Source organism: Anopheles coustani, assembly GCF_943734705.1.
Source record: "Anopheles coustani chromosome X unlocalized genomic scaffold, idAnoCousDA_361_x.2 X_unloc_2, whole genome shotgun sequence".
NCBI classification, from domain to species: Eukaryota; Metazoa; Arthropoda; class Insecta; order Diptera; family Culicidae; genus Anopheles; species Anopheles coustani.
Window position 1 is genome coordinate 895,707 of NW_026525126.1, and position 70,146 is coordinate 965,852.

The following is a 70,146-nucleotide window of genomic DNA, read 5'->3' on the forward strand; positions in this document are numbered from 1 at the left end:
ACGAGGAAACTGCTTCGAAGCACCTTAGAAGTTGTTTAAGCGTGCTTGGAAATACGAGGAAACTGCTTCGAAGCACCTTAGAAGTTGTTTAAGCGTGTTTGGAAATACGAGGAAACTGCTTCGAAGCACCTTAGAAGTTTTTTTAGCGTGTTTGGAAATACGAGGAACTGCTTCGAAGCACCTCAGAAGTTGTTTTAGCGTGTTTGGAAATACGAGGAAACTGCTTCGAAGCACCTTAGAAGTTGTTTAAGCGTGCTTGGAAATACGAGGAAACTGCTTCGAAGCACCTTAGAAGTTGTTTAAGCGTGTTTGGAAATACGAGGAAACTGCTTCGAAGCACCTTAGAAGTTTTTTTAGCGTGTTTGGAAATACGAGGAACTGCTTCGAAGCACCTCAGAAGTTGTTTTAGCGTGTTTGGAAATACGAGGAAACTGCTTCGAAGCACCTTAGAAGTTGTTTCAGCGTGTTTGGAAATACGAGGAAACTGCTTCGAAGCACCTCAGAAGTTGTTTAAGCGTGTTTGGAAATACGAGGAAACTGCTTCGAAGCACCTTAGAAGTTGTTTTAGCGTGCTTGGAAATACGAGGAAACTGCTTCGAAGCACCTTAGAAGTTGTTTAAGCGTGTTTGGAAATACGAGGAAACTGCTTCGAAGCACCTTAGAAGTTGTTTTAGCGTGTTTGGAAATACGAGGACACTGCTTCGAAGCACCTTAGAAGATGTTTTAGCGTGTTTAAAAATACGAGGAAACTGCTTCGAAGCACCTTAGAAGTTTTTTTAGCGTGTTTGGAAATACGAGGAAACTTCTTCGAAGCACCTTAGAAGTTGTTTCAGCGTGTTTGGAAATACGAGGAAACTGCTTCGCAGCACCTTCGAAGTTGTTTAAGCGTGTTTGGAAATACGAGAAAACTGCTTCGAAGCACCTCAGAAGTTGTTTCAGCGTGTTTGGAAATACGAGGAAACTGCTTCGAAGAACCTTAGAAGTTGTTTTAGCGTGTTTGGAAATACGAGGAAACTGCTTCGAAGCACCTCAGAAGTTGTTTAGGCGTGTTTGGAAATACGAGGAAACTGCTTCGAAGAACCTTAGAAATTGTTTTAGCGTGTTTGGAAATACGAGGAAACTGCTTCGAAGCACCTTAGAAGTTGTTTCAGCGTGTTTGGAAATACGAGGAAACTGCTTCGAAGCACCTTAGTAGTTGTTTCAGCGTGTTTGGAAACACGAGGAAACTGCTTCGAAGCACCTTAGAAGTTGTTTAAGCGTGTTTGGAAATACGAGGAAACTGCTTCGAAACACCTTAGAAGTTGTTTAAGCGTGCTTGGAAATACGAGGAAACTGCTTCGAAGCACCTTAGAAGTTGTTTAAGCGTGTTTGGAAATACGAGGAAACTGCTTCGAAGCACCTTAGAAGTTGTTTCAGCATGTTTGGAAATACGAGGAAACTGCTTCGAAGCACCTTAGTAGTTGTTTGAGCGTGTTTGGAAATACGAGGACACTGCTTCGAAGCACCTTAGTAGTTGTTTGAGCGTGTTTGGAAATACGAGGAAACTGCTTCGAAGCACCTCAGAAGTTGTTTAAGCGTGTTTGGAAATACGAGGAAACTGCTTCGAAGCACCTTAGAAGTTGTTTAAGCGTGTTTGGAAATACGAGGAAACTGCTTCGAAGCACCTTAGAAGTTGTTTAAGCGTGTTTGGAAATACGAGGAAACTGCTTCGAAGCACCTTAGAAGTTGTTTTAGCGTGTTTGGAAATACGAGGAAACTGCTTCGAAGCACCTTAGTAGTTGTTTCAGCGTGTTTGGAAACACGAGGAAACTGCTTCGAAGCACCTTAGAAGTTGTTTAAGCGTGTTTGGAAATTCGAGGAAACTCCTTCGAAGCACCTTAGAAGTTGTTTAAGCGTGTTTGGAAATACGAGGAAACTGCTTCGAAGCACCTTAGAAGTTGTTTAAGCGTGTTTGGAAATACGAGGAAACTGCTTCGAAGCACCTTAGAAGTTGTTTCAGCGTGTTTGGAAATACGAGGAAACTGCTTCGAAGCACCTTAGTAGTTGTTTCAGCGTGTTTGGAAACACGAGGAAACTGCTTCGAAGCACCTTAGAAGTTGTTTAAGCGTGTTTGGAAATACGAGGAAACTGCTTCGAAGCACCTTAGAAGTTGTTTAAGCGTGTTTGGAAATACGAGGAAACTGCTTCGAAGCACCTTAGAAGTTGTTTAAGCGTGTTTGGAAATACGAGGAAACTGCTTCGAAGCACCTTAGAAGTTGTTTTAGCGTGTTTGGAAATACGAGGAAACTGCTTCGAAGCACCTTAGTAGTTGTTTCAGCGTGTTTGGAAACACGAGGAAACTGCTTCGAAGCACCTTAGAAGTTGTTTAAGCGTGTTTGGAAACACGAGGAAACTGCTTCGAAGCACCTTAGAAGTTGTTTAAGCGTGTTTGGAAATTCGAGGAAACTCCTTCGAAGCACCTTAGAAGTTGTTTAAGCGTGTTTGGAAATACGAGGAAACTGCTTCGAAGCACCTTAGAAGTTGTTTAAGCGTGTTTGGAAATACGAGGAAACTGCTTCGAAGCACCTTAGAAGTTGTTTCAGCGTGTTTGGAAATACGAGGAAACTGCTTCGAAGCACCTTAGTAGTTGTTTCAGCGTGTTTGGAAACACGAGGAAACTGCTTCGAAGCACCTTAGAAGTTGTTTAAGCGTGTTTGGAAATACGAGGAAACTGCTTCGAAGCACCTTAAAAGTTGTTTTAGCGTGTTTGGAAATACGAGGAAACTGCTTCGAAGCACCTTAGAAGTTGTTTTAGCGTGTTTGGAAATACGAGGAAACTGCTTCGAAGCACCTTAGTAGTTGTTTCAGCGTGTTTGGAAACACGAGGAAACTGCTTCGAAGCACCTTAGAAGTTGTTTAAGCGTGTTTGGAAATTCGAGGAAACTCCTTCGAAGCACCTTAGAAGTTGTTTTAGCGTGTTTGGAAATACGAGGACACTGCTTCGAAGCACCTTAGTAGTTGTTTCAGCGTGTTTGGAAATACGTGGAAACTGCTTCGAAGCACCTTGAAAGTTGTTTAAGCGTGGTTGGAACTACGAGGAAACTGCTTCGAAGCACCTAAGAAGTTGTTTCAGCGTGTTTGGAAATACGAGGAAACTGCTTCGAAGCACCTTAGAAGTTTTTTTAGCGTGTTTGGAAATACGAGGAAACTGCTTCGAAGCACCTTAGAAGTTGTTTCAGCGTGTTTGGAAATACGAGGAAACTGCTTCGCAGCACCTTAGAAGTTGTTTTAGCGTGTTTGGAAATACGAGGAAACTGCTTCGAAGCACCTCAGAAGTTGTTTAGGCGTGTTTGGAAATTCGAGGAAACTCCTTCGAAGCACCTTAGAAGTTGTTTTAGCGTGTTTGGAAATACGAGGACACTGCTTCGAAGCACCTTAGTAGTTGTTTAAGCGTGTTTGGAAATACGAGGAAACTGCTTCGAAGCACCTTAGAAGTTGTTTCAGCGTGTTTGGAAATACGAGGAAACTGCTTCGAAGCACCTTAGAAGTTTTTTTAGCGTGTTTGGAAATACGAGGAAACTGCTTCGAAGCACCTTAGTAGTTGTTTCAGCGTGTTTGGAAACACGAGGAAACTGCTTCGAAGCACCTTAGTAGTTGTTTCAGCGTGTTTGGAAACACGAGGAAACTGCTTCGAAGCACCTTAGAAGTTGTTTAAGCGTGTTTGGAAATTCGAGGAAACTCCTTCGAAGCACCTTAGAAGTTGTTTTAGCGTGTTTGGAAATACGAGGACACTGCTTCGAAGCACCTTAGTAGTTGTTTCAGCGTGTTTGGAAATACGTGGAAACTGCTTCGAAGCACCTTAGAAGATGTTTCAGCGTGTTTGGAAATACGAGGAAACTGCTTCGAAGAACCTCAGAAGTTGTTTAGGCGTGTTTGGAAATACGAGGAAACTGCTTCGAAGCACCTTAGAAGTTTTTTTAGCGTGTTTGGAAATACGAGGAAACTGCTTCGAAGCACCTTAGAAGTTGTTTCAGCGTGTTTGGAAATACGAGTAAACTGCTTCGCAGCACCTTAGAAGTTGTTTTAGCGTGTTTGGAAATACGAGGAAACTGCTTCGAAGCACCTCAGAAGTTGTTTAGGCGTGTTTGGAAATTCGAGGAAACTCCTTCGAAGCACCTTAGAAGTTGTTTCAGCATGTTTGGAAATACGAGGAAACTGCTTCGAAGCACCTCAGAAGTTGTTTTAGCGTGTTTGGAAATACGAGGAAACTGCTTCGAAGCACCTTAGAAGTTGTTTCAGCGTGCTTGGAAATACGAGGAAACTGCTTCGAAGCACCTCAGAAGTTGTTTTAGCGTGTTTGGAAATACGTGGAAACTGCTTCGAAGCACCTTAGAAGATGTTTTAGCGTGTTTGGAAATACGAGGAAACTGCTTCGAAGCACCTTAGAAGTTGTTTCAGCATGTTTGGAAATACGAGGAAACTGCTTCGAAGCACCTCAGAAGTTGTTTTAGCGTGTTTGGAAATACGTGGAAACTGCTTCGAAGCACCTTAGAAGATGTTTTAGCGTGTTTGGAAATACGAGGAAACTGCTTCGAAGCACCTTAGAAGTTGTTTCAGCATGTTTGGAAATACGAGGAAACTGCTTCGAAGCACCTCAGAAGTTGTTTTAGCGTGTTTGGAAATACGAGGAAACTGCTTCGAAGCACCTTAGAAGTTGTTTCAGCGTGTTTGGAAATACGAGGAAACTGCTTCGAAGCACCTTAGAAGTTGTTTCAGCATGTTTGGAAATACGAGGAAACTGCTTCGAAGCACCTCAGAAGTTGTTTTAGCGTGTTTGGAAATACGAGGAAACTGCTTCGAAGCACCTTAGAAGTTGTTTCAGCGTGCTTGGAAATACGAGGAAACTGCTTCGAAGCACCTTAGAAGTTGTTTCAGCATGTTTGGAAATACGAGGAAACTGCTTCGAAGCACCTCAGAAGTTGTTTTAGCGTGTTTGGAAATACGAGGAAACTGCTTCGAAGCACCTTAGAAGTTGTTTCAGCATGTTTGGAAATACGAGGAAACTGCTTCGAAGCACCTCAGAAGTTGTTTTAGCGTGTTTGGAAATACGTGGAAACTGCTTCGAAGCACCTTAGAAGATGTTTTAGCGTGTTTGGAAATACGAGGAAACTGCTTCGAAGCACCTAAGAAGTTGTTTCAGCATGTTTGAAAATACGAGGAAACTGCTTCGAAGCACCTTAGAAGTTGTTTCAGCGTGTTTGGAAATACGAGGAAACTGCTTCGAAGCACCTCAGAAGTTGTTTAGGCGTGTTTGGAAATACGAGGAAACTGCTTCGAAGCACCTTAGTAGTTGTTTCAGCGTGTTTGGAAATACGAGGAAACTGCTTCGAAGCACCTTAGAAGTTGTTTAAGCGTGTTTGGAAATACGAGGAAACTGCTTCGAAGCACCTTAGTAGTTGTTTCAGCGTCTTTGGAAATACGAGGAAACTGCTTCGAAGCACCTTAGAAGTTTTTTTAGCGTGTTTGGAAATACGAGGAAACTGCTTCGAAGCACCTCAGAAGTTGTTTAGGCGTGTTTGGAAATACGAGGAAACTGCTTCGAAGCACCTTAGTAGTTGTTTCAGCGTGTTTGGAAACACGAGGAAACTGCTTCGAAGCACCTTAGAAGTTGTTTAAGCGTGTTTGGAAATACGAGGAAACTGCTTCGAAGCACCTTAGTAGTTGTTTCAGCGTCTTTGGAAATACGAGGAAACTGCTTCGAAGCACCTTAGAAGTTTTTTTAGCGTGTTTGGAAATACGAGGAAACTGCTTCGAAGCACCTTAGAAGTTGTTTCAGCGTGTTTGGAAATACGAGGAAACTGCTTCGAAGCACCTTAGAAGTTTTTTTAGCGTGCTTGGAAATACGAGGAAACTGCTTCGAAGAACCTTAGAAGTTGTTTTAGCGTGTTTGGAAATACGAGGAAACTGCTTCGAAGCACCTTAGAAGTTGTTTAAGCGTGCTTGGAAATACGAGGAAACTGCTTCGAAGCACCTTAGAAGTTGTTTCAGCGTGTTTGGAAATACGAGGAAACTGCTTCGAAGAACCTTAGAAGTTGTTTTAGCGTGTTTGGAAATACGAGGAAACTGCTTCGAAGCACCTTAGAAGTTGTTTCAGCATGTTTGGAAATACGAGGAAACTGCTTCGAAGCACCTCAGAAGTTGTTTTAGCGTGTTTGGAAATACGAGGAAACTGCTTCGAAGCACCTTAGAAGTTGTTTCAGCGTGCTTGGAAATACGAGGAAACTGCTTCGAAGCACCTTAGAAGTTGTTTCACCATGTTTGGAAATACGAGGAAACTGCTTCGAAGCACCTCAGAAGTTGTTTTAGCGTGTTTGGAAATACGAGGAAACTGCTTCGAAGCACCTTAGAAGTTGTTTCAGCATGTTTGGAAATACGAGGAAACTGCTTCGAAGCACCTCAGAAGTTGTTTTAGCGTGTTTGGAAATACGAGGAAACTGCTTCGAAGCACCTTAGAAGTTGTTTCAGCGTGTTTGGAAATACGAGGAAACTGCTTCGAAGCACCTTAGTAGTTGTTTCAGCGTCTTTGGAAATACGAGGAAACTGCTTCGAAGCACCTTAGAAGTTTTTTTAGCGTGTTTGGAAATACGAGGAAACTGCTTCGAAGCACCTCAGAAGTTGTTTAGGCGTGTTTGGAAATACGAGGAAACTGCTTCGAAGCACCTTAGTAGTTGTTTCAGCGTGTTTGGAAACACGAGGAAACTGCTTCGAAGCACCTTAGAAGTTGTTTAAGCGTGTTTGGAAATACGAGGAAACTGCTTCGAAGCACCTTAGTAGTTGTTTCAGCGTCTTTGGAAATACGAGGAAACTGCTTCGAAGCACCTTAGAAGTTTTTTTAGCGTGTTTGGAAATACGAGGAAACTGCTTCGAAGCACCTTAGAAGTTGTTTCAGCGTGTTTGGAAATACGAGGAAACTGCTTCGAAGCACCTTAGAAGTTTTTTTAGCGTGCTTGGAAATACGAGGAAACTGCTTCGAAGAACCTTAGAAGTTGTTTTAGCGTGTTTGGAAATACGAGGAAACTGCTTCGAAGCACCTTAGTAGTTGTTTCAGCGTCTTTGGAAATACGAGGAAACTGCTTCGAAGCACCTTAGAAGTTTTTTTAGCGTGTTTGGAAATACGAGGAAACTGCTTCGAAGCACCTTAGAAGTTGTTTCAGCGTGTTTGGAAATACGAGGAAACTGCTTCGAAGCACCTTAGAAGTTTTTTTAGCGTGCTTGGAAATACGAGGAAACTGCTTCGAAGAACCTTAGAAGTTGTTTTAGCGTGTTTGGAAATACGAGGAAACTGCTTCGAAGCACCTTAGAAGTTGTTTAAGCGTGCTTGGAAATACGAGGAAACTGCTTCGAAGCACCTTAGAAGTTGTTTCAGCGTGTTTGGAAATACGAGGAAACTGCTTCGCAGAACCTTAGAAGTTGTTTTAGCGTGTTTGGAAATACGAGGAAACTGCTTCGAAGCACCTTAGAAGTTGTTTCAGCGTGTTTGGAAATACGAGGAAACTGCTTCGAAGAACCTTAGAAGTTGTTTCAGCGTGTTTGGAAATACGAGGAAACTGCTTCGAAGAACCTTAGAAGTTGTTTTAGCGTGTTTGGAAATACGAGGAAACTGCTTCGAAGCACCTTAGAAGTTGTTTCAGCGTGTTTGGAAATACGAGGAAACTGCTTCGAAGCACCTCAGAAGTTGTTTAGGCGTGTTTGGAAATACGAGGAAACTGCTTCGAAGCACCTTAGTAGTTGTTTCAGCGTGTTTGGAAATACGAGGAAACTGCTTCGAAGCACCTTAGAAGTTGTTTCAGCATGTTTGGAAATACGAGGAAACTGCTTCGAAGCACCTCAGAAGTTGTTTTAGCGTGTTTGGAAATACGAGGAAACTGCTTCGAAGCACCTTAGAAGTTGTTTCAGCGTGCTTGGAAATACGAGGAAACTGCTTCGAAGCACCTTAGAAGTTGTTTCACCATGTTTGGAAATACGAGGAAACTGCTTCGAAGCACCTCAGAAGTTGTTTTAGCGTGTTTGGAAATACGAGGAAACTGCTTCGAAGCACCTTAGAAGTTGTTTCAGCATGTTTGGAAATACGAGGAAACTGCTTCGAAGCACCTCAGAAGTTGTTTTAGCGTGTTTGGAAATACGAGGAAACTGCTTCGAAGCACCTTAGAAGTTGTTTCAGCGTGTTTGGAAATACGAGGAAACTGCTTCGAAGCACCTTAGAAGTTGTTTCAGCATGTTTGGAAATACGAGGAAACTGCTTCGAAGAACCTTAGAAGTTGTTTTAGCGTGTTTGGAAATACGAGGAAACTGCTTCGAAGCACCTTAGAAGTTGTTTTAGCGTGTTTGGAAATACGTGGAAACTGCTTCGAAGCACCTTAGAAGATGTTTTAGCGTGTTTGGAAATACGAGGAAACTGCTTCGAAGCACCTTAGAAGTTGTTTCAGCATGTTTGGAAATACGAGGAAACTGCTTCGAAGCACCTTAGAAGTTGTTTCAGCGTGTTTGGAAATACGAGGAAACTGCTTCGAAGCACCTCAGAAGTTGTTTAGGCGTGTTTGGAAATACGAGGAAACTGCTTCGAAGCACCTTAGTAGTTGTTTCAGCGTGTTTGGAAATACGAGGAAACTGCTTCGAAGCACCTTAGAAGTTGTTTCAGCATGTTTGGAAATACGAGGAAACTGCTTCGAAGAACCTTAGAAGTTGTTTTAGCGTGCTTGGAAATACGAGGAAACTGCTTCGAAGCACCTTAGAAGTTTTTTTAGCGTGTTTGGAAATACGAGGAAACTGCTTCGAAGCACCTCAGAAGTTGTTTAGGCGTGTTTGGAAATACGAGGAAACTGCTTCGAAGCACCTTAGTAGTTGTTTCAGCGTGTTTGGAAACACGAGGAAACTGCTTCGAAGCACCTTAGAAGTTGTTTCAGCGTGTTTGGAAATACGAGGAAACTGCTTCGAAGCACCTTAGTAGTTGTTTCAGCGTCTTTGGAAATACGAGGAAACTGCTTCGAAGCACCTTAGAAGTTTTTTTAGCGTGTTTGGAAATACGAGGAAACTGCTTCGAAGCACCTCAGAAGTTGTTTAGGCGTGTTTGGAAATACGAGGAAACTGCTTCGAAGCACCTTAGTAGTTGTTTCAGCGTGTTTGGAAACACGAGGAAACTGCTTCGAAGCACCTTAGAAGTTGTTTAAGCGTGTTTGGAAATACGAGGAAACTGCTTCGAAGCACCTTAGTAGTTGTTTCAGCGTCTTTGGAAATACGAGGAAACTGCTTCGAAGCACCTTAGAAGTTTTTTTAGCGTGTTTGGAAATACGAGGAAACTGCTTCGAAGCACCTTAGAAGTTGTTTCAGCGTGTTTGGAAATACGAGGAAACTGCTTCGAAGCACCTTAGAAGTTTTTTTAGCGTGCTTGGAAATACGAGGAAACTGCTTCGAAGAACCTTAGAAGTTGTTTTAGCGTGTTTGGAAATACGAGGAAACTGCTTCGAAGCACCTTAGAAGTTGTTTAAGCGTGCTTGGAAATACGAGGAAACTGCTTCGAAGCACCTTAGAAGTTGTTTCAGCGTGTTTGGAAATACGAGGAAACTGCTTCGAAGAACCTTAGAAGTTGTTTTAGCGTGTTTGGAAATACGAGGAAACTGCTTCGAAGCACCTTAGAAGTTGTTTCAGCGTGTTTGGAAACACGAGGAAACTGCTTCGAAGCACCTTAGAAGTTGTTTAAGCGTGTTTGGAAATACGAGGAAACTGCTTCGAAGCACCTCAGAAGTTGTTTAGGCGTGTTTGGAAATACGAGGAAACTGCTTCGAAGCACCTTAGTAGTTGTTTCAGCGTGTTTGGAAATACGAGGAAACTGCTTCGAAGCACCTTAGAAGTTGTTTCAGCATGTTTGGAAATACGAGGAAACTGCTTCGAAGCACCTCAGAAGTTGTTTTAGCGTGTTTGGAAATACGAGGAAACTGCTTCGAAGCACCTTAGAAGTTGTTTCAGCGTGTTTGGAAATACGAGGAAACTGCTTCGAAGCACCTTAGTAGTTGTTTCAGCGTGTTTGGAAATACGAGGAAACTGCTTCGAAGCACCTTAGAAGTTTTTTTAGCGTGTTTGGAAATACGAGGAAACTGCTTCGAAGCACCTCAGAAGTTGTTTAGGCGTGTTTGGAAATACGAGGAAACTGCTTCGAAGCACCTTAGTAGTTGTTTCAGCGTGTTTGGAAACACGAGGAAACTGCTTCGAAGCACCTTAGAAGTTGTTTAAGCGTGTTTGGAAATACGAGGAAACTGCTTCGAAGCACCTTAGTAGTTGTTTCAGCGTCTTTGGAAATACGAGGAAACTGCTTCGAAGCACCTTAGAAGTTTTTTTAGCGTGTTTGGAAATACGAGGAAACTGCTTCGAAGCACCTTAGAAGTTGTTTCAGCGTGTTTGGAAATACGAGGAAACTGCTTCGAAGCACCTTAGAAGTTTTTTTAGCGTGCTTGGAAATACGAGGAAACTGCTTCGAAGAACCTTAGAAGTTGTTTTAGCGTGTTTGGAAATACGAGGAAACTGCTTCGAAGCACCTTAGAAGTTGTTTAAGCGTGCTTGGAAATACGAGGAAACTGCTTCGAAGCACCTTAGAAGTTGTTTCAGCGTGTTTGGAAATACGAGGAAACTGCTTCGAAGAACCTTAGAAGTTGTTTTAGCGTGTTTGGAAATACGAGGAAACTGCTTCGAAGCACCTTAGAAGTTGTTTCAGCGTGTTTGGAAATACGAGGAAACTGCTTCGAAGCACCTCAGAAGTTGTTTAGGCGTGTTTGGAAATACGAGGAAACTGCTTCGAAGCACCTTAGTAGTTGTTTCAGCGTGTTTGGAAATACGAGGAAACTGCTTCGAAGCACCTTAGAAGTTGTTTCAGCATGTTTGGAAATACGAGGAAACTGCTTCGAAGCACCTCAGAAGTTGTTTTAGCGTGTTTGGAAATACGAGGAAACTGCTTCGAAGCACCTTAGAAGTTGTTTCAGCGTGCTTGGAAATACGAGGAAACTGCTTCGAAGCACCTTAGAAGTTGTTTCACCATGTTTGGAAATACGAGGAAACTGCTTCGAAGCACCTCAGAAGTTGTTTTAGCGTGTTTGGAAATACGAGGAAACTGCTTCGAAGCACCTTAGAAGTTGTTTCAGCATGTTTGGAAATACGAGGAAACTGCTTCGAAGCACCTTAGAAGTTGTTTAAGCGTGCTTGGAAAAACGAGGAAACTGCTTCGAAGCACCTTAGAAGTTGTTTCAGCGTGTTTGGAAATACGAGGAAACTGCTTCGAAGAACCTTAGAAGTTGTTTTAGCGTGTTTGGAAATACGAGGAAACTGCTTCGAAGCACCTTAGAAGTTGTTTCAGCGTGTTTGGAAATACGAGGAAACTGCTTCGAAGCACCTCAGAAGTTGTTTAGGCGTGTTTGGAAATACGAGGAAACTGCTTCGAAGCACCTTAGTAGTTGTTTCAGCGTGTTTGGAAATACGAGGAAACTGCTTCGAAGCACCTTAGAAGTTGTTTCAGCATGTTTGGAAATACGAGGAAACTGCTTCGAAGCACCTCAGAAGTTGTTTTAGCGTGTTTGGAAATACGAGGAAACTGCTTCGAAGCACCTTAGAAGTTGTTTCAGCGTGCTTGGAAATACGAGGAAACTGCTTCGAAGCACCTTAGAAGTTGTTTCACCATGTTTGGAAATACGAGGAAACTGCTTCGAAGCACCTCAGAAGTTGTTTTAGCGTGTTTGGAAATACGAGGAAACTGCTTCGAAGCACCTTAGAAGTTGTTTCAGCATGTTTGGAAATACGAGGAAACTGCTTCGAAGCACCTTAGAAGTTGTTTAAGCGTGCTTGGAAATACGAGGAAACTGCTTCGAAGCACCTTAGAAGTTGTTTCAGCGTGTTTGGAAATACGAGGAAACTGCTTCGAAGAACCTTAGAAGTTGTTTTAGCGTGTTTGGAAATACGAGGAAACTGCTTCGAAGCACCTTAGAAGTTGTTTCAGCGTGTTTGGAAATACGAGGAAACTGCTTCGAAGCACCTCAGAAGTTGTTTAGGCGTGTTTGGAAATACGAGGAAACTGCTTCGAAGCACCTTAGTAGTTGTTTCAGCGTGTTTGGAAATACGAGGAAACTGCTTCGAAGCACCTTAGAAGTTGTTTCAGCATGTTTGGAAATACGAGGAAACTGCTTCGAAGCACCTCAGAAGTTGTTTTAGCGTGTTTGGAAATACGAGGAAACTGCTTCGAAGCACCTTAGAAGTTGTTTCAGCGTGCTTGGAAATACGAGGAAACTGCTTCGAAGCACCTTAGAAGTTGTTTCACCATGTTTGGAAATACGAGGAAACTGCTTCGAAGCACCTCAGAAGTTGTTTTAGCGTGTTTGGAAATACGAGGAAACTGCTTCGAAGCACCTTAGAAGTTGTTTCAGCATGTTTGGAAATACGAGGAAACTGCTTCGAAGCACCTCAGAAGTTGTTTTAGCGTGTTTGGAAATACGAGGAAACTGCTTCGAAGCACCTTAGAAGTTGTTTCAGCGTGTTTGGAAATACGAGGAAACTGCTTCGAAGCACCTTAGAAGTTGTTTCAGCATGTTTGGAAATACGAGGAAACTGCTTCGAAGAACCTTAGAAGTTGTTTTAGCGTGTTTGGAAATACGAGGAAACTGCTTCGAAGCACCTTAGAAGTTGTTTTAGCGTGTTTGGAAATACGTGGAAACTGCTTCGAAGCACCTTAGAAGATGTTTTAGCGTGTTTGGAAATACGAGGAAACTGCTTCGAAGCACCTTAGAAGTTGTTTCAGCATGTTTGGAAATACGAGGAAACTGCTTCGAAGCACCTTAGAAGTTGTTTCAGCGTGTTTGGAAATACGAGGAAACTGCTTCGAAGCACCTCAGAAGTTGTTTAGGCGTGTTTGGAAATACGAGGAAACTGCTTCGAAGCACCTTAGTAGTTGTTTCAGCGTGTTTGGAAATACGAGGAAACTGCTTCGAAGCACCTTAGAAGTTGTTTCAGCATGTTTGGAAATACGAGGAAACTGCTTCGAAGCACCTTAGTAGTTGTTTCAGCGTCTTTGGAAATACGAGGAAACTGCTTCGAAGCACCTTAGAAGTTGTTTCAGCGTGTTTGGAAATACGAGGAAACTGCTTCGAAGCACCTCAGAAGTTGTTTAGGCGTGTTTGGAAATACGAGGAAACTGCTTCGAAGCACCTTAGTAGTTGTTTCAGCGTGTTTGGAAATACGAGGAAACTGCTTCGAAGCACCTTAGAAGTTGTTTCAGCATGTTTGGAAATACGAGGAAACTGCTTCGAAGCACCTCAGAAGTTGTTTTAGCGTGTTTGGAAATACGAGGAAACTGCTTCGAAGCACCTTAGAAGTTGTTTCAGCGTGTTTGGAAATACGAGGAAACTGCTTCGAAGCACCTTAGTAGTTGTTTCAGCGTCTTTGGAAATACGAGGAAACTGCTTCGAAGCACCTTAGAAGTTTTTTTAGCGTGTTTGGAAATACGAGGAAACTGCTTCGAAGCACCTCAGAAGTTGTTTAGGCGTGTTTGGAAATACGAGGAAACTGCTTCGAAGCACCTTAGTAGTTGTTTCAGCGTGTTTGGAAACACGAGGAAACTGCTTCGAAGCACCTTAGAAGTTGTTTAAGCGTGTTTGGAAATACGAGGAAACTGCTTCGAAGCACCTTAGTAGTTGTTTCAGCGTCTTTGGAAATACGAGGAAACTGCTTCGAAGCACCTTAGAAGTTTTTTTAGCGTGTTTGGAAATACGAGGAAACTGCTTCGAAGCACCTTAGAAGTTGTTTCAGCGTGTTTGGAAATACGAGGAAACTGCTTCGAAGCACCTTAGAAGTTTTTTTAGCGTGCTTGGAAATACGAGGAAACTGCTTCGAAGAACCTTAGAAGTTGTTTTAGCGTGTTTGGAAATACGAGGAAACTGCTTCGAAGCACCTTAGAAGTTGTTTAAGCGTGCTTGGAAATACGAGGAAACTGCTTCGAAGCACCTTAGAAGTTGTTTCAGCGTGTTTGGAAATACGAGGAAACTGCTTCGAAGAACCTTAGAAGTTGTTTTAGCGTGTTTGGAAATACGAGGAAACTGCTTCGAAGCACCTTAGAAGTTGTTTCAGCGTGTTTGGAAATACGAGGAAACTGCTTCGAAGCACCTCAGAAGTTGTTTAGGCGTGTTTGGAAATACGAGGAAACTGCTTCGAAGCACCTTAGTAGTTGTTTCAGCGTGTTTGGAAATACGAGGAAACTGCTTCGAAGCACCTTAGAAGTTGTTTCAGCATGTTTGGAAATACGAGGAAACTGCTTCGAAGCACCTCAGAAGTTGTTTTAGCGTGTTTGGAAATACGAGGAAACTGCTTCGAAGCACCTTAGAAGTTGTTTCAGCGTGCTTGGAAATACGAGGAAACTGCTTCGAAGCACCTTAGAAGTTGTTTCAGCGTGCTTGGAAATACGAGGAAACTGCTTCGAAGCACCTCAGAAGTTGTTTCAGCGTGTTTGGAAATACGAGGAAACTGCTTCGAAGCACCTCAGAAGTTGTTTAGGCGTGTTTGGAAATACGAGGAAACTGCTTCGAAGCACCTTAGTAGTTGTTTCAGCGTGTTTGGAAATACGAGGAAACTGCTTCGAAGCACCTTAGAAGTTGTTTCAGCATGTTTGGAAATACGAGGAAACTGCTTCGAAGCACCTCAGAAGTTGTTTTAGCGTGTTTGGAAATACGAGGAAACTGCTTCGAAGCACCTTAGAAGTTGTTTCAGCGTGCTTGGAAATACGAGGAAACTGCTTCGAAGCACCTTAGAAGTTGTTTCACCATGTTTGGAAATACGAGGAAACTGCTTCGAAGCACCTCAGAAGTTGTTTTAGCGTGTTTGGAAATACGAGGAAACTGCTTCGAAGCACCTTAGAAGTTGTTTCAGCATGTTTGGAAATACGAGGAAACTGCTTCGAAGCACCTCAGAAGTTGTTTTAGCGTGTTTGGAAATACGAGGAAACTGCTTCGAAGCACCTTAGAAGTTGTTTCAGCGTGTTTGGAAATACGAGGAAACTGCTTCGAAGCACCTTAGAAGTTGTTTCAGCATGTTTGGAAATACGAGGAAACTGCTTCGAAGAACCTTAGAAGTTGTTTTAGCGTGTTTGGAAATACGAGGAAACTGCTTCGAAGCACCTTAGAAGTTGTTTTAGCGTGTTTGGAAATACGTGGAAACTGCTTCGAAGCACCTTAGAAGATGTTTTAGCGTGTTTGGAAATACGAGGAAACTACTTCGAAGCACCTTAGAAGTTGTTTCAGCATGTTTGGAAATACGAGGAAACTGCTTCGAAGCACCTTAGAAGTTGTTTCAGCGTGTTTGGAAATACGAGGAAACTGCTTCGAAGCACCTCAGAAGTTGTTTAGGCGTGTTTGGAAATACGAGGAAACTGCTTCGAAGCACCTTAGTAGTTGTTTCAGCGTGTTTGGAAATACGAGGAAACTGCTTCGAAGCACCTTAGAAGTTGTTTCAGCATGTTTGGAAATACGAGGAAACTGCTTCGAAGCACCTTAGTAGTTGTTTCAGCGTCTTTGGAAATACGAGGAAACTGCTTCGAAGCACCTTAGAAGTTGTTTCAGCGTGTTTGGAAATACGAGGAAACTGCTTCGAAGCACCTCAGAAGTTGTTTAGGCGTGTTTGGAAATACGAGGAAACTGCTTCGAAGCACCTTAGTAGTTGTTTCAGCGTGTTTGGAAATACGAGGAAACTGCTTCGAAGCACCTTAGAAGTTGTTTCAGCATGTTTGGAAATACGAGGAAACTGCTTCGAAGCACCTCAGAAGTTGTTTTAGCGTGTTTGGAAATACGAGGAAACTGCTTCGAAGCACCTTAGAAGTTGTTTCAGCGTGTTTGGAAATACGAGGAAACTGCTTCGAAGCACCTTAGTAGTTGTTTCAGCGTCTTTGGAAATACGAGGAAACTGCTTCGAAGCACCTTAGAAGTTTTTTTAGCGTGTTTGGAAATACGAGGAAACTGCTTCGAAGCACCTCAGAAGTTGTTTAGGCGTGTTTGGAAATACGAGGAAACTGCTTCGAAGCACCTTAGTAGTTGTTTCAGCGTGTTTGGAAACACGAGGAAACTGCTTCGAAGCACCTTAGAAGTTGTTTAAGCGTGTTTGGAAATACGAGGAAACTGCTTCGAAGCACCTTAGTAGTTGTTTCAGCGTCTTTGGAAATACGAGGAAACTGCTTCGAAGCACCTTAGAAGTTTTTTTAGCGTGTTTGGAAATACGAGGAAACTGCTTCGAAGCACCTTAGAAGTTGTTTCAGCGTGTTTGGAAATACGAGGAAACTGCTTCGAAGCACCTTAGAAGTTTTTTTAGCGTGCTTGGAAATACGAGGAAACTGCTTCGAAGAACCTTAGAAGTTGTTTTAGCGTGTTTGGAAATACGAGGAAACTGCTTCGAAGCACCTTAGAAGTTGTTTAAGCGTGCTTGGAAATACGAGGAAACTGCTTCGAAGCACCTTAGAAGTTGTTTCAGCGTGTTTGGAAATACGAGGAAACTGCTTCGAAGAACCTTAGAAGTTGTTTTAGCGTGTTTGGAAATACGAGGAAACTGCTTCGAAGCACCTTAGAAGTTGTTTCAGCGTGTTTGGAAATACGAGGAAACTGCTTCGAAGCACCTCAGAAGTTGTTTAGGCGTGTTTGGAAATACGAGGAAACTGCTTCGAAGCACCTTAGTAGTTGTTTCAGCGTGTTTGGAAATACGAGGAAACTGCTTCGAAGCACCTTAGAAGTTGTTTCAGCATGTTTGGAAATACGAGGAAACTGCTTCGAAGCACCTCAGAAGTTGTTTTAGCGTGTTTGGAAATACGAGGAAACTGCTTCGAAGCACCTTAGAAGTTGTTTCAGCGTGCTTGGAAATACGAGGAAACTGCTTCGAAGCACCTTAGAAGTTGTTTCACCATGTTTGGAAATACGAGGAAACTGCTTCGAAGCACCTCAGAAGTTGTTTTAGCGTGTTTGGAAATACGAGGAAACTGCTTCGAAGCACCTTAGAAGTTGTTTCAGCATGTTTGGAAATACGAGGAAACTGCTTCGAAGCACCTCAGAAGTTGTTTTAGCGTGTTTGGAAATACGAGGAAACTGCTTCGAAGCACCTTAGAAGTTGTTTCAGCGTGTTTGGAAATACGAGGAAACTGCTTCGAAGCACCTTAGAAGTTGTTTCAGCATGTTTGGAAATACGAGGAAACTGCTTCGAAGCACCTTAGAAGTTGTTTCACCATGTTTGGAAATACGAGGAAACTGCTTCGAAGCACCTCAGAAGTTGTTTTAGCGTGTTTGGAAATACGAGGAAACTGCTTCGAAGCACCTTAGAAGTTGTTTCAGCATGTTTGGAAATACGAGGAAACTGCTTCGAAGCACCTCAGAAGTTGTTTTAGCGTGTTTGGAAATACGAGGAAACTGCTTCGAAGCACCTTAGAAGTTGTTTCAGCGTGCTTGGAAATACGAGGAAACTGCTTCGAAGCACCTTAGAAGTTGTTTCACCATGTTTGGAAATACGAGGAAACTGCTTCGAAGCACCTCAGAAGTTGTTTTAGCGTGTTTGGAAATACGAGGAAACTGCTTCGAAGCACCTTAGAAGTTGTTTCAGCATGTTTGGAAATACGAGGAAACTGCTTCGAAGCACCTCAGAAGTTGTTTTAGCGTGTTTGGAAATACGAGGAAACTGCTTCGAAGCACCTTAGAAGTTGTTTCAGCGTGTTTGGAAATACGAGGAAACTGCTTCGAAGCACCTCAGAAGTTGTTTAGGCGTGTTTGGAAATACGAGGAAACTGCTTCGAAGCACCTTAGTAGTTGTTTCAGCGTGTTTGGAAATACGAGGAAACTGCTTCGAAGCACCTTAGAAGTTGTTTCAGCGTGTTTGGAAATACGAGGAAACTGCTTCGAAGCACCTTAGAAGTTGTTTCAGCGTGCTTGGAAATACGAGGAAACTGCTTCGAAGCACCTTAGAAGTTGTTTCACCATGTTTGGAAATACGAGGAAACTGCTTCGAAGCACCTCAGAAGTTGTTTTAGCGTGTTTGGAAATACGAGGAAACTGCTTCGAAGCACCTTAGAAGTTGTTTCACCATGTTTGGAAATACGAGGAAACTGCTTCGAAGCACCTCAGAAGTTGTTTTAGCGTGTTTGGAAATACGAGGAAACTGCTTCGAAGCACCTTAGAAGTTGTTTCAGCATGTTTGGAAATACGAGGAAACTGCTTCGAAGCACCTCAGAAGTTGTTTTAGCGTGTTTGGAAATACGAGGAAACTGCTTCGAAGCACCTTAGAAGTTGTTTCAGCGTGCTTGGAAATACGAGGAAACTGCTTCGAAGCACCTTAGAAGTTGTTTCACCATGTTTGGAAATACGAGGAAACTGCTTCGAAGCACCTCAGAAGTTGTTTTAGCGTGTTTGGAAATACGAGGAAACTGCTTCGAAGCACCTTAGAAGTTGTTTCAGCGTGCTTGGAAATACGAGGAAACTGCTTCGAAGCACCTTAGAAGTTGTTTCAGCATGTTTGGAAATACGAGGAAACTGCTTCGAAGCACCTCAGAAGTTGTTTTAGCGTGTTTGGAAATACGAGGAAACTGCTTCGAAGCACCTTAGAAGTTGTTTCAGCGTGCTTGGAAATACGAGGAAACTGCTTCGAAGCACCTTAGAAGTTGTTTCAGCGTGTTTGGAAATACGAGGAAACTGCTTCGAAGCACCTTAGAAGTTGTTTCAGCGTGTTTGGAAATACGAGGAAACTGCTTCGAAGCACCTTAGAAGTTTTTTTAGCGTGCTTGGAAATACGAGGAAACTGCTTCGAAGAACCTTAGAAGTTGTTTTAGCGTGTTTGGAAATACGAGGAAACTGCTTCGAAGCACCTTAGAAGTTGTTTAAGCGTGCTTGGAAATACGAGGAAACTGCTTCGAAGCACCTTAGAAGTTGTTTCAGCGTGTTTGGAAATACGAGGAAACTGCTTCGAAGAACCTTAGAAGTTGTTTTAGCGTGTTTGGAAATACGAGGAAACTGCTTCGAAGCACCTTAGAAGTTGTTTCAGCGTGTTTGGAAATACGAGGAAACTGCTTCGAAGCACCTCAGAAGTTGTTTAGGCGTGTTTGGAAATACGAGGAAACTGCTTCGAAGCACCTTAGTAGTTGTTTCAGCGTGTTTGGAAATACGAGGAAACTGCTTCGAAGCACCTTAGAAGTTGTTTCAGCATGTTTGGAAATACGAGGAAACTGCTTCGAAGCACCTCAGAAGTTGTTTTAGCGTGTTTGGAAATACGAGGAAACTGCTTCGAAGCACCTTAGAAGTTGTTTCAGCGTGCTTGGAAATACGAGGAAACTGCTTCGAAGCACCTTAGAAGTTGTTTCACCATGTTTGGAAATACGAGGAAACTGCTTCGAAGCACCTCAGAAGTTGTTTTAGCGTGTTTGGAAATACGAGGAAACTGCTTCGAAGCACCTTAGAAGTTGTTTCAGCATGTTTGGAAATACGAGGAAACTGCTTCGAAGCACCTCAGAAGTTGTTTTAGCGTGTTTGGAAATACGAGGAAACTGCTTCGAAGCACCTTAGAAGTTGTTTCAGCGTGTTTGGAAATACGAGGAAACTGCTTCGAAGCACCTTAGAAGTTGTTTCAGCATGTTTGGAAATACGAGGAAACTGCTTCGAAGAACCTTAGAAGTTGTTTTAGCGTGTTTGGAAATACGAGGAAACTGCTTCGAAGCACCTTAGAAGTTGTTTTAGCGTGTTTGGAAATACGTGGAAACTGCTTCGAAGCACCTTAGAAGATGTTTTAGCGTGTTTGGAAATACGAGGAAACTGCTTCGAAGCACCTTAGAAGTTGTTTCAGCATGTTTGGAAATACGAGGAAACTGCTTCGAAGCACCTTAGAAGTTGTTTCAGCGTGTTTGGAAATACGAGGAAACTGCTTCGAAGCACCTCAGAAGTTGTTTAGGCGTGTTTGGAAATACGAGGAAACTGCTTCGAAGCACCTTAGTAGTTGTTTCAGCGTGTTTGGAAATACGAGGAAACTGCTTCGAAGCACCTTAGAAGTTGTTTCAGCATGTTTGGAAATACGAGGAAACTGCTTCGAAGCACCTTAGTAGTTGTTTCAGCGTCTTTGGAAATACGAGGAAACTGCTTCGAAGCACCTTAGAAGTTTTTTTAGCGTGTTTGGAAATACGAGGAAACTGCTTCGAAGCACCTTAGTAGTTGTTTCAGCGTGTTTGGAAATACGAGGAAACTGCTTCGAAGCACCTTAGAAGTTGTTTAAGCGTGCTTGGAAATACGAGGAAACTGCTTCGAAGCACCTTAGAAGTTGTTTAAGCGTGTTTGGAAATACGAGGAAACTGCTTCGAAGCACCTTAGTAGTTGTTTCAGCGTCTTTGGAAATACGAGGAAACTGCTTCGAAGCACCTTAGAAGATTTTTTAGCGTGTTTGGAAATACGAGGAAACTGCTTCGAAGCACCTTAGAAGTTGTTTCAGCGTGTTTGGAAATACGAGGAAACTGCTTCGAAGCACCTCAGAAGTTGTTTAGGCGTGTTTGGAAATTCGAGGAAACTCCTTCGAAGCACCTTAGAAGTTGTTTTAGCGTGTTTGGAAATACGAGGACACTGCTTCGAAGCACCTTAGTAGTTGTTTAAGCGTGTTTGGAAATACGAGGAAACTGCTTCGAAGCACCTTAGAAGTTGTTTCAGCGTGTTTGGAAATACGAGGAAACTGCTTCGAAGCACCTTAGAAGTTGTTTCAGCATGTTTGGAAATACGAGGAAACTGCTTCGAAGCACCTCAGAAGTTGTTTTAGCGTGTTTGGAAATACGAGGAAACTGCTTCGAAGCACCTTAGAAGTTGTTTCAGCGTGCTTGGAAATACGAGGAAACTGCTTCGAAGCACCTTAGAAGTTGTTTCAGCGTGTTTGGAAATACGAGGAAACTGCTTCGAAGCACCTTAGAAGTTTTTTTAGCGTGCTTGGAAATACGAGGAAACTGCTTCGAAGAACCTTAGAAGTTGTTTTAGCGTGTTTGGAAATACGAGGAAACTGCTTCGAAGCACCTTAGAAGTTGTTTAAGCGTGCTTGGAAATACGAGGAAACTGCTTCGAAGCACCTTAGAAGTTGTTTAAGCGTGTTTGGAAATACGAGGAAACTGCTTCGAAGCACCTTAGAAGTTGTTTCAGCGTGTTTGGAAATACGAGGAAACTGCTTCGAAGAACCTTAGAAGTTGTTTTAGCGTGTTTGGAAATACGAGGAAACTGCTTCGAAGCACCTTAGTAGTTGTTTCAGCGTGTTTGGAAATACGAGGAAACTGCTTCGAAGCACCTTAGAAGTTGTTTAAGCGTGTTTGGAAATTCGAGGAAACTCCTTCGAAGCACCTTAGAAGTTGTTTTAGCGTGTTTGGAAATACGAGGACACTGCTTCGAAGCACCTTAGTAGTTGTTTCAGCGTGTTTGGAAATACGTGGAAACTGCTTCGAAGCACCTTAGAAGATGTTTTAGCGTGTTTGGAAATACGAGGAAACTGCTTCGAAGAACCTTAGAAGTTGTTTAAGCGTGTTTGGAAATACGAGGAAACTGCTTCGAAGCACCTTAGAAGTTGTTTCAGCGTGTTTGGAAATACGAGGAAACTGCTTCGAAGCACCTTAGAAGTTTTTTTAGCGTGTTTGGAAATACGAGGAAACTGCTTCGAAGCACCTTAGAAGTTGTTTCAGCGTGTTTGGAAATACGAGGAAACTGCTTCGAAGCACCTTAGAAGTTGTTTCAGCATGTTTGGAAATACGAGGAAACTGCTTCGAAGCACCTCAGAAGTTGTTTTAGCGTGTTTGGAAATACGAGGAAACTGCTTCGAAGCACCTTAGAAGTTGTTTCAGCGTGCTTGGAAATACGAGGAAACTGCTTCGAAGCACCTTAGAAGTTGTTTCAGCATGTTTGGAAATACGAGGAAACTGCTTCGAAGCACCTCAGAAGTTGTTTTAGCGTGTTTGGAAATACGAGGAAACTGCTTCGAAGCACCTTAGAAGATGTTTTAGCGTGTTTGGAAATACGAGGAAACTGCTTCGAAGAACCTTAGAAGTTGTTTTAGCGTGTTTGGAAATACGAGGAAACTGCTTCGAAGCACCTTAGAAGTTGTTTCAGCGTGCTTGGAAATACGAGGAAACTGCTTCGAAGCACCTCAGAAGTTGTTTTAGCGTGTTTGGAAATACGAGGAAACTGCTTCGAAGCACCTTAGAAGTTGTTTCAGCATGTTTGGAAATACGAGGAAACTGCTTCGAAGCACCTCAGAAGTTGTTTTAGCGTGTTTGGAAATACGAGGAAACTGCTTCGAAGCACCTTAGAAGTTGTTTCAGCATGTTTGGAAATACGAGGAAACTGCTTCGAAGCCCCTCAGAAGTTGTTTTAGCGTGTTTGGAAATACGAGGAAACTGCTTCGAACCACCTTAGAAGTTGTTTCAGCGTGTTTGGAAATACGAGGAAACTGCTTCGAAGCACCTTAGAAGTTGTTTCAGCATGTTTGGAAATACGAGGAAACTGCTTCGAAGCACCTCAGAAGTTGTTTTAGCGTGTTTGGAAATACGAGGAAACTGCTTCGAAGCACCTTAGAAGTTGTTTCAGCATGTTTGGAAATACGAGGAAACTGCTTCGAAGCACCTCAGAAGTTGTTTTAGCGTGTTTGGAAATACGAGGAAACTGCTTCGAAGCACCTTAGAAGTTGTTTCAGCGTGTTTGGAAATACGAGGAAACTGCTTCGAAGCACCTCAGAAGTTGTTTAGGCGTGTTTGGAAATTCGAGGAAACTCCTTCGAAGCACCTTAGAAGTTGTTTTAGCGTGTTTGGAAATACGAGGACACTGCTTCGAAGCACCTTAGTAGTTGTTTAAGCGTGTTTGGAAATACGAGGAAACTGCTTCGAAGCACCTTAGAAGTTGTTTCAGCATGTTTGGAAATACGAGGAAACTGCTTCGAAGCACCTCAGAAGTTGTTTTAGCGTGTTTGGAAATACGAGGAAACTGCTTCGAAGCACCTTAGAAGTTGTTTCAGCGTGCTTGGAAATACGAGGAAACTGCTTCGAAGCACCTTAGAAGTTGTTTCAGCGTGTTTGGAAATACGAGGAAACTGCTTCGAAGCACCTTAGAAGTTTTTTTAGCGTGCTTGGAAATACGAGGAAACTGCTTCGAAGAACCTTAGAAGTTGTTTTAGCGTGTTTGGAAATACGAGGAAACTGCTTCGAAGCACCTTAGAAGTTGTTTAAGCGTGCTTGGAAATACGAGGAAACTGCTTCGAAGCACCTTAGAAGTTGTTTAAGCGTGTTTGGAAATACGAGGAAACTGCTTCGAAGCACCTTAGAAGTTGTTTCAGCGTGTTTGGAAATACGAGGAAACTGCTTCGAAGAACCTTAGAAGTTGTTTTAGCGTGTTTGGAAATACGAGGAAACTGCTTCGAAGCACCTTAGTAGTTGTTTCAGCGTGTTTGGAAACACGAGGAAACTGCTTCGAAGCACCTTAGAAGTTGTTTAAGCGTGTTTGGAAATTCGAGGAAACTCCTTCGAAGCACCTTAGAAGTTGTTTTAGCGTGTTTGGAAATACGAGGACACTGCTTCGAAGCACCTTAGTAGTTGTTTCAGCGTGTTTGGAAATACGTGGAAACTGCTTCGCAGCACCTTAGAAGTTGTTTTAGCGTGTTTGGAAATACGAGGAAACTGCTTCGAAGCACCTCAGAAGTTGTTTAGGCGTGTTTGGAAATTCGAGGAAACTCCTTCGAAGCACCTTAGAAGTTGTTTTAGCGTGTTTGAAAATACGAGGACACTGCTTCGAAGCACCTTAGTAGTTGTTTAAGCGTGTTTGGAAATACGAGGAAACTGCTTCGAAGCACCTTGAAAGTTGTTTCAGCGTGTTTGGAAATACGAGGAAACTGCTTCGAAGCACCTTAGAAGTTGTTTCAGCATGTTTGGAAATACGAGGAAACTGCTTCGAAGCACCTCAGAAGTTGTTTTAGCGTGTTTGGAAATACGAGGAAACTGCTTCGAAGCACCTTAGAAGTTGTTTCAGCGTGCTTGGAAATACGAGGAAACTGCTTCGAAGCACCTTAGAAGTTGTTTCAGCATGTTTGGAAATACGAGGAAACTGCTTCGAAGCACCTCAGAAGTTGTTTTAGCGTGTTTGGAAATACGAGGAAACTGCTTCGAAGCACCTTAGAAGATGTTTTAGCGTGTTTGGAAATACGAGGAAACTGCTTCGAAGAACCTTAGAAGTTGTTTTAGCGTGTTTGGAAATACGAGGAAACTGCTTCGAAGCACCTTAGAAGTTGTTTCAGCGTGCTTGGAAATACGAGGAAACTGCTTCGAAGCACCTCAGAAGTTGTTTTAGCGTGTTTGGAAATACGAGGAAACTGCTTCGAAGCACCTTAGAAGTTGTTTCAGCATGTTTGGAAATACGAGGAAACTGCTTCGAAGCACCTCAGAAGTTGTTTTAGCGTGTTTGGAAATACGAGGAAACTGCTTCGAAGCACCTTAGAAGTTGTTTCAGCATGTTTGGAAATACGAGGAAACTGCTTCGAAGCACCTCAGAAGTTGTTTTAGCGTGTTTGGAAATACGAGGAAACTGCTTCGAAGCACCTTAGAAGTTGTTTCAGCGTGTTTGGAAATACGAGGAAACTGCTTCGAAGCACCTCAGAAGTTGTTTTAGCGTGTTTGGAAATACGAGGAAACTGCTTCGAAGCACCTTAGAAGTTGTTTCAGCGTGCTTGGAATCACGAGGAAACTGCTTCGAAGCACCTCAGAAGTTGTTTTAGCGTGTTTGGAAATACGAGGAAACTGCTTCGAAGCACCTTAGAAGTTGTTTCAGCATGTTTGGAAATACGAGGAAACTGCTTCGAAGCACCTCAGAAGTTGTTTTAGCGTGTTTGGAAATACGAGGAAACTGCTTCGAAGCACCTTAGAAGTTGTTTCAGCATGTTTGGAAATACGAGGAAACTGCTTCGAAGCACCTTGAAAGTTGTTTCAGCGTGTTTGAAAATACGAGGACACTGCTTCGAAGCACCTTAGTAGTTGTTTAAGCGTGTTTGGAAATACGAGGAAACTGCTTCGAAGCACCTTGAAAGTTGTTTCAGCGTGTTTGGAAATACGAGGAAACTGCTTCGAAGCACCTCAGAAGTTGTTTTAGCGTGTTTGGAAATACGAGGAAACTGCTTCGAAGCACCTTAGAAGTTGTTTCAGCATGTTTGGAAATACGAGGAAACTGCTTCGAAGCACCTCAGAAGTTGTTTTAGCGTGTTTGGAAATACGAGGAAACTGCTTCGAAGCACCTTAGAAGTTGTTTCAGCATGTTTGGAAATACGAGGAAACTGCTTCGAAGCACCTCAGAAGTTGTTTTAGCGTGTTTGGAAATACGAGGAAACTGCTTCGAAGCACCTTAGAAGTTGTTTCAGCGTGCTTGGAATCACGAGGAAACTGCTTCGAAGCACCTCAGAAGTTGTTTTAGCGTGTTTGGAAATACGAGGAAACTGCTTCGAAGCACCTTAGAAGTTGTTTCAGCATGTTTGGAAATACGAGGAAACTGCTTCGAAGCACCTCAGAAGTTGTTTTAGCGTGTTTGGAAATACGAGGAAACTGCTTCGAAGCACCTTAGAAGTTGTTTCAGCGTGCTTGGAAATACGAGGAAACTGCTTCGAAGCACCTCAGAAGTTGTTTTAGCGTGTTTGGAAATACGAGGAAACTGCTTCGAAGCACCTTAGAAGTTGTTTCAGCATGTTTGGAAATACGAGGAAACTGCTTCGAAGCACCTCAGAAGTTGTTTTAGCGTGTTTGGAAATACGAGGAAACTGCTTCGAAGCACCTTAGAAGTTGTTTCAGCATGTTTGGAAATACGAGGAAACTGCTTCGAAGCACCTCAGAAGTTGTTTTAGCGTGTTTGGAAATACGAGGAAACTGCTTCGAAGCACCTTAGAAGTTGTTTCAGCGTGTTTGGAAATACGAGGAAACTGCTTCGAAGCACCTTAGAAGTTGTTTCAGCATGTTTGGAAATACGAGGAAACTGCTTCGAAGCACCTCAGAAGTTGTTTTAGCGTGTTTGGAAATACGAGGAAACTGCTTCGAAGCACCTTAGAAGTTGTTTCAGCATGTTTGGAAATACGAGGAAACTGCTTCGAAGCACCTCAGAAGTTGTTTTAGCGTGTTTGGAAATACGAGGAAACTGCTTCGAAGCACCTTAGAAGTTGTTTCAGCGTGTTTGGAAATACGAGGAAACTGCTTCGAAGCACCTTAGTAGTTGTTTCAGCGTCTTTGGAAATACGAGGAAACTGCTTCGAAGCACCTTAGAAGATTTTTTAGCGTGTTTGGAAATACGAGGAAACTGCTTCGAAGCACCTTAGAAGTTGTTTTAGCGTGTTTGGAAATACGAGGAAACTGCTTCGAAGCACCTTAGAAGTTGTTTCAGCATGTTTGGAAATACGAGGAAACTGCTTCGAAGCACCTCAGAAGTTGTTTTAGCGTGTTTGGAAATACGAGGAAACTGCTTCGAAGCACCTTAGAAGTTGTTTCAGCATGTTTGGAAATACGAGGAAACTGCTTCGAAGCACCTCAGAAGTTGTTTTAGCGTGTTTGGAAATACGAGGAAACTGCTTCGAAGCACCTCAGAAGTTGTTTTAGCGTGTTTGGAAATACGAGGAAACTGCTTCGAAGCACCTTAGAAGTTGTTTCAGCATGTTTGGAAATACGAGGAAACTGCTTCGAAGCACCTCAGAAGTTGTTTTAGCGTGTTTGGAAATACGAGGAAACTGCTTCGAACCACCTTAGAAGTTGTTTCAGCGTGTTTAGAAATACGAGGAAACTGCTTCGAAGCACCTTAGAAGTTGTTTCAGCATGTTTGGAAATACGAGGAAACTGCTTCGAAGCACCTCAGAAGTTGTTTTAGCGTGTTTGGAAATACGAGGAAACTGCTTCGAAGCACCTTAGAAGTTGTTTCAGCATGTTTGGAAATACGAGGAAACTGCTTCGAAGCACCTCAGAAGTTGTTTTAGCGTGTTTGGAAATACGAGGAAACTGCTTCGAAGCACCTTAGAAGTTGTTTCAGCATGTTTGGAAATACGAGGAAACTGCTTCGAAGCACCTCAGAAGTTGTTTTAGCGTGTTTGGAAATACGAGGAAACTGCTTCGAAGCACCTTAGAAGTTGTTTCAGCGTGTTTGGAAATACGAGGAAACTGCTTCGAAGCACCTTAGAAGTTGTTTCAGCATGTTTGGAAATACGAGGAAACTGCTTCGAAGCACCTCAGAAGTTGTTTTAGCGTGTTTGGAAATACGAGGAAACTGCTTCGAAGCACCTTAGAAGTTGTTTCAGCATGTTTGGAAATACGAGGAAACTGCTTCGAAGCACCTCAGAAGTTGTTTTAGCGTGTTTGGAAATACGAGGAAACTGCTTCGAAGCACCTTAGAAGTTGTTTCAGCGTGCTTGGAAATACGAGGAAACTGCTTCGAAGCACCTCAGAAGTTGTTTTAGCGTGTTTGGAAATACGAGGAAACTGCTTCGAAGCACCTTAGAAGTTGTTTCAGCATGTTTGGAAATACGAGGAAACTGCTTCGAAGCACCTCAGAAGTTGTTTTAGCGTGTTTGGAAATACGAGGAAACTGCTTCGAAGCACCTTAGAAGTTGTTTCAGCATGTTTGGAAATACGAGGAAACTGCTTCGAAGCACCTCAGAAGTTGTTTTAGCGTGTTTGGAAATACGAGGAAACTGCTTCGAAGCACCTTAGAAGTTGTTTCAGCATGTTTGGAAATACGAGGAAACTGCTTCGAAGCACCTCAGAAGTTGTTTTAGCGTGTTTGGAAATACGAGGAAACTGCTTCGAAGCACCTTAGAAGTTGTTTCAGCGTGTTTGGAAATACGAGGAAACTGCTTCGAAGCACCTCAGAAGTTGTTTTAGCGTGTTTGGAAATACGAGGAAACTGCTTCGAAGCACCTAAGAAGTTGTTTTAGCGTGTTTGGAAATACGAGGAAACTGCTTCGAAGCACCTTAGAAGTTGTTTCAGCATGTTTGGAAATACGAGGAAACTGCTTCGAAGCACCTCAGAAGTTGTTTTAGCGTGTTTGGAAATACGAGGAAACTGCTTCGAAGCACCTTAGAAGTTGTTTCAGCGTGTTTGGAAATACGAGGAAACTGCTTCGAAGCACCTTAGAAGTTGTTTCAGCATGTTTGGAAATACGAGGAAACTGCTTCGAAGCACCTCAGAAGTTGTTTTAGCGTGTTTGGAAATACGAGGAAACTGCTTCGAAGCACCTTAGAAGATGTTTTAGCGTGTTTGGAAATACGAGGAAACTGCTTCGAAGAACCTTAGAAGTTGTTTTAGCGTGTTTGGAAATACGAGGAAACTGCTTCGAAGCACCTTAGAAGTTGTTTCAGCGTGCTTGGAAATACGAGGAAACTGCTTCGAAGCACCTCAGAAGTTGTTTTAGCGTGTTTGGAAATACGAGGAAACTGCTTCGAAGCACCTTAGAAGTTGTTTCAGCATGTTTGGAAATACGAGGAAACTGCTTCGAAGCACCTCAGAAGTTGTTTTAGCGTGTTTGGAAATACGAGGAAACTGCTTCGAAGCACCTTAGAAGTTGTTTCAGCATGTTTGGAAATACGAGGAAACTGCTTCGAAGCACCTCAGAAGTTGTTTTAGCGTGTTTGGAAATACGAGGAAACTGCTTCGAAGCACCTTAGAAGTTGTTTCAGCGTGTTTGGAAATACGAGGAAACTGCTTCGAAGCACCTCAGAAGTTGTTTTAGCGTGTTTGGAAATACGAGGAAACTGCTTCGAAGCACCTTAGAAGTTGTTTCAGCATGTTTGGAAATACGAGGAAACTGCTTCGAAGCACCTCAGAAGTTGTTTTAGCGTGTTTGGAAATACGAGGAAACTGCTTCGAAGCACCTCAGAAGTTGTTTTAGCGTGTTTGGAAATACGAGGAAACTGCTTCGAAGCACCTTAGAAGTTGTTTCAGCATGTTTGGAAATACGAGGAAACTGCTTCGAAGCACCTCAGAAGTTGTTTTAGCGTGTTTGGAAATACGAGGAAACTGCTTCGAACCACCTTAGAAGTTGTTTCAGCGTGTTTAGAAATACGAGGAAACTGCTTCGAAGCACCTTAGAAGTTGTTTCAGCATGTTTGGAAATACGAGGAAACTGCTTCGAAGCACCTCAGAAGTTGTTTTAGCGTGTTTGGAAATACGAGGAAACTGCTTCGAAGCACCTTAGAAGTTGTTTCAGCGTGTTTGGAAATACGAGGAAACTGCTTCGAAGCACCTTAGTAGTTGTTTCAGCGTCTTTGGAAATACGAGGAAACTGCTTCGAAGCACCTTAGAAGATTTTTTAGCGTGTTTGGAAATACGAGGAAACTGCTTCGAAGCACCTTAGAAGTTGTTTTAGCGTGTTTGGAAATACGAGGAAACTGCTTCGAAGCACCTTAGAAGTTGTTTCAGCATGTTTGGAAATACGAGGAAACTGCTTCGAAGCACCTCAGAAGTTGTTTTAGCGTGTTTGGAAATACGAGGAAACTGCTTCGAAGCACCTTAGAAGTTGTTTCAGCATGTTTGGAAATACGAGGAAACTGCTTCGAAGCACCTCAGAAGTTGTTTTAGCGTGTTTGGAAATACGAGGAAACTGCTTCGAAGCACCTCAGAAGTTGTTTTAGCGTGTTTGGAAATACGAGGAAACTGCTTCGAAGCACCTTAGAAGTTGTTTCAGCATGTTTGGAAATACGAGGAAACTGCTTCGAAGCACCTCAGAAGTTGTTTTAGCGTGTTTGGAAATACGAGGAAACTGCTTCGAACCACCTTAGAAGTTGTTTCAGCGTGTTTAGAAATACGAGGAAACTGCTTCGAAGCACCTTAGAAGTTGTTTCAGCATGTTTGGAAATACGAGGAAACTGCTTCGAAGCACCTCAGAAGTTGTTTTAGCGTGTTTGGAAATACGAGGAAACTGCTTCGAAGCACCTTAGAAGTTGTTTCAGCATGTTTGGAAATACGAGGAAACTGCTTCGAAGCACCTCAGAAGTTGTTTTAGCGTGTTTGGAAATACGAGGAAACTGCTTCGAAGCACCTTAGAAGTTGTTTCAGCATGTTTGGAAATACGAGGAAACTGCTTCGAAGCACCTCAGAAGTTGTTTTAGCGTGTTTGGAAATACGAGGAAACTGCTTCGAAGCACCTTAGAAGTTGTTTCAGCGTGTTTGGAAATACGAGGAAACTGCTTCGAAGCACCTTAGAAGTTGTTTCAGCATGTTTGGAAATACGAGGAAACTGCTTCGAAGCACCTCAGAAGTTGTTTTAGCGTGTTTGGAAATACGAGGAAACTGCTTCGAAGCACCTTAGAAGTTGTTTCAGCATGTTTGGAAATACGAGGAAACTGCTTCGAAGCACCTCAGAAGTTGTTTTAGCGTGTTTGGAAATACGAGGAAACTGCTTCGAAGCACCTTAGAAGTTGTTTCAGCGTGCTTGGAAATACGAGGAAACTGCTTCGAAGCACCTCAGAAGTTGTTTTAGCGTGTTTGGAAATACGAGGAAACTGCTTCGAAGCACCTTAGAAGTTGTTTCAGCATGTTTGGAAATACGAGGAAACTGCTTCGAAGCACCTCAGAAGTTGTTTTAGCGTGTTTGGAAATACGAGGAAACTGCTTCGAAGCACCTTAGAAGTTGTTTCAGCATGTTTGGAAATACGAGGAAACTGCTTCGAAGCACCTCAGAAGTTGTTTTAGCGTGTTTGGAAATACGAGGAAACTGCTTCGAAGCACCTTAGAAGTTGTTTCAGCATGTTTGGAAATACGAGGAAACTGCTTCGAAGCACCTCAGAAGTTGTTTTAGCGTGTTTGGAAATACGAGGAAACTGCTTCGAAGCACCTTAGAAGTTGTTTCAGCGTGTTTGGAAATACGAGGAAACTGCTTCGAAGCACCTCAGAAGTTGTTTTAGCGTGTTTGGAAATACGAGGAAACTGCTTCGAAGCACCTCAGAAGTTGTTTTAGCGTGTTTGGAAATACGAGGAAACTGCTTCGAAGCACCTTAGAAGTTGTTTCAGCATGTTTGGAAATACGAGGAAACTGCTTCGAAGCACCTCAGAAGTTGTTTTAGCGTGTTTGGAAATACGAGGAAACTGCTTCGAAGCACCTTAGAAGTTGTTTCAGCGTGTTTGGAAATACGAGGAAACTGCTTCGAAGCACCTTAGAAGTTGTTTCAGCATGTTTGGAAATACGAGGAAACTGCTTCGAAGCACCTCAGAAGTTGTTTTAGCGTGTTTGGAAATACGAGGAAACTGCTTCGAAGCACCTTAGAAGATGTTTTAGCGTGTTTGGAAATACGAGGAAACTGCTTCGAAGAACCTTAGAAGTTGTTTTAGCGTGTTTGGAAATACGAGGAAACTGCTTCGAAGCACCTTAGAAGTTGTTTCAGCGTGCTTGGAAATACGAGGAAACTGCTTCGAAGCACCTCAGAAGTTGTTTTAGCGTGTTTGGAAATACGAGGAAACTGCTTCGAAGCACCTTAGAAGTTGTTTCAGCATGTTTGGAAATACGAGGAAACTGCTTCGAAGCACCTCAGAAGTTGTTTTAGCGTGTTTGGAAATACGAGGAAACTGCTTCGAAGCACCTTAGAAGTTGTTTCAGCATGTTTGGAAATACGAGGAAACTGCTTCGAAGCACCTCAGAAGTTGTTTTAGCGTGTTTGGAAATACGAGGAAACTGCTTCGAAGCACCTTAGAAGTTGTTTCAGCGTGTTTGGAAATACGAGGAAACTGCTTCGAAGCACCTCAGAAGTTGTTTTAGCGTGTTTGGAAATACGAGGAAACTGCTTCGAAGCACCTTAGAAGTTGTTTCAGCGTGCTTGGAATCACGAGGAAACTGCTTCGAAGCACCTCAGAAGTTGTTTTAGCGTGTTTGGAAATACGAGGAAACTGCTTCGAAGCACCTTAGAAGTTGTTTCAGCATGTTTGGAAATACGAGGAAACTGCTTCGAAGCACCTCAGAAGTTGTTTTAGCGTGTTTGGAAATACGAGGAAACTGCTTCGAAGCACCTTAGAAGTTGTTTCAGCATGTTTGGAAATACGAGGAAACTGCTTCGAAGCACCTCAGAAGTTGTTTTAGCGTGTTTGGAAATACGAGGAAACTGCTTCGAAGCACCTTAGAAGTTGTTTCAGCGTGTTTGGAAATACGAGGAAACTGCTTCGAAGCACCTTAGAAGTTGTTTCAGCATGTTTGGAAATACGAGGAAACTGCTTCGAAGCACCTCAGAAGTTGTTTTAGCGTGTTTGGAAATACGAGGAAACTGCTTCGAAGCACCTTAGAAGTTGTTTCAGCATGTTTGGAAATACGAGGAAACTGCTTCGAAGCACCTCAGAAGTTGTTTTAGCGTGTTTGGAAATACGAGGAAACTGCTTCGAAGCACCTTAGAAGTTGTTTCAGCGTGCTTGGAAATACGAGGAAACTGCTTCGAAGCACCTTAGAAGTTGTTTCAGCATGTTTGGAAATACGAGGAAACTGCTTCGAAGCACCTTAGAAGTTGTTTCAGCATGTTTGGAAATACGAGGAAACTGCTTCGAAGCACCTCAGAAGTTGTTTTAGCGTGTTTGGAAATACGAGGAAACTGCTTCGAAGCACCTTAGAAGTTGTTTCAGCGTGTTTGGAAATACGAGGAAACTGCTTCGAAGCACCTCAGAAGTTGTTTAGGCGTGTTTGGAAATTCGAGGAAACTCCTTCGAAGCACCTCAGAAGTTGTTTCAGCATGTTTGGAAATACGAGGAAACTGCTTCGAAGCACCTCAGAAGTTGTTTTAGCGTGTTTGGAAATACGAGGAAACTGCTTCGAAGCACCTTAGAAGTTGTTTCAGCGTGCTTGGAAATACGAGGAAACTGCTTCGAAGAACCTTAGAAGTTGTTTTAGCGTGTTTGGAAATACGAGGAAACTGCTTCGAAGCACCTTAGAAGTTGTTTCAGCATGTTTGGAAATACGAGGAAACTGCTTCGAAGCACCTCAGAAGTTGTTTTAGCGTGTTTGGAAATACGAGGAAACTGCTTCGAAGCACCTTAGAAGTTGTTTCAGCGTGTTTGGAAATACGAGGAAACTGCTTCGAAGCACCTCAGAAGTTGTTTTAGCGTGTTTGGAAATACGAGGAAACTGCTTCGAAGCACCTTAGAAGTTGTTTAAGCGTGTTTGGAAATACGAGGAAACTGCTTCGAAGCACCTTAGAAGTTGTTTCAGCGTGTTTGGAAATACGAGGAAACTGCTTCGAAGCACCTTAGAAGTTGTTTCAGCGTGCTTGGAAATACGAGGAAACTGCTTCGAAGCTCCTTAGAAGTTGTTTACGCGTGTTTGGAAATACGAGGAAACTGCTTCGAAGCACCTCAGAAGTTGTTTAGGCGTGTTTGGAAATTCGAGGAAACTCCTTCGAAGCACCTCAGAAGTTGTTTTAGCGTGTTTGGAAATACGAGGACACTGCTTCGAAGCACCTTAGTAGTTGTTTCAGCATGTTTGGAAATACGAGGAAACTGCTTCGAAGCACCTCAGAAGTTGTTTTAGCGTGTTTGGAAATACGAGGAAACTGCTTCGAAGCACCTTAGAAGTTGTTTCAGCATGTTTGGAAATACGAGGAAACTGCTTCGAAGCACCTCAGAAGTTGTTTTAGCGTGTTTGGAAATACGAGGAAACTGCTTCGAAGCACCTTAGAAGTTGTTTCAGCGTGCTTGGAAATACGAGGAAACTGCTTCGAAGCACCTTAGAAGTTGTTTCAGCATGTTTGGAAATACGAGGAAACTGCTTCGAAGCACCTTAGAAGTTGTTTCAGCATGTTTGGAAATACGAGGAAACTGCTTCGAAGCACCTCAGAAGTTGTTTTAGCGTGTTTGGAAATACGAGGAAACTGCTTCGAAGCACCTTAGAAGTTGTTTCAGCGTGTTTGGAAATACGAGGAAACTGCTTCGAAGCACCTCAGAAGTTGTTTAGGCGTGTTTGGAAATACGAGGAAACTGCTTCGAAGCACCTTAGAAGTTGTTTAAGCGTGTTTGGAAATACGAGGAAACTGCTTCGAAGCACCTCAGAAGTTGTTTTAGCGTGTTTGGAAATACGAGGAAACTGCTTCGAAGCACCTTAGAAGTTGTTTCAGCGTGCTTGGAAATACGAGGAAACTGCTTCGAAGAACCTTAGAAGTTGTTTTAGCGTGTTTGGAAATACGAGGAAACTGCTTCGAAGCACCTTAGAAGTTGTTTCAGCATGTTTGGAAATACGAGGAAACTGCTTCGAAGCACCTCAGAAGTTGTTTTAGCGTGTTTGGAAATACGAGGAAACTGCTTCGAAGCACCTTAGAAGTTGTTTCAGCGTGTTTGGAAATACGAGGAAACTGCTTCGAAGCACCTCAGAAGTTGTTTAGGCGTGTTTGGAAATTCGAGGAAACTCCTTCGAAGCACCTCAGAAGTTGTTTTAGCGTGTTTGGAAATACGAGGACACTGCTTCGAAGCACCTTAGAAGTTGTTTCAGCATGTTTGGAAATACGAGGAAACTGCTTCGAAGCACCTCAGAAGTTGTTTTAGCGTGTTTGGAAATACGAGGAAACTGCTTCGAAGCACCTTAGAAGTTGTTTCAGCATGTTTGGAAATACGAGGAAACTGCTTCGAAGCACCTCAGAAGTTGTTTTAGCGTGTTTGGAAATACGAGGAAACTGCTTCGAAGCACCTTAGAAGTTGTTTCAGCGTGCTTGGAAATACGAGGAAACTGCTTCGAAGCACCTTAGAAGTTGTTTCAGCATGTTTGGAAATACGAGGAAACTGCTTCGAAGCACCTTAGAAGTTGTTTCAGCATGTTTGGAAATACGAGGAAACTGCTTCGAAGCACCTCAGAAGTTGTTTTAGCGTGTTTGGAAATACGAGGAAACTGCTTCGAAGCACCTTAGAAGTTGTTTCAGCGTGTTTGGAAATACGAGGAAACTGCTTCGAAGCACCTCAGAAGTTGTTTAGGCGTGTTTGGAAATACGAGGAAACTGCTTCGAAGCACCTTAGAAGTTGTTTCAGCATGTTTGGAAATACGAGGAAACTGCTTCGAAGCACCTCAGAAGTTGTTTTAGCGTGTTTGGAAATACGAGGAAACTGCTTCGAAGCACCTTAGAAGTTGTTTCAGCGTGCTTGGAAATACGAGGAAACTGCTTCGAAGAACCTTAGAAGTTGTTTTAGCGTGTTTGGAAATACGAGGAAACTGCTTCGAAGCACCTTAGAAGTTGTTTCAGCATGTTTGGAAATACGAGGAAACTGCTTCGAAGCACCTCAGAAGTTGTTTTAGCGTGTTTGGAAATACGAGGAAACTGCTTCGAAGCACCTTAGAAGTTGTTTCAGCGTGTTTGGAAATACGAGGAAACTGCTTCGAAGCACCTCAGAAGTTGTTTAGGCGTGTTTGGAAATTCGAGGAAACTCCTTCGAAGCACCTCAGAAGTTGTTTTAGCGTGTTTGGAAATACGAGGACACTGCTTCGAAGCACCTTAGTAGTTGTTTAAGCGTGTTTGGAAATACGAGGAAACTGCTTCGAAGCACCTTAGAAGTTGTTTCAGCGTGTTTGGAAATACGAGGAAACTGCTTCGAAGCACCTTAGAAGTTGTTTCAGCATGTTTGGAAATACGAGGAAACTGCTTCGAAGCACCTCAGAAGTTGTTTTAGCGTGTTTGGAAATACGAGGAAACTGCTTCGAAGCACCTTAGAAGTTGTTTCAGCATGTTTGGAAATACGAGGAAACTGCTTCGAAGCACCTCAGAAGTTGTTTTAGCGTGTTTGGAAATACGAGGAAACTGCTTCGAAGCACCTCAGAAGTTGTTTTAGCGTGTTTGGAAATACGAGGAAACTGCTTCGAAGCACCTTAGAAGTTGTTTCAGCATGTTTGGAAATACGAGGAAACTGCTTCGAAGCACCTCAGAAGTTGTTTTAGCGTGTTTGGAAATACGAGGAAACTGCTTCGAACCACCTTAGAAGTTGTTTCAGCGTGTTTAGAAATACGAGGAAACTGCTTCGAAGCACCTTAGAAGTTGTTTCAGCATGTTTGGAAATACGAGGAAACTGCTTCGAAGCACCTCAGAAGTTGTTTTAGCGTGTTTGGAAATACGAGGAAACTGCTTCGAAGCACCTTAGAAGTTGTTTCAGCATGTTTGGAAATACGAGGAAACTGCTTCGAAGCACCTCAGAAGTTGTTTTAGCGTGTTTGGAAATACGAGGAAACTGCTTCGAAGCACCTTAGAAGTTGTTTCAGCATGTTTGGAAATACGAGGAAACTGCTTCGAAGCACCTCAGAAGTTGTTTTAGCGTGTTTGGAAATACGAGGAAACTGCTTCGAAGCACCTTAGAAGTTGTTTCAGCGTGTTTGGAAATACGAGGAAACTGCTTCGAAGCACCTTAGAAGTTGTTTCAGCATGTTTGGAAATACGAGGAAACTGCTTCGAAGCACCTCAGAAGTTGTTTTAGCGTGTTTGGAAATACGAGGAAACTGCTTCGAAGCACCTTAGAAGTTGTTTCAGCATGTTTGGAAATACGAGGAAACTGCTTCGAAGCACCTCAGAAGTTGTTTTAGCGTGTTTGGAAATACGAGGAAACTGCTTCGAAGCACCTTAGAAGTTGTTTCAGCATGTTTGGAAATACGAGGAAACTGCTTCGAAGCACCTCAGAAGTTGTTTTAGCGTGTTTGGAAATACGAGGAAACTGCTTCGAAGCACCTTAGAAGTTGTTTCAGCGTGTTTGGAAATACGAGGAAACTGCTTCGAAGCACCTTAGAAGTTGTTTCAGCATGTTTGGAAATACGAGGAAACTGCTTCGAAGCACCTCAGAAGTTGTTTTAGCGTGTTTGGAAATACGAGGAAACTGCTTCGAAGCACCTTAGAAGTTGTTTCAGCATGTTTGGAAATACGAGGAAACTGCTTCGAAGCACCTCAGAAGTTGTTTTAGCGTGTTTGGAAATACGAGGAAACTGCTTCGAAGCACCTTAGAAGTTGTTTCAGCGTGCTTGGAAATACGAGGAAACTGCTTCGAAGCACCTCAGAAGTTGTTTTAGCGTGTTTGGAAATACGAGGAAACTGCTTCGAAGCACCTTAGAAGTTGTTTCAGCATGTTTGGAAATACGAGGAAACTGCTTCGAAGCACCTCAGAAGTTGTTTTAGCGTGTTTGGAAATACGAGGAAACTGCTTCGAAGCACCTTAGAAGTTGTTTCAGCATGTTTGGAAATACGAGGAAACTGCTTCGAAGCACCTCAGAAGTTGTTTTAGCGTGTTTGGAAATACGAGGAAACTGCTTCGAAGCACCTTAGAAGTTGTTTCAGCATGTTTGGAAATACGAGGAAACTGCTTCGAAGCACCTCAGAAGTTGTTTTAGCGTGTTTGGAAATACGAGGAAACTGCTTCGAAGCACCTTAGAAGTTGTTTCAGCATGTTTGGAAATACGAGGAAACTGCTTCGAAGCACCTCAGAAGTTGTTTTAGCGTGTTTGGAAATACGAGGAAACTGCTTCGAAGCACCTTAGAAGTTGTTTCAGCGTGTTTGGAAATACGAGGAAACTGCTTCGAAGCACCTTAGTAGTTGTTTCAGCGTCTTTGGAAATACGAGGAAACTGCTTCGAAGCACCTTAGAAGATTTTTTAGCGTGTTTGGAAATACGAGGAAACTGCTTCGAAGCACCTTAGAAGTTGTTTCAGCGTGTTTGGAAATACGAGGAAACTGCTTCGAAGCACCTCAGAAGTTGTTTTAGCGTGTTTGGAAATACGAGGAAACTGCTTCGAAGCACCTTAGAAGTTGTTTCAGCGTGCTTGGAAATACGAGGAAACTGCTTCGAAGCACCTTAGAAGTTGTTTCAGCGTGTTTGGAAATACGAGGAAACTGCTTCGAAGCACCTTAGAAGTTTTTTTAGCGTGCTTGGAAATACGAGGAAACTGCTTCGAAGAACCTTAGAAGTTGTTTTAGCGTGTTTGGAAATACGAGGAAACTGCTTCGAAGCACCTTAGAAGTTGTTTAAGCGTGCTTGGAAATACGAGGAAACTGCTTCGAAGCACCTTAGAAGTTGTTTAAGCGTGTTTGGAAATACGAGGAAACTGCTTCGAAGCACCTTAGAAGTTGTTTCAGCGTGTTTGGAAATACGAGGAAACTGCTTCGAAGAACCTTAGAAGTTGTTTTAGCGTGTTTGGAAATACGAGGAAACTGCTTCGAAGCACCTTAGTAGTTGTTTCAGCGTGTTTGGAAACACGAGGAAACTGCTTCGAAGCACCTTAGAAGTTGTTTAAGCGTGTTTGGAAATTCGAGGAAACTCCTTCGAAGCACCTTAGAAGTTGTTTTAGCGTGTTTGGAAATACGAGGACACTGCTTCGAAGCACCTTAGTAGTTGTTTCAGCGTGTTTGGAAATACGTGGAAACTGCTTCGAAGCACCTTAGAAGATGTTTTAGCGTGTTTGGAAATACGAGGAAACTGCTTCGAAGAACCTTAGAAGTTGTTTAAGCGTGTTTGGAAATACGAGGAAACTGCTTCGAAGCACCTTAGAAGTTGTTTCAGCGTGTTTGGAAATACGAGGAAACTGCTTCGAAGCACCTTAGAAGTTTTTTTAGCGTGTTTGGAAATACGAGGAAACTGCTTCGAAGCACCTTAGAAGTTGTTTCAGCGTGTTTGGAAATACGAGGAAACTGCTTCGCAGCACCTTAGAAGTTGTTTTAGCGTGTTTGGAAATACGAGGAAACTGCTTCGAAGCACCTCAGAAGTTGTTTAGGCGTGTTTGGAAATTCGAGGAAACTCCTTCGAAGCACCTTAGAAGTTGTTTTAGCGTGTTTGAAAATACGAGGACACTGCTTCGAAGCACCTTAGTAGTTGTTTAAGCGTGTTTGGAAATACGAGGAAACTGCTTCGAAGCACCTTGAAATTTGTTTCAGCGTGTTTGGAAATACGAGGAAACTGCTTCGAAGCACCTTAGAAGTTGTTTCAGCATGTTTGGAAATACGAGGAAACTGCTTCGAAGCACCTCAGAAGTTGTTTTAGCGTGTTTGGAAATACGAGGAAACTGCTTCGAAGCACCTTAGAAGTTGTTTCAGCGTGCTTGGAAATACGAGGAAACTGCTTCGAAGCACCTTAGAAGTTGTTTCAGCATGTTTGGAAATACGAGGAAACTGCTTCGAAGCACCTCAGAAGTTGTTTTAGCGTGTTTGGAAATACGAGGAAACTGCTTCGAAGCACCTTAGAAGATGTTTTAGCGTGTTTGGAAATACGAGGAAACTGCTTCGAAGAACCTTAGAAGTTGTTTTAGCGTGTTTGGAAATACGAGGAAACTGCTTCGAAGCACCTTAGAAGTTGTTTCAGCGTGCTTGGAAATACGAGGAAACTGCTTCGAAGCACCTCAGAAGTTGTTTTAGCGTGTTTGGAAATACGAGGAAACTGCTTCGAAGCACCTTAGAAGTTGTTTCAGCATGTTTGGAAATACGAGGAAACTGCTTCGAAGCACCTCAGAAGTTGTTTTAGCGTGTTTGGAAATACGAGGAAACTGCTTCGAAGCACCTTAGAAGTTGTTTCAGCATGTTTGGAAATACGAGGAAACTGCTTCGAAGCACCTCAGAAGTTGTTTTAGCGTGTTTGGAAATACGAGGAAACTGCTTCGAAGCACCTTAGAAGTTGTTTCAGCGTGTTTGGAAATACGAGGAAACTGCTTCGAAGCACCTTAGAAGTTGTTTCAGCGTGTTTGGAAATACGAGGAAACTGCTTCGAAGCACCTCAGAAGTTGTTTTAGCGTGTTTAGAAATACGAGGAAACTGCTTCGAAGCACCTTAGAAGTTGTTTCAGCATGTTTGGAAATACGAGGAAACTGCTTCGAAGCACCTCAGAAGTTGTTTTAGCGTGTTTGGAAATACGAGGAAACTGCTTCGAAGCACCTTAGAAGTTGTTTCAGCGTGTTTGGAAATACGAGGAAACTGCTTCGAAGCACCTTAGAAGTTGTTTCAGCATGTTTGGAAATACGAGGAAACTGCTTCGAAGCACCTCAGAAGTTGTTTTAGCGTGTTTGGAAATACGAGGAAACTGCTTCGAAGCACCTTAGAAGTTGTTTCAGCATGTTTGGAAATACGAGGAAACTGCTTCGAAGCACCTCAGAAGTTGTTTTAGCGTGTTTGGAAATACGAGGAAACTGCTTCGAAGCACCTTAGAAGTTGTTTCAGCATGTTTGGAAATACGAGGAAACTGCTTCGAAGCACCTCAGAAGTTGTTTTAGCGTGTTTGGAAATACGAGGAAACTGCTTCGAAGCACCTTAGAAGTTGTTTCAGCGTGCTTGGAAATACGAGGAAACTGCTTCGAAGCACCTCAGAAGTTGTTTTAGCGTGTTTGGAAATACGAGGAAACTGCTTCGAAGCACCTTAGAAGTTGTTTCAGCATGTTTGGAAATACGAGGAAACTGCTTCGAAGCACCTCAGAAGTTGTTTTAGCGTGTTTGGAAATACGAGGAAACTGCTTCGAAGCACCTTAGAAGTTGTTTCAGCGTGTTTGGAAATACGAGGAAACTGCTTCGAAGCACCTTAGAAGTTGTTTCAGCATGTTTGGAAATACGAGGAAACTGCTTCGAAGCACCTCAGAAGTTGTTTTAGCGTGTTTGGAAATACGAGGAAACTGCTTCGAAGCACCTTAGAAGTTGTTTCAGCATGTTTGGAAATACGAGGAAACTGCTTCGAAGCACCTCAGAAGTTGTTTTAGCGTGTTTGGAAATACGAGGAAACTGCTTCGAAGCACCTTAGAAGTTGTTTCAGCGTGTTTGGAAATACGAGGAAACTGCTTCGAAGCACCTTAGAAGTTGTTTCAGCATGTTTGGAAATACGAGGAAACTGCTTCGAAGCACCTCAGAAGTTGTTTTAGCGTGTTTGGAAATACGAGGAAACTGCTTCGAAGCACCTTAGAAGTTGTTTCAGCGTGTTTGGAAATACGAGGAAACTGCTTCGAAGCACCTTAGAAGTTGTTTCAGCGTGTTTGGAAATACGAGGAAACTGCTTCGAAGCACCTCAGAAGTTGTTTAGGCGTGTTTGGAAATACGAGGAAACTGCTTCGAAGCACCTTAGTAGTTGTTTCAGCGTGTTTGGAAATACGAGGAAACTGCTTCGAAGCACCTTAGAAGTTGTTTAAGCGTGCTTGGAAATACGAGGAAACTGCTTCGAAGCACCTTAGAAGTTGTTTAAGCGTGTTTGGAAATACGAGGAAACTGCTTCGAAGCACCTTAAAAGTTGTTTTAGCGTGTTTGGAAATACGAGGAAACTGCTTCGAAGCACCTTAGAAGTTTTTTTAGCGTGTTTGGAAATACGAGGAAACTGCTTCGAAGCACCTCAGAAGTTGTTTAGGCGTGTTTGGAAATACGAGGAAACTGCTTCGAAGCACCTTAGTAGTTGTTTCAGCGTGTTTGGAAACACGAGGACACTGCTTCGAAGCACCTTAGAAGTTGTTTAAGCGTGTTTGGAAATACGAGGAAACTGCTTCGAAGCACCTTAGTAGTTGTTTCAGCGTCTTTGGAAATACGAGGAAACTGCTTCGAAGCACCTTAGAAGTTTTTTTAGCGTGTTTGGAAATACGAGGAAACTGCTTCGAAGCACCTCAGAAGTTGTTTCAGCGTGTTTGGAAATACGAGGAAACTGCTTCGAAGCACCTTAGAAGTTGTTTCAGCATGTTTGGAAATACGAGGAAACTGCTTCGAAGCACCTCAGAAGTTGTTTTAGCGTGTTTGGAAATACGTGGAAACTGCTTCGAAGCACCTCAGAAGTTGTTTTAGCGTGTTTGGAAATACGAGGAAACTGCTTCGAAGCACCTTAGAAGTTGTTTCAGCGTGTTTGGAAATACGAGGAAACTGCTTCGAAGCACCTTAGAAGTTGTTTCAGCGTGTTTGGAAATACGAGGAAACTGCTTCGAAGCACCTCAGAAGTTGTTTAGGCGTGTTTGGAAATACGAGGAAACTGCTTCGAAGCACCTTAGTAGTTGTTTCAGCGTGTTTGGAAACACGAGGACACTGCTTCGAAGCACCTTAGAAGTTGTTTAAGCGTGTTTGGAAATACGAGGAAACTGCTTCGAAGCACCTTAGTAGTTGTTTCAGCGTCTTTGGAAATACGAGGAAACTGCTTCGAAGCACCTTAGAAGTTTTTTTAGCGTGTTTGGAAATACGAGGAAACTGCTTCGAAGCACCTCAGAAGTTGTTTCAGCGTGTTTGGAAATACGAGGAAACTGCTTCGAAGCACCTTAGAAGTTTTTTTAGCGTGCTTGGAAATACGAGGAAACTGCTTCGAAGAACTTTAGAAGTTGTTTTAGCGTGTTTGGAAATACGAGGAAACTGCTTCGAAGCACCTTAGAAGTTGTTTAAGCGTGCTTGGAAATACGAGGAAACTGCTTCGAAGCACCTTAGAAGTTGTTTCAGCGTGTTTGGAAATACGAGGAAACTGCTTCGAAGAACCTTAGAAGTTGTTTTAGCGTGTTTGGAAATACGAGGAAACTGCTTCGAAGCACCTTAGAAGTTGTTTAAGCGTGCTTGGAAATACGAGGAAACTGCTTCGAAGCACATTAGAAGTTGTTTAAGCGTGCTTGGAAATACGAGGAAACTGCTTCGGAGCACCTTAGTAGTTGTTTCAGCGTGTTTGGAAATACGAGGAAACTGCTTCGAAGCACCTCAGAAGTTGTTTTAGCGTGTTTGGAAATACGAGGAAACTGCTTCGAAGCACCTTAGAAGTTGTTTCAGCGTGTTTGGAAATACGAGGAAACTGCTTCGAAGCACCTCAGAAGTTGTTTAGGCGTGTTTGGAAATACGAGGAAACTGCTTCGAAGAACCTTAGAAATTGTTTTAGCGTGTTTGGAAATACGAGGAAACTGCTTCGAAGCACCTTAGAAGTTGTTTAAGCGTGCTTGGAAATACGAGGAAACTGCTTCGAAGCACCTCAGAAGTTGTTTAGGCGTGTTTGGAAATACGAGGAAACTGCTTCGAAGAACCTTAGAAGTTGTTTTAGCGTGTTTGGAAATACGAGGAAACTGCTTCGAAGCACCTTAGAAGTTGTTTAAGCGTGCTTGGAAATACGAGGAAACTGCTTCGAAGCACCTTAGAAGTTGTTTAAGCGTGCTTGGAAATACGAGGAAACTGCTTCGAAGCACCTTAGAAGTTGTTTAAGCGTGCTTGGAAATACGAGGAAACTGCTTCGAAGCACCTCAGAAGTTGTTTAAGCGTGTTTGGAAATACGAGGAAACTGCTTCGAAGAACCTTAGAAGTTGTTTTAGCGTGTTTGGAAATACGAGGAAACTGCTTCGAAGCACCTTAGAAGTTGTTTAAGCGTGCTTGGAAATACGAGGAAACTGCTTCGAAGCACCTCAGAAGTTGTTTAGGCGTGTTTGGAAATACGAGGAAACTGCTTCGAAGAACCTTAGAAGTTGTTTAAGCGTGTTTGGAAATACGAGGAAACTGCTTCGAAGCACCTTAGAAGTTGTTTAAGCGTGCTTGGAAATACGAGGAAACTGCTTCGAAGCACCTCAGAAGTTGTTTAGGCGTGTTTGGAAATACGAGGAAACTGCTTCGAAGAACCTTAGAAATTGTTTTAGCGTGTTTGGAAATACGAGGAAACTGCTTCGAAGCACCTTAGAAGTTGTTTAAGCGTGCTTGGAAATACGAGGAAACTGCTTCGAAGCACATTAGAAGTTGTTTCAGCGTGTTTGGAAATACGAGGAAACTGCTTCGAAGCACCTTAGAAGATGTTTAAGCGTGTTTGAAAATACGAGGAAACTGCTTCGAAGCACCTTAGTAGTTGTTTCAGCGTGTTTGGAAATACGAGGAAACTGCTTCGAAGCACCTTAGTAGTTGTTTAAGCGTGCTTGGAAATACGAGGAAACTCCTTCGAAGCACCTTAGAAGTTGTTTTAGCGTGTTTGGAAATACGAGGAAACTGCTTCGAAGCACCTTAGAAGTTGTTTAAGCGTGCTTGGAAATACGAGGAAACTGCTTCGAAGCACCTTAAAGTACCTACAGACTGTCGCCAAGGCCTGCCAAGACAAGACCAAGGCAACACTTGACAAGCTACTAGCAAGTGCCAAAAAATCTTGCCTTGGTCTTGCCCGTGTGTGAAAGCCCTCGGTAATACTCAGCAATCATTGGATTTGAAATTGCTGAGAAACCGTTGGTGATTTCGGAACAGTCGATTTGATTCATTTTCATTCGTTCATAGTTGAACGACTTTAGTGCCTAATCTGTTCCAGGACACAAAATAACACACAATTACACTACAAACAGCGTTTCACAACACAAAGCACTGCACTATTTTCGTAGACACATCCATTTCTGATGCACACGCATAGAAAACAGTTTGCTTTGATTGTTTCGTGAACCAGTTGTCAAGTGTTGGCGACAACATTTTCTCAACGAGCAACTTTTGGTTGCGCTAGCCATCACTAGTAGTCGCTAGTGTAGAATCGCTAGCGAGTAGCGCATTGGCGGTAAGTACTTGGCGCCAATATTGGCGTAGTCTGTAGTGCACTTTAGAAGTTGTTTAAGCGTGCTTGGAAATACGAGGAAACTGCTTCGAAGCACCTTAGAAGTTGTTTAAGCGTGCTTGGAAATACGAGGAAACTGCTTCGAAGCACCTTAGTAGTTGTTTTAGCGTGTTTGGAAATACGAGGAAACTGCTTCGAAGCACCTTAGAAGTTGTTTAAGCGTGCTTGGAAATACGAGGAAACTGCTTCGAAGCACATTAGAAGTTGTTTAAGCGTGCTTGGAAATACGAGGAAACTCCTTCGAAGCACCTTAGAAGTTGTTTTAGCGTGTTTGGAAATACGAGGAAACTGCTTCGAAGCACCTTAGAAGTTGTTTAAGCGTGCTTGGAAATACGAGGAAACTGCTTCGAAGCACCTTAGAAGTTGTTTAAGCGTGCTTGGAAATACGAGGAAACTGCTTCGAAGCACCTTAGTAGTTGTTTCAGCGTGTTTGGAAATACGAGGAAACTGCTTCGAAGCACCTTAGAAGTTGTTTAAGCGTGTTTGGAAATACGAGGAAACTGCTTCGAAGCACCTCAGAAGATGTTTAGGCGTGTTTGGAAATACGAGGAAACTGCTTCGAAGAACCTTAGAAGTTGTTTTAGCGTGTTTGGAAATACGAGGAAACTGCTTCGAAGCACCTTAGAAGTTGTTTAAGCGTGCTTGGAAATACGAGGAAACTGCTTCGAAGCACCTTAGAAGTTGTTTTAGCGTGTTTGGAAAAACGAGGACACTGCTTCGAAGCACCTTAGAAGATGTCTTAGCGTGTTTGGAAATACGAGGAAACTGCTTCGAAGCACCTTAGTAGTTGTTTAAGCGTGCTTGGAAATACGAGGAAACTGCTTCGAAGCACCTCAGAAGTTGTTTAGGCGTGTTTGGAAATACGAGGAAACTGCTTCGAAGAACCTTAGAAGTTGTTTAAGCGTGTTTGGAAATACGAGGAAACTGCTTCGAAGCACCTTAGAAGTTGTTTCAGCGTGTTTGGAAATACGAGGAAACTGCTTCGAAGCACCTTAGAAGTTGTTTAAGCGTGCTTGGAAATACGAGGAAACTGCTTCGAAGCACCTTAGAAGTTGTTTAAGCGTGCTTGGAAATACGAGGAAACTGCTTCGAAGCTCCTTAGAAGTTGTTTACGCGTGTTTGGAAATACGAGGAAACTGCTTCGCAGCACCTTCGAAGTTGTTTAAGCGTGTTTGGAAATACGAGGAAACTGCTTCGAAGCACCTTAGAAAATGTTTAAGCGTGCTTGGAAATACGAGGAAACTGCTTCGAAGCACCTTAGAAGTTGTTTTAGCGTGTTTGGAAATACGAGGAAACTGCTTCGAAGCACCTTAGTAGTTGTTTAAGCGTGCTTGGAAATACGAGGAAACTGCTTCGAAGCACCTCAGAAGATGTTTAGGCGTGTTTGGAAATACGAGGAAACTGCTTCGAAGAACCTTAGAAGTTGTTTAAGCGTGTTTGGAAATACGAGGAAACTGCTTCGAAGAACCTTAGAAGTTGTTTTAGCGTGTTTGGAAATACGAGGAAACTGCTTCGAAGCACCTTAGTAGTTGTTTAAGCGTGCTTGGAAATACGAGGAAACTGCTTCGAAGCACCTTAGAAGTTGTTTTAGCGTGTTTGGAAATACGAGGACACTGCTTCGAAGCACCTTAGAAGATGTTTAAGCGTGTTTGGAAATACGAGGACACTGCTTCGAAGCACCTTAGAAGTTGTTTCAGCGTGTTTGGAAATACGAGGACACTGCTTCGAAGCACCTTAGAAGATGTTTAAGCGTGTTTGGAAATACGAGGAAACTGCTTCGAAGCACCTTAGAAGTTGTTTCAGCGTGTTTGGAAATACGAGGAAACTGCTTCGAAGCACCTTAGTAGTTGTTTCAGCGTGTTTGGAAATACGAGGAAACTGCTTCGAAGCACCTTAGAAGTTGTTTTAGCGTGTTTGGAAATACGAGGAAACTGCTTCGAAGCACCTCAGAAGTTGTTTAGGCGTGTTTGGAAATACGAGGAAACTGCTTCGAAGAACCTTAGAAGTTGTTTAAGCGTGTTTGGAAATACGAGGAAACTGCTTCGAAGAACCTTAGAAGTTGTTTTAGCGTGTTTGGAAATACGAGGAAACTGCTTCGAAGCACCTTAGTAGTTGTTTAAGCGTGCTTGGAAATACGAGGAAACTGCTTCGAAGCACCTCAGAAGTTGTTTAGGCGTGTTTGGAAATACGAGGAAACTGCTTCGAAGAACCTTAGAAGTTGTTTAAGCGTGTTTGGAAATACGAGGACACTGCTTCGAAGCACCTTAGAAGTTGTTTCAGCGTGTTTGGAAATACGAGGAAACTGCTTCGAAGCACCTTAGTAGTTGTTTCAGCGTGTTTGGAAATACGAGGAAACTGCTTCGAAGCACCTTAGAAGTTGTTTTAGCGTGTTTGGAAATATGAGGAAACTGCTTCGAAGCACCTCAGAAGTTGTTTAGGCGTGTTTGGAAATACGAGGAAACTGCTTCGAAGAACCTTAGAAGTTGTTTAAGCGTGTTTGGAAATACGAGGAAACTGCTTCGAAGCACCTTAGAAGTTGTTTCAGCGTGTTTGGAAATACGAGGAAACTGCTTCGAAGCACCTTAGAAGTTGTTTAAGCGTGCTTGGAAATACGAGGAAACTGCTTCGAAGCACCTTAGAAGTTGTTTAAGCGTGCTTGGAAATACGAGGAAACTGCTTCGAAGCTCCTTAGAAGTTGTTTACGCGTGTTTGGAAATACGAGGAAACTGCTTCGAAGAACCTTAGAAGTTGTTTTAGCGTGTTTGGAAATACGAGGAAACTGCTTCGAAGCACCTTAGAAAATGTTTAAGCGTGCTTGGAAATACGAGGAAACTGCTTCGAAGCACCTTAGAAGTTGTTTTAGCGTGTTTGGAAATACGAGGACACTGCTTCGAAGCACCTTAGAAGATGTTTTAGCGTGTTTGGAAATACGAGGAAACTGCTTCGAAGCACCTTAGTAGTTGTTTAGGCGTGTTTGGAAATACGAGGAAACTGCTTCGAAGCACCTTACAAGTTGTTTAAGCGTGCTTGGAAATACGAGGAAACTGCTTCGAAGCACCTCAGAAGTTGTTTAGGCGTGTTTGGAAATACGAGGAAACTGCTTCGAAGCACCTAAGAAGTTGTTTAAGCGTGCTTGGAAATACGAGGAAACTGCTTCGAAGCTCCTTAGAAGTTGTTTACGCGTGTTTGGAAATACGAGGAAACTGCTTCGAAGCACCTTAGTAGTTGTTTCAGCGTGTTTGGAAATACGAGGAAACTGCTTCGAAGCACCTTAGAAGTTGTTTTAGCGTGTTTGGAAATACGAGGAAACTGCTTCGAAGCACCTCAGAAGTTGTTTAAGCGTGCTTGGAAATACGAGGAAACTGCTTCGAAGCTCCTTAGAAGTTGTTTACGCGTGTTTGGAAATACGAGGAAACTGCTTCGAAGAACCTTAGAAGTTGTTTTAGCGTGTTTGGAAATACGAGGAAACTGCTTCGAAGCACCTTAGAAAATGTTTAAGCGTGCTTGGAAATACGAGGAAACTGCTTCGAAGCACCTTAGAAGTTGTTTTAGCGTGTTTGGAAATACGAGGACACTGCTTCGAAGCACCTTAGAAGATGTTTTAGCGTGTTTGGAAATACGAGGAAACTGCTTCGAAGAACCTTAGAAGTTGTTTTAGCGTGTTTGGAAATACGAGGAAACTGCTTCGAAGCACCTTAGAAAATGTTTAAGCGTGCTTGGAAATACGAGGAAACTGCTTCGAAGCACCTCAGAAGTTGTTTAGGCGTGTTTGGAAATACGAGGAAACTGCTTCGAAGCACCTTAGAAGTTGTTTAAGCGTGCTTGGAAATACGAGGAAACTGCTTCGAAGCTCCTTAGAAGTTGTTTACGCGTGTTTGGAAATACGAGGAAACTGCTTCGAAGCACCTTAGTAGTTGTTTCAGCGTGTTTGGAAATACGAGGAAACTGCTTCGAAGCACCTTAGAAGTTGTTTTAGCGTGTTTGGAAATACGAGGAAACTGCTTCGAAGCACCTCAGAAGTTGTTTAGGCGTGTTTGGAAATACGAGGAAACTGCTTCAAAGAACCTTAGAAGTTGTTTTAGCGTGTTTGGAAATACGAGGAAACTGCTTCGAAGCACCTTAGAAGTTGTTTTAGCGTGTTTGGAAATACGAGGACACTGCTTCGAAGTCCCTTGAAAGTTGTTTTAGCGTGTTTGAAAATACGAGGAAACTGCTTCGAAGCACCTTAGTAGTTGTTTAAGCGTGCTTGGAAATACGAGGAAACTGCTTCGAAGCACCTCAGAAGTTGTTTAGGCGTGTTTGGAAATACGAGGAAACTGCTTCGAAGAACCTTAGAAGTTGTTTAAGCGCGTTTGGAAATACGTGGAAACTGCTTCGAAGCACCTTAGAAGTTGTTTCAGCGTGTTTGGAAATACGAGGAAACTGCTTCGAAGCACCTTAGAAGTTGTTTAAGCGTGCTTGGAAATACGAGGAAACTGCTTCGAAGCACCTTAGAAGTTGTTTAAGCGTGCTTGGAAATACGAGGAAACTGCTTCGAAGCTCCTTAGGAGTTGTTTACGCGTGTTTGGAAATACGAGGAAACTGCTTCGCAGCACCTTCGAAGTTGTTTAAGCGTGTTTGGAAATACGAGGAAACTGCTTCGAAGCACCTCAGAAGTTTTTTAGGCGTGTTTGGAAATACGAGGAAACTGCTTCGAAGAACCTTAGAAGTTGTTTTAGCGTGTTTGGAAATACGAGGAAACTGCTTCGAAGCACCTCAGAAGTTGTTTAGGCGTGTTTGGAAATACAAGGAAACTGCTTCGAAGTCCCTTGAAAGTTGTTTTGGCGTGTTTGAAAATACGAGGAAACTGCTTCGAAGCACCTTGAAAGTTGTTTAAGCGTGTTTGGAAATACGAGGAAACTGCTTCGAAGCACCTTGAAAGTTGTTTAAGCGTGTTTGGAAATACGAGGAAACTGCTTCGAAGCACCTTGAAAGTTGTTTAAGCGTGTTTGAAAATACGAGGAAACTGCTTCGAAGCACCTTGAAAGTTGTTTAAGCGTGTTTGGAAATACGAGGAAACTGCTTCGAAGCACCTTGAAAGTTCTTTTAGCGTGTTTGAAAATACGAGAAAACTGCTTCGAAGCACCTCGAAAGTTGTTTAAGCGTGTTTGGAAATACGAGGAAACTGCTTCGAAGCCCCTTGAAAGTTGTTTTAACGTGTTTGAAAATACGAGGAAACTGCTTCGAAGCACCTTGAAAGTTGTTTAAGCGTGTTCGGAAATACGAGGAAACTGCTTCGAAGCCCCTTGAAAGTTGTTTTAGCGTGTTTGAAAATACGAGGAAACTGCTTCGAAGCACCTTGAAAGTTGTTTAAGCGTGTTTGGAAATACGAGGAAACTGCTTCGAAGCACCTTGAAAGTTGTTTAAGCGTGTTTGAAAATACGAGGAAACTGCTTCGAAGCACCTTGAAAGTTGTTTAAGCGTGTTTGGAAATACGAGGAAACTGCTTCGAAGCACCTTGAAAGTTGTTTTAGCGTGTTTGAAAATACGAGAAAACTGCTTCGAAGCACCTTAGAAGTTGTTTTAGCGTGTTTGGAAATACGAGGAAACTGCTTCGAAGCACCTTGAAAGTTGCTTTTGCGTGTTTGAAAATACGAGGAAACTGCTTCGAAGCCCGTTGAAAGTTGTTTTAGCGTGTTTGAAAATACGAGGAAACTGCTTCGAAGCCCGTTGAAAGTTGTTTTAGCGTGTTTGAAAATACGAGGAAACTGCTTCGAAGCACCTTAAAAGATGTTTTAGCGTGTTTGGAAATACGAGAAAACTGCTTCGCAGCACCTTCGAAGTTGTTTAAGCGTGTTTGGAAATACGAGGAAACTGCTTCGAAGCACCTCAGAAGTTGTTTAGGCGTGTTTGGAAATACGAGGAAACTGCTTCGAAGAACCTTAGAAGTTGTTTTAGCGTGTTTGGAAATACGAGGAAACTGCTTCGAAGCACCTCAGAAGTTGTTTAGGCGTGTTTGGAAATACGAGGAAACTGCTTCGAAGAACCTTAGAAGTTGTTTTAGCGTGTTTGGAAATACGAGGAAACTGCTTCGAAGCACCTTAGAAGTTGTTTAAGCGTGCTTGGAAATACGAGGAAACTGCTTCGAAGCTCCTTAGGAGTTGTTTACGCGTGTTTGGAAATACGAGGAAACTGCTTCGCAGCACCTTCGAAGTTGTTTAAGCGTGTTTGGAAATACGAGGAAACTGCTTCGAAGCACCTCAGAAGTTTTTTAGGCGTGTTTGGAAATACGAGGAAACTGCTTCGAAGAACCTTAGAAGTTGTTTTAGCGTGTTTGGAAATACGAGGAAACTGCTTCGAAGCACCTCAGAAGTTGTTTAGGCGTGTTTGGAAATACAAGGAAACTGCTTCGAAGTCCCTTGAAAGTTGTTTTAGCGTGTTTGAAAATACGAGGAAACTGCTTCGAAGCACCTTGAAAGTTGTTTAAGCGTGTTTGGAAATACGAGGAAACTGCTTCGAAGCACCTTGAAAGTTGTTTAAGCGTGTTTGGAAATACGAGGAAACTGCTTCGAAGCACCTTGAAAGTTGTTTAAGCGTGTTTGAAAATACGAGGAAACTGCTTCGAAGCACCTTGAAAGTTGTTTAAGCGTGTTTGGAAATACGAGGAAACTGCTTCGAAGCACCTTGAAAGTTGTTTAAGCGTGTTTGGAAATACGAGGAAACTGCTTCGAAGCACCTTGAAAGTTGTTTAAGCGTGTTTGGAAATACGAGGAAACTGCTTCGAAGCACCTTGAAAGTTGTTTTAGCGTGTTTGAAAATACGAGAAAACTGCTTCGAAGCACCTTAGAAGTTGTTTTAGCGTGTTTGGAAATACGAGGAAACTGCTTCGAAGCACCTTGAAAGTTGCTTTTGCGTGTTTGAAAATACGAGGAAACTGCTTCGAAGCCCGTTGAAAGTTGTTTTAGCGTGTTTGAAAATACGAGGAAACTGCTTCGAAGCCCGTTGAAAGTTGTTTTAGCGTGTTTGGAAATACGAGCAAACTGCTTCGAAGCACCTTAAAAGATGTTTTAGCGTGTTTGGAAATACGAGAAAACTGCTTCGCAGCACCTTCGAAGTTGTTTAAGCGTGTTTGGAAATACGAGGAAACTGCTTCGAAGCACCTCAGAAGTTGTTTAGGCGTGTTTGGAAATACGAGGAAACTGCTTCGAAGAACCTTAGAAGTTGTTTTAGCGTGTTTGGAAATACGAGGAAACTGCTTCGAAGCACCTCAGAAGTTGTTTAGGCGTGTTTGGAAATACGAGGAAACTGCTTCGAAGAACCTTAGAAGTTGTTTTAGCGTGTTTGGAAATACGAGGAAACTGCTTCGAAGCACCTTGAAAGTTGTTTAAGCGTGTTTGGAAATACAAGGAAACTGCTTCGAAGCCCCTTGAAAGTTGTTTTAGCGTGTTTGAAAATACGAGGAAACTGCTTCGAAGCACCTTGAAAGATGTTTAAGCGTGTTTGGAAATACGAGGAAACTGCTTCGAAGCCCCTTGAAAGTTGTTTTAGCGTGTTTGAAAATAAGAGGAAACTGCTTTGAAGCACCTTGAAAGTTGTTTTAGCGTGTTTGAAAATACGAGAAAACTGCTTCGAAGCACCTTGAAAGTTGTTTAAGCGTGTTTGGAAATACGAGGAAACTGCTTCGAAGCACCTTGAAAGTTGTTTTAGCGTGTTTGAAAATACGAGAAAACTGCTTCGAAGCACCTTGAAAGTTGTTTAAGCGTGTTTGGAAATACGAGGAAACTGCTTCGAAGCCCCTTGAAAGTTGTTTTAACGTGTTTGAAAATACGAGGAAACTGCTTCGAAGCCCCTTGAAAGTTGTTTTAGCGTGTTTGAAAATTCGAGGAAACTGCTTCGAAGCCCCTTGAAAGTTGTTTAAGCGTGTTTGAAAATACGAGGAAACTGCTTCGAAGCACCTTGAAAGTTGTTTAAGCGTGTTTGGAAATACGAGGAAACTGCTTCGAAGCACCTTGAAAGTTGTTTTAGCGTGTTTGAAAATACGAGAAAACTGCTTCGAAGCACCTTGAAAGTTGTTTAAGCGTGTTTGGAAATACGAGGAAACTGCTTCGAAGCCCCTTGAAAGTTAATTAAGCGTGTTTGAAAATACGAGGAAACTGCTTAGAAGCCCGTTGAAAGTTGTTTTAGCGTGTTTGAAAATACGAGGAAACTGCTTCGAAGCCCCTTGAAAGTTGTTTAAGCGTGTTTGAAAATACGAGGAAACTGCTTCGAAGCACCTTGAAAGTTGTTTTAGCGTGTTTGAAAATACGAGAAAACTGCTTCGAAGCACCTTGAAAGTTGTTTAAGCGTGTTTGGAAATACGAGGAAACTGCTTCGAAGCCCCTTGAAAGTTAATTAAGCGTGTTTGAAAATACGAGGAAACTGCTTCGAAGCCCGTTGAAAGTTGTTTTAGCGTGTTTGAAAATACGAGAAAACTGCTTCGAAGCCCGTTGAAAGTTGTTTTAGCGTGTTTGAAAATACGAGGAAACTGCTTCGAAGCACCTTAAAAGATGTTTTAGCGTGTTTGGAAATACGAGAAAACTGCTTCGCAGCACCTTCGAAGTTGTTTAAGCGTGTTTGGAAATACGAGGAAACTGCTTCGAAGCACCTCAGAAGTTGTTTAGGCGTGTTTGGAAATACGAGGAAACTGCTTCGAAGAACCTTAGAAGTTGTTTTAGCGTGTTTGGAAATACGAGGAAACTGCTTCGAAGCACCTCAGAAGTTGTTTAGGCGTGTTTGGAAATACGAGGAAACTGCTTCGAAGAACCTTAGAAGTTGTTTTAGCGTGTTTGGAAATACGAGGAAACTGCTTCGAAGCACCTTGAAAGTTGTTTAAGCGTGTTTGGAAATACAAGGAAACTGCTTCGAAGCCCCTTGAAAGTTGTTTTAGCGTGTTTGAAAATACGAGGAAACTGCTTCGAAGCACCTTGAAAGTTGTTTTAGCGTGTTTGAAAATACGAGGAAACTGCTTCGAAGCACCTTGAAAGTTGTTTAAGCGTGTTTGGAAATACGAGGAAACTGCTTCGAAGCACCTTGAAAGTTGTTTTAGCGTGTTTGAAAATACGAGAAAACTGCTTCGAAGCACCTTGAAAGTTGTTTAAGCGTGTTTGGAAATACGAGGAAACTGCTTCGAAGCCCCTTGAAAGTTAATTAAGCGTGTTTGAAAATACGAGTAAACTGCTTCGAAGCCCGTTGAAAGTTGTTTTAGCGTGTTTGAAAATACGAGGAAACTGCTTAGAAGCCCGTTGAAAGTTGTTTTAGCGTGTTTGAAAATACGAGGAAACTGCTTCGAAGCCCCTTGAAAGTTGTTTAAGCGTGTTTGGAAATACGAGGAAACTGCTTCGAAGCACCTTGAAAGTTGTTTTAGCGTGTTTGAAAATACGAGAAAACTGCTTCGAAGCACCTTGAAAGTTGTTTAAGCGTGTTTGGAAATACGAGGAAACTGCTTCGAAGCCCCTTGAAAGTTAATTAAGCGTGTTTGAAAATACGAGGAAACTGCTTCGAAGCCCGTTGAAAGTTGTTTTAGCGTGTTTGAAAATACGAGAAAACTGCTTCGAAGCCCGTTGAAAGTTGTTTTAGCGTGTTTGAAAATACGAGGAAACTGCTTCGAAGCACCTTAAAAGATGTTTTAGCGTGTTTGGAAATACGAGAAAACTGCTTCGCAGCACCTTCGAAGTTGTTTAAGCGTGTTTGGAAATACGAGGAAACTGCTTCGAAGCACCTCAGAAGTTGTTTAGGCGTGTTTGGAAATACGAGGAAACTGCTTCGAAGAACCTTAGAAGTTGTTTTAGCGTGTTTGGAAATACGAGGAAACTGCTTCGAAGCACCTCAGAAGTTGTTTAGGCGTGTTTGGAAATACGAGGAAACTGCTTCGAAGAACCTTAGAAGTTGTTTTAGCGTGTTTGGAAATACGAGGAAACTGCTTCGAAGCACCTTGAAAGTTGTTTAAGCGTGTTTGGAAATACAAGGAAACTGCTTCGAAGCCCCTTGAAAGTTGTTTTAGCGTGTTTGGAAATACGAGGAAACTGCTTCGAAGCACCTTGAAAGTTGTTTAAGCGTGTTTGGAAATACGAGGAAACTGCTTCGAAGCCCCTTGAAAGTTGTTTTAGCGTGTTTGAAAATAAGAGGAAACTGCTTTGAAGCACCTTGAAAGTTGTTTTAGCGTGTTTGAAAATACGAGAAAACTGCTTCGAAGCACCTTGAAAGTTGTTTAAGCGTGTTTGGAAATACGAGGAAACTGCTTCGAAGCACCTTGAAAGTTGTTTTAGCGTGTTTGAAAATACGAGAAAACTGCTTCGAAGCACCTTGAAAGTTGTTTAAGCGTGTTTGGAAATACGAGGAAACTGCTTCGAAGCCCCTTGAAAGTTGTTTTAACGTGTTTGAAAATACGAGGAAACTGCTTCGAAGCACCTTGAAAGTTGTTTAAGCGTGTTTGGAAATACGAGGAAACTGCTTCGAAGCCCCTTGAAAGTTGTTTTAACGTGTTTGAAAATACGAGGAAACTGCTTCGAAGCACCTTGAAAGTTGTTTAAGCGTGTTTGGAAATACGAGGAAACTGCTTCGAAGCCCCTTGAAAGTTAATTAAGCGTGTTTGAAAATACGAGTAAACTGCTTCGAAGCCCGTTGAAAGTTGTTTTAGCGTGTTTGAAAATACGAGGAAACTGCTTAGAAGCCCGTTGAAAGTTGTTTTAGCGTGTTTGAAAATACGAGGAAACTGCTTCGAAGCCCCTTGAAAGTTGTTTAAGCGTGTTTGAAAATACGAGGAAACTGCTTCGAAGCACCTTGAAAGTTGTTTTAGCGTGTTTGAAAATACGAGAAAACTGCTTCGAAGCACCTTGAAAGTTGTTTAAGCGTGTTTGGAAATACGAGGAAACTGCTTCGAAGCCCCTTGAAAGTTAATTAAGCGTGTTTGAAAATACGAGGAAACTGCTTCGAAGCCCGTTGAAAGTTGTTTTAGCGTGTTTGAAAATACGAGGAAACTGCTTCGAAGCCCGTTGAAAGTTGTTTTAGCGTGTTTGAAAATACGAGAAAACTGCTTCGAAGCCCGTTGAAAGTTGTTTTAGCGTGTTTGAAAATACGAGGAAACTGCTTCGAAGCACCTTAAAAGATGTTTTAGCGTGTTTGGAAATACGAGAAAACTGCTTCGCAGCACCTTCGAAGTTGTTTAAGCGTGTTTGGAAATACGAGGAAACTGCTTCGAAGCACCTCAGAAGTTGTTTAGGCGTGTTTGGAAATACGAGGAAACTGCTTCGAAGAACCTTAGAAGTTGTTTTAGCGTGTTTGGAAATACGAGGAAACTGCTTCGAAGCACCTCAGAAGTTGTTTAGGCGTGTTTGGAAATACGAGGAAACTGCTTCGAAGAACCTTAGAAGTTGTTTTAGCGTGTTTGGAAATACGAGGAAACTGCTTCGAAGCACCTTGAAAGTTGTTTAAGCGTGTTTGGAAATACAAGGAAACTGCTTCGAAGCCCCTTGAAAGTTGTTTTAGCGTGTTTGGAAATACGAGGAAACTGCTTCGAAGCACCTTGAAAGTTGTTTAAGCGTGTTTGGAAATACAAGGAAACTGCTTCGAAGCCCCTTGAAAGTTGTTTAAGCGTGTTTGGAAATACAAGGAAACTGCTTCGAAGCCCCTTGAAAGTTGTTTTAGCGTGTTTGAAAATACGAGGAAACTGCTTCGAAGCACCTTGAAAGTTGTTTAAGCGTGTTTGGAAATACGAGGAAACTGCTTCGAAGCCCCTTGAAAGTTGTTTTAGCGTGTTTGAAAATAAGAGGAAACTGCTTTGAAGCACCTTGAAAGTTGTTTTAGCGTGTTTGAAAATACGAGAAAACTGCTTCGAAGCACCTTGAAAGTTGTTTAAGCGTGTTTGGAAATACGAGGAAACTGCTTCGAAGCACCTTGAAAGTTGTTTTAGCGTGTTTGAAAATACGAGAAAACTGCTTCGAAGCACCTTGAAAGTTGTTTAAGCGTGTTTGGAAATACGAGGAAACTGCTTCGAAGCCCCTTGAAAGTTGTTTTAACGTGTTTGAAAATACGAGGAAACTGCTTCGAAGCACCTTGAAAGTTGTTTAAGCGTGTTTGGAAATACGAGGAAACTGCTTCGAAGCACCTTGAAAGTTGTTTTAGCGTGTTTGAAAATACGAGAAAACTGCTTCGAAGCACCTTGAAAGTTGTTTAAGCGTGTTTGGAAATACGAGGAAACTGCTTCGAAGCCCCTTGAAAGTTAATTAAGCGTGTTTGAAAATACGAGTAAACTGCTTCGAAGCCCGTTGAAAGTTGTTTTAGCGTGTTTGAAAATACGAGGAAACTGCTTAGAAGCCCGTTGAAAGTTGTTTTAGCGTGTTTGAAAATACGAGGAAACTGCTTCGAAGCCCCTTGAAAGTTGTTTAAGCGTGTTTGAAAATACGAGGAAACTGCTTCGAAGCACCTTGAAAGTTGTTTTAGCGTGTTTGAAAATACGAGAAAACTGCTTCGAAGCACCTTGAAAGTTGTTTAAGCGTGTTTGGAAATACGAGGAAACTGCTTCGAAGCCCCTTGAAAGTTAATTAAGCGTGTTTGAAAATACGAGGAAACTGCTTCGAAGCCCGTTGAAAGTTGTTTTAGCGTGTTTGAAAATACGAGAAAACTGCTTCGAAGCCCGTTGAAAGTTGTTTTAGCGTGTTTGAAAATACGAGGAAACTGCTTCGAAGCACCTTAAAAGATGTTTTAGCGTGTTTGGAAATACGAGAAAACTGCTTCGCAGCACCTTCGAAGTTGTTTAAGCGTGTTTGGAAATACGAGGAAACTGCTTCGAAGCACCTCAGAAGTTGTTTAGGCGTGTTTGGAAATACGAGGAAACTGCTTCGAAGAACCTTAGAAGTTGTTTTAGCGTGTTTGGAAATACGAGGAAACTGCTTCGAAGCACCTCAGAAGTTGTTTAGGCGTGTTTGGAAATACGAGGAAACTGCTTCGAAGAACCTTAGAAGTTGTTTTAGCGTGTTTGGAAATACGAGGAAACTGCTTCGAAGCCCCTTGAAAGTTGTTTAAGCGTGTTTGGAAATACAAGGAAACTGCTTCGAAGCCCCTTGAAAGTTGTTTTAGCGTGTTTGAAAATACGAGGAAACTGCTTCGAAGCACCTTGAAAGTTGTTTTAGCGTGTTTGAAAATACGAGAAAACTGCTTCGAAGCACCTTGAAAATTGTTTAAGCGTGTTTGGAAATACGAGGAAACTGCTTCGAAGCACCTTGAAAGTTGTTTTAGCGTGTTTGAAAATACGAGAAAACTGCTTCGAAGCACCTTGAAAGTTGTTTAAGCGTGTTTGGAAATACGAGGAAACTGCTTCGAAGCCCCTTGAAAGTTAATTAAGCGTGTTTGAAAATACGAGTAAACTGCTTCGAAGCCCGTTGAAAGTTGTTTTAGCGTGTTTGAAAATACGAGGAAACTGCTTAGAAGCCCGTTGAAAGTTGTTTTAGCGTGTTTGAAAATACGAGGAAACTGCTTCGAAGCCCCTTGAAAGTTGTTTAAGCGTGTTTGGAAATACGAGGAAACTGCTTCGAAGCACCTTGAAAGTTGTTTTAGCGTGTTTGAAAATACGAGAAAACTGCTTCGAAGCACCTTGAAAGTTGTTTAAGCGTGTTTGGAAATACGAGGAAACTGCTTCGAAGCCCCTTGAAAGTTAATTAAGCGTGTTTGAAAATACGAGGAAACTGCTTCGAAGCCCGTTGAAAGTTGTTTTAGCGTGTTTGAAAATACGAGAAAACTGCTTCGAAGCCCGTTGAAAGTTGTTTTAGCGTGTTTGAAAATACGAGGAAACTGCTTCGAAGCACCTTAAAAGATGTTTTAGCGTGTTTGGAAATACGAGAAAACTGCTTCGCAGCACCTTCGAAGTTGTTTAAGCGTGTTTGGAAATACGAGGAAACTGCTTCGAAGCACCTCAGAAGTTGTTTAGGCGTGTTTGGAAATACGAGGAAACTGCTTCGAAGAACCTTAGAAGTTGTTTTAGCGTGTTTGGAAATACGAGGAAACTGCTTCGAAGCACCTCAGAAGTTGTTTAGGCGTGTTTGGAAATACGAGGAAACTGCTTCGAAGAACCTTAGAAGTTGTTTTAGCGTGTTTGGAAATACGAGGAAACTGCTTCGAAGCACCTTGAAAGTTGTTTAAGCGTGTTTGGAAATACAAGGAAACTGCTTCGAAGCCCCTTGAAAGTTGTTTTAGCGTGTTTGAAAATACGAGGAAACTGCTTCGAAGCACCTTGAAAGTTGTTTAAGCGTGTTTGGAAATACGAGGAAACTGCTTCGAAGCCCCTTGAAAGTTGTTTTAGCGTGTTTGAAAATAAGAGGAAACTGCTTTGAAGCACCTTGAAAGTTGTTTTAGCGTGTTTGAAAATACGAGAAAACTGCTTCGAAGCACCTTGAAAGTTGTTTAAGCGTGTTTGGAAATACGAGGAAACTGCTTCGAAGCACCTTGAAAGTTGTTTTAGCGTGTTTGAAAATACGAGAAAACTGCTTCGAAGCACCTTGAAAGTTGTTTAAGCGTGTTTGGAAATACGAGGAAACTGCTTCGAAGCCCCTTGAAAGTTGTTTTAACGTGTTTGAAAATACGAGGAAACTGCTTCGAAGCACCTTGAAAGTTGTTTAAGCGTGTTTGGAAATACGAGGAAACTGCTTCGAAGCCCCTTGAAAGTTGTTTTAACGTGTTTGAAAATACGAGGAAACTGCTTCGAAGCACCTTGAAAGTTGTTTAAGCGTGTTTGGAAATACGAGGAAACTGCTTCGAAGCCCCTTGAAAGTTGTTTTAGCGTGTTTGAAAATACGAGGAAACTGCTTCGAAGCACCTTGAAAGTTGTTTAAGCGTGTTTGGAAATACGAGGAAACTGCTTCGAAGCACCTTGAAAGTTGTTTTAGCGTGTTTGAAAATACGAGAAAACTGCTTCGAAGCACCTTGAAAGTTGTTTAAGCGTGTTTGGAAATACGAGGAAACTGCTTCGAAGCACCTTGAAAGTTGCTTTTGCGTGTTTGAAAATACGAGGAAACTGCTTCGAAGCCCCTTGAAAATTGTTTAAGCGTGTTTGGAAATACGAGGAAACTGCTTCGAAGCACCTTGAAAGTTGTTTAAGCGTGTTTGGAAATACGAGGAAACTGCTTCGAAGCCCCTTGAAAGTTGTTTTAGCGTGTTTGAAAATACGAGGAAACTGCTTCGAAGCACCTTGAAAGTTGTTTGAGCGTGTTTAAAAATACGAGGAAACTGCTTCGAAGCCCCTTGAAAGTTGTTATAGCGTGTTTGAAAATAAGAGGAAACTGCTTCGAAGCACCTTGAAAGTTGTTTTAGCGTGTTTGAAAATACGAGAAAACTGCTTCGAAGCACCTTGAAAGTTGTTTAAGCGTGTTTGGAAATACAAGGAAACTGCTTCGAAGCCCCTTGAAAGTTGTTTTAGCGTGTTTGAAAATACGAGGAAACTGCTTCGAAGCACCTTGAAAGTTGCTTAAGCGTGTTTGGAAATACGAGGAAACTGCTTCGAAGCACCTTAAGTAGTAGTAGTAGTAGTAGTAGTTTTATTTTATCATAAATTCTATAGTTTTACAAAGGAAGTTTACAATAATATTTGCTTGTTTAATGGGTTCGGTTACACCTTTCCTCATTGCTGCTAATCGAATTGGTAGACTGGCTATTGGTTAATATTTACTTGAAGTAAGATTGAATACTGGAGTGTCGTGGGAAATTTAGATAAAACCCATAACAGACAAAAAAAAAAAAAAAAAATCATTTTGTTACCTTACAATCTAATCTATTATACATCTAACCTAACCTAACCTTACTCTACAAGAGGCTACACAAAAGGAAGAGTGTTTCCGAGCTGTAGGCAATCGATCATATCGGCGCAAATTCATTAATAAGATCGTTTGTGTTATATAAACATCTAGAGGAATAGCTATTGCTTAACTTTGACATGAATTCTTCAATAGTATCTAAATTACATACTCTATGTAGTGTAGCAGTTCTGTACCAGGGTGGGACGTTCAGAATAGTCTTTAGAAATTTATTTTGAATTCTTTGTAGTTTCATTTTGTGAGTTCTTGAAATTGAGTTTAATATTGGCGCTGCATATGCTATAATAGGCCGGACACATGCAGTGTACAGCAGTGTTTTATTTTTTAGATTTAATTTTGATTTCCTATTAATGAAACTGTACAAACTTCTAAAGACTTTTTCACACCTTATACTAGTTTTTTCGATGTGGTTTTTGAATGTTAATCTTTTGTCGAACGTTAGTCCGAGATATTTAACTTCATTTTTCCAAGGAATGTTAGAGTCCCCGAATTTAAGTTCGTTATTTGGAATTTTATGTTGACTTGTGAACCTTGTGAAAAATATTGCTACCGATTTGCTACCATTTACTTTGAGCTTCCATTTGTCACAATAATTTGCAAAGGATTTCAAGGCAGTATTGAGTCTTTTGATGATAGTATTTGCTCTCTTTCCAGACGCTGCAATCGCAACGTCATCGGCGTAAATGTATTGTTTGCAACCTTGCATTTTAGGTATATCTGACGTATATAAATTAAATAATAATGGAGATATAACGCTCCCTTGCGGGACACCTGCGCAAGGAACGTAGGTGTGAGATTTACAACCATTTATAAATACAACATTCTGTCTATCTTTGATGAAGCTTTGCACAATGTGAATTAGGAAGTTTGGGAATTTCCACTTAATAAGTTTGTAAACTAGACCATCATGCCAGACCGTGTCAAACGCCTTTTCGGAATCTAGCGTAACGAGTCCTGTAGATTTTTTTGTTATTGAGTTTGTTTTAATAAAATTTTTTAGTCTGTTTAACTGGTGGGTAGTGGACATTCCGGGCTGGAATCCAAATTGGACTTCTGGTATAATATTGTGTCTCTCCGCATGTTGCCTAAGTTTGAAGGTTATAATCTTTTCGAAGATTTTTCCCAGAGAGCTTAATAGGCTTATAGGCCTGTAGTTTGAGGCCTGACTAAGATCTTTCCCGTGTTTGGGAATCGGAACAACTTTAGCAAATTTCCATTTCTCTGGGAAATATCCTATTTTAAGCGCACTATTGAAAATTAAGTTTAAGTAGACTATGGCTTTGTTGGTTAGGCTTTTGATTATTTTATTACTCACGTTATCGAACCCGGTTGATTTTTTCATCTTTATCTTTTTAATTACTTTGTGTATATCTGAAGGTTTAATAAGCTCGGATGGTAGAATATTTGGATTTGAGTTTGCTTGAAAATAACTGCTAAGTGTTGCATTTACATTGTAATCCATTTGGCTTGGCGCATGATATGTAATTTTATGAGCATTTTGAAAATGGGTTTTAATAGCTTCGCATTTTTCTTGTGGGGAGAGTAGTAATTTCCCATTCTCTTTCAAGGCTTGCATTGTTGTAGGTTGATTCTTTAGTATTTTAACAAATTTCCACATTTTATTGGTGCCATTATTTTGAGAATCGTTCATGCTTGTTAGATTTTTAGACCAAGCCGTATTACGTAGGATGTTTAGCTTTTCATCAATAACTACTTTAAGCCAATCATAGATGTACTTGAATTCTGGGTTGCGCCTGTTCCTTTGCCATTTCTTCCTATAGACGTTCCGCACTTTTATCAACGATGTTATTTCCTCTGTAATTATGATGTTATATTTCCCTGGAGTTATTCGGGGAACAGCTCTGTCCTGAGCTTCTATTATTGCTGATGTTAATTTGGATACCATTTCGTTAATTTGAGATGGATGATTTATTTGGCTGAGGTCCAAATCCGATGTGTTTATAGCATTATTTAGACTTGTTTTAAAAATGTTCCAGTTAGTGTTGTTGTAGTCCCATATCTGGTTGATCGGTTTTTGATTAACCGGAGAGTTTTTAATATTTAAGATAACGAAGCACCTTAAAAATTGTTTTAGCGTGTTTGAAAATAAGAGGAAACTGCTTCGAAGCACCTTGAAAGTTGTTTAAGCGTGTTTGGAAATACAAGGAAACTGCTTCGAAGCCCCTTGAAAGTTGTTTTAGCGTGTTTGAAAATACGAGGAAACTGCTTCGAAGCACCTTGAAAGTTGTTTAAGCGTGTTTGAAAATACGAGGAAACTGCTTCGAAGCACCTTAAAAATTGTTTTAGCGTGTTTGAAAATAAGAGGAAACTGCTTCGAAGCACCTTGAAAGTTGTTTAAGCGTGTTTGAAAATACGAGAAAACAGCTTCAAAGCACCTTGAAAGTTGTTTAAGCGTGTTTGGAAAAACGAGGAAACTGCTTCGAAGCACCTTGAAAGTTGTTTTAGCGTGTTTGAAAATACGAGAAAACTGCTTCGAAGCACCTTGAAAGTTGTTTAAGCTTGTTTGGAAATACGAGGAAACTGCTTCGAAGCCCCTTGAAAGTTGTTTTAGCGTGTTTGAAAATAAGAGGAAACTGCTTCGAAGCACCTTGAAAGTTGTTTTAGCGTGTTTGAAAATACGAGGAAACTGCTTCGAAGCACCTTAAAAATTGTTTTAGCGTGTTTGAAAATTAGAGGAAACTGCTTCGAAGCACCTTGAAAGTTGTTTAAGCGTGTTTGGAAATACAAGGAAACTGCTTCGAAGCCCCTTGAAAGTTGTTTTAGCGTGTTTGAAAATACGAGGAAACTGCTTCGAAGCACCTTGAAAGTTGTTTAAGCGTGTTTGAAAATACGAGGAAACTGCTTCGAAGCACCTTAAAAATTGTTTTAGCGTGTTTGAAAATAAGAGGAAACTGCTTCGAAGCACCTTGAAAGATGTTTAAGCGTGTTTGAAAATACGAGAAAACAGCTTCAAAGCACCTTGAAAGTTGTTTAAGCGTTTTGGAAATACGAGGAAACTGCTTCGAAGCCCCTTGAAAGTTGTTTTAGCGTGTTTGAAAATAAGAGGAAACTGGTTCGAAGCACCTTGAAAGTTGTTTTAGCGTGTTTGAAAATAAGAGGAAACTGCTTCGAAGCACCTTGAAAGTTGTTTAAGCGTGTTTGAAAATACGAGGAAACTGCTTCGAAGCACCTTGAAAGTTGTTTAAGCGTGTTTGGAAATACGAGGAAACTGCTTCGAAGCCCCTTGAAAGTTGTTTTAGCGTGTTTGAAAATAAGAGGAAACTGCTTCGAAGCACCTTGAAAGTTGTTTAAGCGTGTTTGGAAATACGAGGAAACTGCTTCGAAGCCCCTTGAAAGTTGTTTTAGCGTGTTTGAAAATAAGAGGAAACTGCTTCGAAGCACCTTGAAAGTTGTTTTAGCCTGTTTGAAAATACGAGAAAACTGCTTCGAAGCACCTTGAAAGTTGTTTTAGCGTGTTTGAAAATACGGAGAAACTGCTTCGATGCACCTTGAAAATTGTTAAAGCGTGTTTGGAAATACGAGGAAACTGCTTCGAAGTCCCTTGAAAGTTGTATAAGCGTGTTTGAAAATACGAGGAAACTGCTTCGAAGCCCCTTGAAAGTTGTTTTAGCGTGTTTGAAAATACGAGGAAACTGCTTCGAAGCACCTTGAAAGTTGTTTAAGCGTGTTTGAAAATACGAGGAAACTGCTTCGAAGCACCTTAAAAGTTGTTTTAGCGTGTTTGAAAATAAGAGGAAACTGCTTCGAAGCACCTTGAAAGTTGTTTTAGCGTGTTTGAAAAAACGAGAAAACAGCTTCAAAGCACCTTGAAAGTTGTTTAAGCGTTTTGGAAATACGAGGAAACTGCTTCGAAGCCCCTTGAAAGTTGTTATAGCGTGTTTGAAAATACGAGGAAACTGCTTCGAAGCACCTTGAAAGTTGTTTAAGCGTGTTTGGAAATACGAGGAAACTGCTTCGAAGCCCCTTGAAAGTTGTTTTAGCGTGTTTGAAAATACGATTAAACTGCTTCGAAGTCCCTTGAAAGTTGTATTAGCGTGTTTGAAAATACGAGGAAACTGCTTCGAAGCACCTTTGAAGTTGTTTAAGCCTGTTTGAAAATACGAGGAAACTGCTTCGAAGCCCCTTGAAAGTTGTTTTAGCGTGTTTAAAAATACGAGGAAACTGCTTCGAAGCCCCTTGAAAGTTGTTTTAGCGTGTTTGAAAATACGAGGAAACTGCTTCGAAGCACCTTGAAAGTTGTTTAAGCGTGTTTGAAAATACGAGGAAACTGCTTCGAAGCACCTTAAAAATTGTTTTAGCGTGTTTGAAAATAAGAGGAAACTGCTTCGAAGCACCTTGAAAGTTGTTTTAGCGTGTTTGAAAAAACGAGAAAACAGCTTCAAAGCACCTTTGATGTTGTTTTAGCGTGTTTGGAAATACGAGGACACTGCTTCGAAGCACCTTAGAAGATGTTTTAGCGTGTTTGGAAATACGAGGAAACTGCTTCGAAGCACATTGAAAGTTGTTTAAGCGTGTTTGGAAATACGAGGAAACTGCTTCGAAGCCCCTTGAAAGTTGTTTTAGCGTGTTTGAAAATACGAGGAAACTGCTTCGAAGCACCTTGAAAGTTGTTTAAGCGTATTTGAAAATACGAGGAAACTGCTTCGAAGCACCTTAAAAATTGTTTTAGCGTGTTTGAAAATAAGAGGAAACTGCTTCGAAGCACCTTAAAAATTGTTTTAGCGTGTTTGAAAATTAGAGGAAACTGCTTCGAAGCACCTTGAAAGTTGTTTAAGCGTGTTTGGAAATACAAGGAAACTGCTTCGAAGCCCCTTGAAAGTTGTTTTAGCGTGTTTGAAAATACGAGGAAACTGCTTCGAAGCACCTTGAAAGTTGTTTAAGCGTGTTTGAAAATACGAGGAAACTGCTTCGAAGCACCTTAAAAATTGTTTTAGCGTGTTTGAAAATAAGAGGAAACTGCTTCGAAGCACCTTGAAAGATGTTTAAGCGTGTTTGAAAATACGAGAAAACAGCTTCAAAGCACCTTGAAAGTTGTTTAAGCGTTTTGGAAATACGAGGAAACTGCTTCGAAGCCCCTTGAAAGTTGTTTTAGCGTGTTTGAAAATAAGAGGAAACTGCTTCGAAGCACCTTGAAAGTTGTTTTAGCGTGTTTGAAAATACGAGGAAACTGCTTCGAAGCACCTTAAAAATTGTTTTAGCGTGTTTGAAAATTAGAGGAAACTGCTTCGAAGCACCTTGAAAGTTGTTTAAGCGTGTTTGGAAATACAAGGAAACTGCTTCGAAGCCCCTTGAAAGTTGTTTTAGCGTGTTTGAAAATACGAGGAAACTGCTTCGAAGCACCTTGAAAGTTGTTTAAGCGTGTTTGAAAATACGAGGAAACTGCTTCGAAGCACCTTAAAAATTGTTTTAGCGTGTTTGAAAATAAGAGGAAACTGCTTCGAAGCACCTTGAAAGATGTTTAAGCGTGTTTGAAAATACGAGAAAACAGCTTCAAAGCACCTTGAAAGTTGTTTAAGCGTTTTGGAAATACGAGGAAACTGCTTCGAAGCCCCTTGAAAGTTGTTTTAGCGTGTTTGAAAATAAGAGGAAACTGGTTCGAAGCACCTTGAAAGTTGTTTTAGCGTGTTTGAAAATAAGAGGAAACTGCTTCGAAGCACCTTGAAAGTTGTTTAAGCGTGTTTGGAAATACGAGGAAACTGCTTCGAAGCACCTTGAAAGTTGTTTTAGCGTGTTTGAAAATACGAGAAAACTGCTTCGAAGCACCTTGAAAGTTGTTTAAGCGTGTTTGGAAATACGAGGAAACTGCTTCGAAGCCCCTTGAAAGTTGTTTTAGCGTGTTTGAAAATACGAGGAAACTGCTTCGAAGCACCTTGAAAGTTGTTTAAGCGTGTTTGGAAATACGAGGAAACTGCTTCGAAGCCCCTTGAAAGTTGTTTTAGCGTGTTTGAAAATAAGAGGAAACTGCTTCGAAGCACCTTGAAAGTTGTTTAAGCGTGTTTGGAAATACGAGGAAACTGCTTCGAAGCCCCTTGAAAGTTGTTTTAGCGTGTTTGAAAATAAGAGGAAACTGCTTCGAAGCACCTTGAAAGTTGTTTAAGCCTGTTTGAAAATACGAGAAAACTGCTTCGAAGCACCTTGAAAGTTGTTTTAGCGTGTTTGAAAATACGGAGAAACTGCTTCGATGCACCTTGAAAATTGTTAAAGCGTGTTTGGAAATACGAGGAAACTGCTTCGAAGTCCCTTGAAAGTTGTATAAGCGTGTTTGAAAATACGAGGAAACTGCTTCGAAGCCCCTTGAAAGTTGTTTTAGCGTGTTTGAAAATACGAGGAAACTGCTTCGAAGCACCTTGAAAGTTGTTTAAGCGTGTTTGAAAATACGAGGAAACTGCTTCGAAGCACCTTAAAAGTTGTTTTAGCGTGTTTGAAAATAAGAGGAAACTGCTTCGAAGCACCTTGAAAGTTGTTTTAGCGTGTTTGAAAAAACGAGAAAACAGCTTCAAAGCACCTTGAAAGTTGTTTAAGCGTTTTGGAAATACGAGGAAACTGCTTCGAAGCCCCTTGAAAGTTGTTATAGCGTGTTTGAAAATACGAGGAAACTGCTTCGAAGCACCTTGAAAGTTGTTTAAGCGTGTTTGGAAATACGAGGAAACTGCTTCGAAGCCCCTTGAAAGTTGTTTTAGCGTGTTTGAAAATACGAGGAAACTGCTTCGAAGTCCCTTGAAAGTTGTATTAGCGTGTTTGAAAATACGAGGAAACTGCTTCGAAGCACCTTTGAAGTTGTTTAAGCCTGTTTGAAAATACGAGGAAACTGCTTCGAAGCCCCTTGAAAGTTGTTTTAGCGTGTTTAAAAATACGAGGAAACTGCTTCGAAGCCCCTTGAAAGTTGTTTTAGCGTGTTTGAAAATACGAGGAAACTGCTTCGAAGCACCTTGAAAGTTGTTTAAGCGTGTTTGAAAATACGAGGAAACTGCTTCGAAGCACCTTAAAAATTGTTTTAGCGTGTTTGAAAATAAGAGGAAACTGCTTCGAAGCACCTTGAAAGTTGTTTTAGCGTGTTTGAAAAAACGAGAAAACAGCTTCAAAGCACCTTTGATGTTGTTTTAGCGTGTTTGGAAATACGAGGACACTGCTTCGAAGCACCTTATAAGATGTTTTAGCGTGTTTGGAAATACGAGGAAACTGCTTCGAAGCACATTGAAAGTTGTTTAAGCGTGTTTGGAAATACGAGGAAACTGCTTCGAAGCCCCTTGAAAGTTGTTTTAGCGTGTTTGAAAATACGAGGAAACTGCTTCGAAGCACCTTGAAAGTTGTTTAAGCGTATTTGAAAATACGAGGAAACTGCTTCGAAGCACCTTAAAAATTGTTTTAGCGTGTTTGAAAATAAGAGGAAACTGCTTCGAAGCACCTTGAAAGTTGTTTAAGCGTGTTTGAAAATACGAGGAAACTGCTTCGAAGTCCCTTGAAAGTTGTATTAGCGTGTTTGAAAATACGAGGAAACTGCTTCGAAGCACCTTGAAAGTTGTTTAAGCGTGTTTGAAAATACGAGGAAACTGCTTCGAAGCAACTTGGAAGTTGTTTAAGCGTGTTTGGAAATACGAGGAAACTGCTTCGAAGCCCCTTGAAAGTTGTTTTAGCGTATTTGAAAATACGAGGAAACTGCTTCGAAGCACCTTAAAAATTGTTTTAGCGTGTTTGAAAATAAGAGGAAACTGCTTCGAAGCACCTTGAAAGTTGTTTAAGCGTGTTTGAAAATACGAGGAAACTGCTTCGAAGCACCTTAAAAATTGTTTTAGCGTGTTTGAAAATAAGAGGAAACTGCTTCGAAGCCCCTTGAAAGTTGTTTTAGCGTGTTTGGAAATACGAGGAAACTGCTTCGAAGCACCTTTGAAGTTGTTTTAGCGTGTTTGGAAATACGAGGACACTGCTTCGAAGCACCTTAGAAGATGTTTTAGCGTGTTTGGAAATACGAGGAAACTGCTTCGAAGCACATTGAAAGTTGTTTAGGCGTGTTTGGAAATACGAGCAAACTGCTTCGAAGCCCCTTGAAAGTTGTTTTAGCGTGTTTGAAAATACGAGGAAACTGCTTCGAAGCACCTTGAAAGTTGTTTAAGCGTATTTGAAAATACGAGGAAACTGCTTCGAAGCACCTTAAAAATTGTTTTAGCGTGTTTGAAAATAAGAGGAAACTGCTTCGAAGCACCTTGAAAGTTGTTTAAGCGTGTTTGAAAATACGAGGAAACTGCTTCGAAGTCCCTTGAAAGTTGTATTAGCGTGTTTGAAAATACGAGGAAACTGCTTCGAAGCACCTTTGAAGTTGTTTAAGCCTGTTTGAAAATACGAGGAAACTGCTTCGAAGCCCCTTGAAAGTTGTTTTAGCGTGTTTAAAAATACGAGGAAACTGCTTCGAAGCACCTTGAAAGTTGTTTAAGCGTGTTTGAAAATACGAGGAAACTGCTTCGAAGCACCTTAAAAATTGTTTTAGCGTGTTTGAAAATAAGAGGAAACTGCTTCGAAGCCCCTTGAAAGTTGTTTTAGCGTGTTTGGAAATACGAGGAAACTGCTTCGAAGCACCTTTGAAGTTGTTTTAGCGTGTTTGGAAATACGAGGACACTGCTTCGAAGCACCTTAGAAGATGTTTTAGCGTGTTTGGAAATACGAGGAAACTGCTTCGAAGCACATTGAAAGTTGTTTAGGCGTGTTTGGAAATACGAGGAAACTGCTTCGAAGCCCCTTGAAAGTTGTTTTAGCGTGTTTGAAAATACGAGGAAACTGCTTCGAAGCACCTTGAAAGTTGTTTAAGCGTATTTGAAAATACGAGGAAACTGCTTCGAAGCACCTTAAAAATTGTTTTAGCGTGTTTGAAAATAAGAGGAAACTGCTTCGAAGCACCTTGAAAGTTGTTTTAGCGTGTTTGAAAAAACGAGAAAACAGCTTCAAAGCACCTTGAAAGTTGTTTAAGCGTGTTTGAAAATACGAGGAAACTGCTTCGAAGCACCTTAAAAATTGTTTTAGCGTGTTTGAAAATACGAGGAAACTGCTTCGAAGCACCTTGAAAGTTGTTTAAGCGTGTTTGGAAATACGAGGAAACTGCTTCGAAGCCCCTTGAAAGTTGTTTTAGCGTGTTTGAAAATACGAGGAAACTGCTTCGAAGTCCCTTGAAAGTTGTATTAGCGTGTTTGAAAATACGAGGAAACTGCTTCGAAGCACCTTTGAAGTTGTTTAAGCCTGTTTGAAAATACGAGGAAACTGCTTCGAAGCACCTTGAAAGTTGTTTAAGCATGTTTGGAAATACGAGAAAACTGCTTCGAAGCACCTTGGATGTTGTTTAAACCTGTTTGGAAATACGAGGAAACTGCTTCGAAGCCACTTGAAAGTTGTTTAAGCGTATTTGAAAATACGAGGAATCTGCTTCGAAGCCCGTTGAAAGTTGTTTAATCGTGTTTGAAAATACGAGAAAACTGCTTCGAACACCTTGAAAGTTGTTTAAGCGTGTTTGGAAATACGAGGAAACTGCTTCGAAGCACCTTGGAAGTTGTTTCAGCGTGTGTGGAAACACGAAGAAACTGCTTCGAAGCCCCTTGAAAGTTGTTTCAGCGTGTTTGGAAACAAGAAGAAACTGCTTCGAAGCCCCTTGAATGTTGTTTTAGCGTGTTTGAAAATACGAGGAAACTGCTTCGAAGCACCTTGAAAGTTGTTTCAGCGTGTTTGAAAATACGAGGAAACTGCTTCGAAGCACCTTGAAAGTTGTTTTAGCGTGTTTAAAAATACGAGGAAATTGCTTCGAAGCACCTTGAAAGTTGTTTAAGCATGTT